Source organism: Eptesicus fuscus, chromosome 15 (assembly GCF_027574615.1).
Source record: "Eptesicus fuscus isolate TK198812 chromosome 15, DD_ASM_mEF_20220401, whole genome shotgun sequence".
Taxonomy (NCBI): Eukaryota; Metazoa; Chordata; class Mammalia; order Chiroptera; family Vespertilionidae; genus Eptesicus; species Eptesicus fuscus.
In genome coordinates, this window is record NC_072487.1 from 57,832,518 (window position 1) to 57,904,606 (window position 72,089).

The 72,089-nt window shown below is 41.6% G+C and overlaps 1 long non-coding RNA gene across 1 annotated transcript; it reads right to left on the bottom strand.

Annotated features, from left to right (window-relative positions):
- Positions 1-28,846: 28,846 nt before the first annotated feature.
- On the bottom strand, positions 28,847-39,901 carry LOC129151703 (uncharacterized). The gene is made up of 3 exons (XR_008558370.1): positions 39,842-39,901; positions 36,931-37,008; positions 28,847-28,874 (listed from the first exon to the last, which is right to left on the bottom strand). It is a non-coding gene; the product is annotated as an uncharacterized LOC129151703 (long non-coding RNA).
- Positions 39,902-72,089: the final 32,188 nt, after the last annotated feature.

The window sequence follows — 72,089 nt, forward strand, 5'->3', positions numbered from 1 at the left end:
ACGTGGTGACAAACTGCCTTTTGAATCTTCTAAGCCAGCAGGGTTCTGATACCTGCTCACATGAGCTCTGTTCCTTCCTGTAAAATCAGCTAAAAAAACGGGAAGACTCAAGTGCAAGACTCACATCCATTCATCCACCCACTCTCTCTTCTCCTGTGCCCTTTATTTATTTGTGTAGATTCTTGCTTTCAGCTAAAGGGGCACAGCTCCAGAGAAAGACAAATGATGCACAAAGAGAAAGGAAAATCGCTTCCTGGACCTGAATATTTAGTGATGAACCAAACCTTCCAAGAGGGGAAAAAATATGATTCTGTTGCGAAGAGAAAATAAATGTCCTCCAAATCAACGTGAAAATGGAGACCCAGGGAAGTGAATGCAGCTTTGGAAGGATGGAGGCAGAGACAATAAATGATATATCAGACATGGCGCTCTGCTTAGAAATTGCAATTCTAAATGTCATATGCTGTGAGCCTCTCTCGCTCCTCCCATAATTCAAGACGATTCACAAGAGATAACCTCTCTTCTCTGCTGTAATAATATTCTCAGGCTTGTATCCCAAATAAACAACATTGGTTACTGCTGTAAGCAACACCTTCTCCATTATCCCATACCACTTAAATCAACAGCCCCTTTCCCTGTGTGATCTGAATCCCAAGCCCCCATCCTTACACTTTGCTGCAGACATTCCCTGTTCTGAGTTCTTGGTCCTCATCTCCAGTGTATTAAAGAGCAGGCCAGCATTGCCCCCATTCATACTGGAGTTTTCCATCTCTCTAGATATGATGGGAACATCTTTATATTTTTTTCAAACTGGTGCTTTTGCTGAGTGTGGATATATATTTTTTAATCTTCCTGGACTCCAATTCAGTCATCTTCTTACTGAAACGAGAGGCCTGGTATTCACATCATTCAACACAGTTGGTTTTGGAGCTCAGTGAAGATTAAAAACACAGGAAGGCTTGCAAGCAACCTAGAGGGAATAGAGAGGTTGCTGTTAATGTGTTTCTTCATTGAACAGAGCCCATGCGTGAATTTGGAAATAAAGAGAAAGTGACTGTTCAAAGACACTGGGAACAGTGCTATCTGGGACATTTTATCCTAAGATTTTATTGTAAATGAAGAATGGCCCAAAGTAAAGTGAGGCGTTCCTGTAGATGATGCCATGGACACTCCCATTAATGCTGGCTGCTTGACGAACAGTAAAAGGGGAAGAAATTGTTTTCTGGGCAGAAAAATAGAAATGGCCACACTTTATGAGGCCCAAAGCTGCTTGGTGTTGGCAGAATATTCAGTCCTTGCATCCCTCTGGTCCTTCAGAATTCCTCTTTTCCCTGCACACATCAGCTACAGTGAGGTATCCCCAGAACTAGGTGATGAAGTCACCCTCTGAAAGTAAAGCATCCAAAAAGCAGCAAAGATTCAGTGAACTGAAGCATCTTAAGATATGGTCAACCACCAAGATGTTCTATACTCATGTGATCGAATGGACATGGGAGTTATAGACTGAAACATTGTGTTTAGGATTTGTCTATAGGACCAGAATTATAGAAATTAAAGAAAGAGTAGATTTAATGAAATTAAAATAATAGCTACTGTAATAATAACCACAAAGGCACTGTGCTAAGTATTTATATACATTCTTTCTAAGACTCACAATAGCCTATGAAGTAGTCTACTGCCACTGTTTTATAGATCAGCAAACTGAGGCTCAGAGAAGTCAGTGATGTTTCCAAGGCTGCACAGCTTGTCAGCGGTGGAGCAGGGAATCAAATCCAGGCTTAGTTGACTTCAAAACCCTTACTTTATGGATGGAGGTAGGTGTTCTATGTGTATTTTGAGGAATGGGGAGCAAGACTTCAGTTCTGTACACTGGAAGGAGACACGGTATTTGGTGGCATCATATAATGGCCAAGAGCATAGAGATCTACACAGGAATCCAGATGCCTTGCTTAGACATGTGTGGCAACCTCTCCAAGCCTCTGTTTCCAGAAGTATCTGAATGTTATGTACTTGACATGAATCCACGTATTCAGATCACTTAGGAGGCGGAGTCTATTGTGGGAGAGACCATTTAGCATTGACATACCTAGATAAATATCCCACGGGACCTTCCAGTTTCCCTTGATCTCATGCTCACCACATCATCTTCCAATGGCTAATTTGGTTTCCTGTTTACTTGATGTGCTTTGGTTACTGGAAATGGATATCTGAATCTATAAATGAATGTGTTTGTGTCCGGTTTCTGTACCCGTGTCTTCTGAGTTGAGGAAGTTTCTGCAGCCTGCTGCAATTCTTTTAGGGACACTGTTAACCCACCCATACTGGGCACACTCAAGACCAAATTATGGAGCAATCATCTGATGGGCTCCTTTTCCCTCACACTAACCTGGCTACACATTCTTTCTTTGATTAATCAAAATAAAAATATTAGCAACACAATGATGACTGCTATCATCCCCTGAGGGCTTTAAGTGTGTCAGTTGCTATGCCAGTATGCCAGACACATCATGGACTCTATCTCCTTTAACCCTTCCAATCCTCCCCCCCCCCCCGCCCCCCCCTCCCGCCCTAGTTCTGATTTACTAGAAATAAAGCCCAACAAGTCAAAGCAGGGCCGCAGGGTTCCTGTTCAGATCTGTAGGCTCTTGCCATTATGATGTGATGCTAGTTTATCTTAACTTCATCTTTTCAGTATGGGCCAGTCTTTTGCCTTTGGGGCTAAAACTGTGGCTCACTGAATAGGCAGCTTTGCAGCAAGCTGCCAAAAGGAAGCACCCCACCCAGCTTGTCTGGTTTTCTGAGACTTTCCTCTGGGGAAGCGTCTTCAAGAGTCTAATGGGCACTGGATGTACGGACATGTTTGAGTGCCTGGGCCTGTGGCATTGAAGATCGAACACCAAGCTCTGGTGTTCCCACCCAAGGGGACTTGGTATGAGAAGTGTGGAGGGGCAGGAAGGAGCAGGGCATGAGAGAGAAGATCCTCTCTAAATGGCCAGCTCAAATTCCACCTGACTTCCCTCTGTAACATCACTCTCTTCCCTCTCATATTTCCATAGATTCAAAACCTCAGGCACTAGCTGCCACTGTGTCATTGAAGGAGGCCTTGATAGGCATCCCTTGAGGAGTCATGCATGATGAGTTATGATTTCTTCAACACCAAATTTATTATGATGATGATGATCATTAATAGCAACCCCTTAGATTTATAAAGCACCTTTCTCCTAACAATCTCTCTCCTAGAGATTGTCTCATTTATCCTCACAGATCCCAAGGGGTGAGGAGGAGGCAACATTATCATTTTTACATTATGGATTGCTGTGATCAAGAAGTTTTTATTGCAGTCCTTATTTCCATGTGGAATGACAGTAGGTGCTATGTGAAGAGATTCCACTAATTCATCAAGTAATTTTTGAGTCTTTTATGTGCCAAAATAACTTCGTGATGTTATTATACTATCCCATTTTACAGATGAAAAAATGAACTCTGAGAGAGGTTAAGTGACTTACCTTAGCGGTATATATATGGATGAAGAATAAAATGTGGTCCCTGCCGTCACTAAGAAGGTGGTATTGTAAGTAATAAATAGCCTTTGTTGAGCATTTACTATGTGGCAGGTGCTGCACTGAGAAAAAACACACAGGAGTTATCTTTATTAATCCTTTAAACAACCTTTTAATAAGTTTGTTATACTTCAGTAACCTACAGTTATCTCCATCTAGCAGATGAGGAGGCAGGGATGGGGATACTCAGCATGTAGCTGATAAATGGGTGACCTTGAGAAGGCGAAGAGCAGCACAGAGCCAGTTGTGTGAGTTCTATTCTAGCTCCAATACTTTCTATGTGATCCTGGGAAAGTTGCTTAATTTTTCCACATCTCAGTTTCCTTGCTTGTAAAATGGGAATAATACAAGTATGTATTTCATAGGGTTTATGAGTATCAAATGTAACTATACGTATGTTGCTTAGAATTCTGCCTTGCATGTCAGCTAAGTATCTGGGATTCAAATCCAGGCACACCAACTCTGGATATTGTATTGTTCTGCTCCAAAAATAACTCTCCCAGGGGCAGAAATAGTGACATTTGAGCTGACTTTCCATAGGACAGACAGTCAAAGGCTTGGTGCTAGTTGTCTAGTTCTAGTTCAGTCGATGGCAAGCCACCTGTAATGATTCAGATGTCAGGAGGTAGAGTAGCCTTTGTTATCCCTTTGTAATTACCCCCCGAATTGGGTCTTTGAAGCCAGAGCATCTTTGGATTTTCTCTGTCCAGAGGTCATTCAATTTATTTCCTTTAGAAGGTGCTTGGAAATTCTGCTGACCATGAAGGTTGTTGTCTACCCTCTAGTTATTGAAATATTTTTTCCCCTGGGAGATCCCAAAATTGTGCTTGACCATTTATGTTGACAAACTGATTTTCCTTTGAAGATTCAACATTATAAACATGGGCCAATCTTATCACTAAAAACAAACAATCCCAGAAAACGCTGCATTAACTTCAGAGAATATAGCAAAACTACTTAAATGTGAAAAGCTTAAGTTTGCCTCCAACTAAAATTGTCCACTAAATTCTTAAGAATTTGATTTAAAGACATTTATCAGATATTTTATCTTTCTTTTGAATCCTTGAAAGCTGTTTAAATGGACAAAGTCTTATTTTTCAACAAAATTCAACAGAAGTTTATTAGTATCGTGTGTATGGTGAACTCTACTTACTTGGAGCAGAAATATATGTTTATCTTTTAGGGTAGGCAAATTTAGAAACATTTACCATATTAATATCAATATAACAACAAATAAAAGTAATAAATAAGGAGTGTCCAATCAATATTTGTATTGGGGAAAACCTTATATGTTATAGCTGAGCTATTTAAGTCTGACAGTTTGCAATTTAGGCAAAGGATATCATAAAAAATATTTCCATTGAGGAATTTATGTTTCTTAATAATAGTTACTATTTGCTCAGCACAATCTGGTATGACTGTCTCCATTTTATAGATGGTGGAATTTAAAGTTTTGAGAGGTTCAATATAACTCTCCTAAGGTGGTAGGACCAGGATTTGGACCTGGATCTATTTGAATCTCTAATCAATACTCTTAATTATCATATTATCCATGTTATACTGTCTATTAAGTAGTAACAACTGGATTTGAACTCAGGTTCCCTGACTTGACAGCCCATATCACTGTACAGCACCTCACTTGTTTTCCAAAAGTGTACCTGTTCTGGCACTCTGAGGAGCCTTACTCTCTGAAGATAGTCAATTCACTATAGTTCCTTTATATGGAGTACACCCATCCAAGAGATGTAATTTGAAGCCAAGACTTGCATGCCTGATTTAGATTGTTTCTATAATACATACCATTGTAGCACAGATTTCTGTAAACTGAACACAAACAATTCTAAGTTTTACTCTTAGCCCACTGGCTTAATCAATAAAGTGATTCATTCATATTCCAATAGAGCTGAAGAAGCAGAACAATCCATTGGATTTTAAAATACTTGGTAATAGAGCATTCAAGCTCCAACTCCTATTGCTATGTAGAAATAAAAACCCTCATTCGGTATATTTCTCAATTTCAAAAGGCACAGGAGAGGCAGCATGACATATTAAAAAGAATACTCTATCCCTGATGGCTCAAGGGGGTTTTGACAATGGCCTGCTGTTTACAGAGTATGAGTTAAAAACACAGGTTTTACTAGCCTGGGTCTGCCAGTTGGGTAAGTCTGTCAATGCTCAGAGACTCATTCCTTCCTGGTAAAATGGGACTGGTCCCCTCTGCCCTGTCTGCCTCCCAGGAAGGTAATGAGGATCACAAGAGAGAGCACACACGGTTGTTTTAAAAAGCTATGAAGAGCTACGTGAGCTTAACACATAATTATGACCATGCCAGGGAGGGGACTGCTCCTAATCAAAAGCGGTGCCCAGTACTGACCTTCACATACCCTCTCACCTTCCTCCCGCTGGCTTTCTCTTCCTACGGCCTCTCTCTCTTCCCTCCCTCACTTTCTCCTCCGCCTCCTCTGCTCCCTCCTGCTGGAGTTTATGACCTAGGCTAATGAGACAAATATGGCTCCTCACATCAAGGGTGGGGAATTAAGGCCTGGTTATAGCCCAATTTAATTTTCATGATCTCTTGAACAAGTGAAAGAATGCTTGGGAAACAGGCTGCTCTTGGCCTGATGCCGGCCCAGCCCGAGTCGGGGCAGCCGTTACCCACGCTAGCTCATCACACTCCTGGTAGACATTTCAATTAGAAGTCATTAGCCTTTCTTCCCTGCCTTCCTCAGCAGAGGCAGCGCCAGCCCTGGATTTTGGTCCCAGTTCTGTCACTTAGCAAGCCACCTTGAGTGAGTCATTTAACTTCTCTACGCCTTAATTTCCTCACTTGTAAAATAAGGGCTATTAATGACATCGGCTCTACCTTCTTCGCAGGACTGGCTTAAAGATTGCACAAGATGATTTTAAACAAGTTTTATCTATTTTTTTTTTTAGGTATTAAGTAGCATATCTGGTCATATACATTTTATGAATTCGTTCAAGTAAATAGTTTTTATGGAATATTTTTGGTTAGCATGTTTGGTTAGCCTTTCTAGTTCTCCTGTTATTATCTGTGCTATGGAGAAAGCACTCTTAACAAGACTCTTAGGAATTTAATAAATGTAAAATGTTATATATCCCATATATGGACTGTTAGTCTGCAGACTTCTTGTAGAAGCTAGAATTCTGTACAAAATCACTATTTCCCTACTCTGCAACCAGGGACTCTGTCCTTTTTCCTGCTAGCCATGAGAGCCTTGGAGATATACCATTATTCCTGTCTTGAGCCTCTTGACTTTATCGAGATTTCCCTGTATTCACCAAGTCTTTCGAATGGCTGTGTTCCCCCTCTGGGACCTATCTCATCTCTTTGTGGACCCAACCCATCTCCTGAGTTGCTTGGGAAATGGGCTCTTCACTTTTAGAATGAATGTTTTTTCCTTTGCAGTTTGATTTCCAAGCTAGGATGTATTTTTTTTTTTTTAATTTCTGACATTTCTCTCTTCTTCCTTGTGTTCAAAATAGCATTTATGGAAAATTATTTCTATGACTAGAGAAGCTAGAGCCGGGGGAGGGTCGTGTCACCAGAGTTGAATAAAGTGGTCAAACTAAAATATAGCTTCAGCCTAGAAACTGGGAAATGGGGGGAAAAATTAGTGGCGTGAAAATCAGAAGGTTAATGTACCACAATAGTTCTAACACTAAATTCTTGAGCATTTCAGGGTTTCTCTTCTTTTTTTTTTTAATTTATGAAATGAAAATTAGGTTAATCTTAAAAGATTCTGTCAATTCAGGGGAAAATTCAGCAGTTCAGCATTTGATGATTCTTGAACCATTTAGCACGAACCCTCCATGAGGACTGTGCTAGGTGCTGGATAAGCAGAGGTAGAAGAATTATTGTCTCTGCCCTGAAGAAGCTTTCAGTCTGGTGAGGGAGGTGGGCAAGTAAACTGGCAGGCAGGCAAACAACTAAGCACTGTGTGAGAGGTTTACCCAAGGCGCTGTGAATAGAGGTGAAGGAACACATTAACTTGGCATTCTGGAATCAGGGGAATGCTGGAAGAGGGGCCATTTGATTTGAGATCCTTAAGGAAGACTCAGTGGAGAGAGGAGAAGAACAGTCCTGGGAGAGGGATGAACGTAGGCAACATCAAAGAAGCATGATGAGCCCTAGCTGGTTTGGCTCAATGGCTAGAACATCAGTCTGCGGACTGAAGGGTCCTGGGCTCGATTATGATCAACGGCACATGCCCGGGTTCCATGCTTGATCCCCAGTAGGGGCTGTGCAGGAGGCAGCCAATCAATGATTCTCTCTCATCATTGATGTTTCTATCTTTCTCTCCCTCTCCCTTCCTCTCTGAAATCAATACAAATATATTAAAAAAAAAAAAAAGAAGCATGATGGTCCATGGCAAATCGGGGAACAGATTTTATTTCATTATGGGATATAGGTTCAAGGTTCATGAGAGGTAGATAGTGGCTAAAGGTGAAGCTGGAAGGGTAGATGGGAGTTCGATTGATAAAGAACTTGAAGGCCAATATATAAATTTCTTTTTTCTTTAAGTACTAATAGTTGATCAGTTAGGAATGTTTTAGGCCACAGGTCATAGACTATCCAGCTGACCGTGGCTTAAATGATAAAGACGTTTCATTTTCTCATAGAGCCAGGAGTCTAGAAATCTTTCCAGTCTGATGCAGCATCTCAACAATGTCCTCAATGACTCTGGATCTTGCCAGTTTTCTCTTGTATCTTTATCTGTTGGCTTTCCATTCTTAGGCTTTTTGCCTCACGGATAGTTCAGGTAATGCTAGCTATCGTTCTAGACAACTCCCCCAATTTTGTGTGGCTTAATGCGAGAAAAGTTTATATCTCCTTTCTATAAAATCCAAGACAGGCTTCCTACTAAGGAGATGGTTTTTCTTCTCCACCTGTTTCAGCATATCTTCCGAGATGAATGTGCTGATTTGCATCAAGCTGGGAGGGGAAAGAACATGGAGGCCCATGCGTGAGAGCTCTTGATGTGCCTGCCCTAGAAGTGCTATACAGTCCTTCGCTCCATATTCTGTGGACTAGAACCCAGTAATGCCTAACTGCAAGGGAACATGGAAAATTAAGAGCTCCAGTGAGCCCAGGAAGAAAAGGACAAGTTTGCTGATCAGTTGGCAGTCTCTGCACAGGTCACAATATGGAAAACACAGCTTTAAAAATTATCTCCGTAAAAACTGTGTATCAGATTATAGTAAGACGAAAGAGGGACCGGTAGTGCCAAAAGCCTCTGCTTTTGAGTTTGCAGCAACTTTCCTGGAAATTTCCTAGGTGACTTCCCCATACATCTCCCTGATAAAAGCTATGGAAGAATCTACCCCTGGCTGGCTGCTGTGAGTTTAGAAAAGTAAGCATCCGAATGGAGAGTGATTGACAAAGGGTGTTTTGAATTGTATCCTGGAATTTGGGAGGGGTGTATTTCCTGAACACATCCTATCTGTCTAATGCTTGGATAAAAAAAAAATCTGGTTTTGGTTAGCCATGAAGAAGGGGAAGAATAGAGGTTGAGTGTCCATCCAGCAAGGAAGCTGAGGAGATTTTTAAACAGAGTAGCGACATGATCTGATTTGTGGTTTAGGATGGCCTTTCTGGAAAATAGTTTGAGAGAGCCTTCTTACTCTCAGGCAGGGACACCAATTTATCTCACAGAGTGCTACATTCTAATAAGGCCAGAAAATTTTATAGAGCACTCAACAGAGTGAATGTCTCAAAACTTTTACCTTGTGAAGAAAGATCCAAATCTTTGATTCCAGAAATAAAATTTCTTTTTGAATAATTAAAGCCTGTGTCATTGTGATTGATGGGCCAGGAAAAATTTTAACATTTTTCATGAAAAAAAAATGTTTCTTTCCTTTTGAAACCTTGGATATTTTTATTTCTTACAAAGACTGGGGTCTTCAGTTATGAAGACCTTTACAATCCACAAATGAATGCCACCGTATTTAGACCACAATATGACTTGGAGGGGCTCACACGGTTGGTTTCTAACAACTGCATGTGTGAGCTTGTGTAAGAATGACATTGCCTGTGGTATTGATCAGCATTTTGATCTTCCAAAGGGCAGAGATTAGTAAGACAGAAAGAAGGCAATTCAAATCAAATCAAATTTGAGGTTTAGTAAGTTCAGAACATAGAACTATAATTAGGGATATAATCACTTATTAATGTATGATCTTGGATATGTTGTTTAAACCCCCAGAGGCTCACTGATGCCCCAAGGATCATATAGGTTAGTGCTTGCCAAGGATCCATGTCCTCCTCTGCATTGTGACACACCCCTTGCTGAAAGGTTCTGACCTTGAGACTAATTCTGGCCAATGAAATGTGAGCAGAACTGATGTTGGTCTTTTTGGGTCAAGGCCATTAAGGATCAATATACCTCCTCTGTCTCTCTTTTCTCCTCCTGTGCTGGCCTTGGATGCCAGGTGTTTTAGACAACATAGCTACAGGATGGAGAGGGGCCACTGACTCAACTTTGCATGAGCAAGAAACAATCCTATCCTGATAAAATGGGTAAGAAAATGCATTGAAAATGATAGTTACTACTATTGGTGCTGTTATAATGATAAAAGCAGGTAATTCTTTTACTGACACCTCAGGTCATAGTGGTTAATCTTCAAGTGGTTCAGTTAGGTTCACTTGGGTCAGGGAGCAAAGCTTTCCCTGCTTTTGCAAAGGTGTCTGAGGGAGAACGAGGCCACCATCTATTCTAGAGCTTACAGTTGTCTTGGACAATGGGCACTGGAGTGTCCATGTCTGGGAGGAAGTCTGTGTTGAGTTTCACCTGGCTCTCAAGTTGACAGGTCCTTCTTCTCCCTGATATTCAACTGCCTCCTCTTCTTCCTCTCCAACTTCAGTCTCTCCTCTGCCTTTTTATTCCTCTTTCTCCATTTCTTGGGCAAATATAGTTTTTAGAAGTAGAAATGCCTGCGTGCAAACATTTCTGTCTTGTGATTAGATCAGGGGTTTCTTTGTGTCTTTATTTGTGCTTTGGTGAGCACAGCAGAGGGGAAAATGGCCCTCAGCTAAGAGTGAGGGAACAGAAGAGCAGAGAAATATTCTAAAACACATAGATTCTGATTTGAGTTATGACCTGTTATGTTAATATCTTTGTTGACATGGTTATTAATAATGAATAGATGAAACATGGGCCACTGAGAGACAATGTCAGGTAATGAGCAGGGAATTCACAGAAATAACTTTGGAGAAATGTATTATATGATTTACAGTCATCCTGAACTGTCAAAGCACTTCTCACTTCTATCAGAAGCAAACAATAAACTGTATTGGGGTGCACATAGTTACCAATATGAATGAAGAAGCAGACCAACTAACAGTTTCTAGAAAAGATTTCTAAAGCTACTTACACTTTATCACCTTCTCTCTATCTCCTGTGTAGTAGGCATCTTCTGACTTGGGTCCAGTGATCCTTGCTTCCTCATACTCATGCCGCTATGTAATCCCCTCTTCTTGAATATGATCTAGTTCTAGTGAGTTCAGAGAGGAAGGGAAAGGGAGAGAGAGAGATAGAAACATCAATGATGAGAGAGAATAAGCTGCACACCCCACACTGGGGATCGAGCCCACAACCCAGGCATGTGCCCTGACAGGGAACTGAACCGTGACCTCCTGGTTCATAGGTCGACGGTCAACCACTGAGCCATGCCGGCCGGGCCAATTTCTTTCTTTTAAGGAGTTCATAATCTATAGAAATAATACAATGCATGTTTTAATAGAGGCATTTACAAAAGGTTGTGGCAACACAGATGATGGAGCAGTTGACATTATCAATAAATAATGTCCATAACTAGAGCAAGTGCAAATTTTCTGAAGGGTGATACAGTGCAAAGCAGGCTATTCGTATAACCCAGTGGTGGGCAAACTCATTAGTCAACAGAGCCAAATATCAACAGTACAACGATTGAAATATCTTTTGAGAGCCAATTTTTTAAACTTAAACTTCTAATGCCACTTCTTCAAAATAGACTCGCCCAGGCCATGGTATTTTGTGGAAGAGCCACACTCAAGGGGCCAAAGAGCCACGTGTGGCTCGCGAGCCGCGGTTTGCTGACCACTGGTATAACCTATGATAGGGCATCTGAGAGTTGTAGACAGAGAGACTGACACTGGATAATATTTCAGCTTTGTTCCAAAGATGACCACCTGAATGGAACCAGCATGGATTACCTTGAAAAATGCATATGACTCAGAAGATGACACAGAACACAAGGACAGTTGAAGGGATCTGAATAAGACCTGGATGGAAATCCTGGTCTCAGCTACTCCTGACTCAGCATTTCCCCAATGGTTATCAAGGGTAGTTTGGAACTTAGCAACATTCTCTCTGTAGGAATCCATGCATGTTATTTTCTCTTACCATATATTTTACAGCTACATTATCTACAAGCGATGTTTATAAAGCTCTATTACCTTCTTTCAAAAACTTTTTTGCTACAGCAAAGCAAACACGCATAAAAATAGACAAATCCTCAATGTACAGTTTGATGAACTTTTTCCAAACTGAATACATCCATGTGGCCAGCACCCAGATGGAAACAGAACATTATCAGTACTCCAGGCCCTATCTTTCGGCCCCCTTTGAGCCCTTTGTAACTTTTTAGAAACTTTTATTTTAAATAGTTTTTTACTTATAGGAAAGTTGTAAAAAATAGTATAAGGAGTTCTGTATATCTCTCACTGCTTTCTCTCATATTAACATATGACTTAAACAGAGACATGGAAGCAACTTGAACTCCCTCCTAATGCCCAAAACTTGGATGATTTGAGCAACAAGTAAATAAAGTAAAGGATTTTAACCCATAGGATAAAATAAATATCGATGAGTCATAGTTATATAAATAATTGAATAAACATATTGGAAAGAAAGGACTGCTCTTTCTTAAAGTGGAATTCCAATTAATAAATGTAGTAAACATGATGGAAATAGAAGCTCACATTAGGCAAACACCACCCTGATAATTGTGTAATGAAAAAAATCACTGCTAGGTGTTAAAAGTAATGGGCAATGCCTGACTGGCGTGGCTCAGTGTTTAAGCGTCGACCTATGAACCAGGAGGTCATTGTTCCATTCTTGGTCAGGGCACATGCCTGGGTTTCATGCTTGATCCCTAGTGAGGGGCATGCAGGAGGCAGCCGATCGATGATTCTCCCTCATCATTGATGTTTCTATCTCTCTCCCCTTCTCCCTTCCTCTCTGAAATCAATAAAAATATATATTTTTAAATGTAGTGGGCAAAAGTGTGATGAGAAACAGGACATTTGGAAAGTCTCAAAAGTATTTCCCTATAAAATATTTATTAGTTACACAGGGGAAAAGAGTAGCTTTTCAAATGGAGAAACTTGGCAGACACTACCTTAAAATAGCAATAACTAGTAACAGCTCCAGTAATAAGACGTATGGAAGTCATGTCCCTCCCGATAGGATGCACAGAAAGGCACTGAGTTACTGCTGCAATATTCTTGCCAGAATACCTCACACCAGTTCAGTCATCCAAAACATGGGACCAACCAAAACTGAGGGACATTCTCCAAAAAGACTGGTCAGTCCTGTTGTTGGATGTTGCCAACTTTAAGTTATTATAAATAAATCCGCTGTGATAAAAAAGTGCCCTCTTTATGAAAGATCAAGTCTGAGGAACTCTCCGGGTTGGAGGAGTGCACAGAGCCATGGTGACTTAATGCCACGTGGGATCCTGAATTAGATCCTGGACCAGCAGTGGAAGTACCCGTGAAATTCAAGCAAGGTCTGTCCATTGGTTCATAGTCTATTAACACGAATTTCCCTTTTAAGTTTTGAACGATGAAAGAATAGCTGCTAATACATGTATGCTGTTTACTTTGTGCCAGGTTCCATTTCCATTTTACAGATGAGGAAACCGGGACCCAAGAGATGAAGCTGGGTTCGACCAGAATGACGTAGCTAGTGAGCAGAGAGCTGGGATCAAACCCAAGCTGCCTGCTTCCGGAGTCTGTGTTTGACCTCCCTGCTTCCTGCTCTAGCAGAGTTCCTTCAGGGGTTGTCTAGGTTCATTTCTGGGCCGTGGACTCCTGAGCAGGCAGACCCATGCCAAGCAAGTAGCATTTCCCCACCATCTTCAGAGTGCATGTGAGCCAAGCCTTCCTGCCTGGCTGGGGTGCCCCTTACAAAGGCTTTTCTTTTCTCCTTTTTTTTTTTTTGAGATTCTAAAATAGAAGCTCGGGGCTCTGTCTTCGCACAGAAAATATCAACATCTATATTTATCCTTTCCCAGAAGCTGAGGAGACCCGGTTCATGCTAATTGCAGCTTACCAAACAAGCTGATTCTTAACCCCGTGAGTATTTTTGCCATCGAAAGCGCCCACAACTTGTGAAAATGAACAAATGGCAAACGGCTCTGCTCTTTTTGCTTCCCGCACATGATTACATTTTGTTGCCTATTAGCTCGGCAGTGGCACCGCGGGCACCACAGAGACGTGACCAAGGATCCCAGCAACCCTGATCAGAGCACAGCATGGACTCAGGCTGGTCTGTACACAAAACCAGGCTCGGGAGAATCCGGCCAGACGCTGCTGGAGATGCTTAGGCCAGCAACTCAGGATTTGATCATTTACTTTAAAAACACTGTCATAGTTACAAAGAATAGCGAGAAGAGAACAGTGAACTCACATATATTTATCACCCAGATCCAACAGTTGTCAACATTTTGCCAAATAGGTTTGACGCATGCGTGCTCCTAGCATAGGCACACGCACATGTCTATTTATTTGCTCAACTCTTTCAGAGGAGACTGTAGATTCTGGACATCAGAGGTTTAATGGAGCAGCACAATGCAGGATCTATAGTCTAGAACTGTTCTTAGGAGCACCCCACTTTTGGGGAGGGGCAAGGTTGAAAGCTCAGGAATGAACGGCATTGATTAGCCAGCAGGGTAGAGTAATACCTGTGGAAAGTCGTGCAGTCACAGAGAGGAAATGTTCCATTTTCTGGCTCCAGCCTCCCCGTCCCCTCTCTTCTTTCCTCTACCCTATAGTGAAATTGGTTGCTGCACCATCAGAGCACATGCTCTGTGTCCCCTACCCTTGTCTTTGTTTAGGATTTCTCCTCAGTTGGGTCTTTCCCCTCTCCTTCTCCCAGAATGCTTCTCCCGCTTCTTCCACGCACCTCTCCTCTCCCCCACAATATTGCAAGTGTTATTGCCCACTCGATGAGTTCCTGTTCGTTTCATCTGTAGTGTCTCTGTGCTCCTTACCTCTGTTCATTTTGTCTGTTACTTAGTTGGGCGTACAGCACATCTCCTCTAGATTATAAGCTTTCTGAGAGGAGCTGCCACCCATTATTGATCTTTACATTTCTTGTAGCTAACAGTGCTTAATTACTGCTCGCGAGTGAATGCCCAAAGGCCCCACAATGACGGGCTAGCTCATTAACGTTCAGAAATTGGTGTGGTCACTCGGGGCCAGCCTTTGCAATGCACCAGTCTTTGGTTTGAATGGCTGGAGAAAGCCAGAGAGTGCCGAGACCCGTTTGAGGGCTGTGGTCTTTGGGAACAGCTTTCGGAGTAGCAGTGCCACTTCAGGGGCCTGGAGGGCCGGCAGATGGCAAGGATCTTCCGTCCTTGTTCACAGTGGATTCTCGGGGCAATTAGAAATAAAAAGGAGCAAAGAGACCAGTTCACCAAGTACGACCTTCTTTATTCAGATAAGGTATGTTTTATGCGCTTCATGAGGTCAATGCCCCCTGCTCCTGATTACAAAAATCTGATTGGCATATTAATCAGGTTATAAGAGAGAAGGAAGAACCGCAAAAGAGGCAGCAGCTGCTCCTTTGCTGCTGAATCCATTCAGGATATAAAATGTTTGCTGAGATATTTATTGTAAAATAGTGTTTTTTTTCCCCTCCTCTTGCTTTTATTTTTAGCTGGCATCACCCCAGCATCTGTTCCACCCCATGTGAGAAATGCGTCGAAATAGAGGGTGAGAGGAATGTACTTAAAAATTGGGACGGCTTCTGCAGAGAGTGAGAGGAGAGGCAACGCGTCTTGCTCTAATCAAAGCCTGAGAACCTTGGGAGGAGCTTGCGTCCCTCCACTCGGCCGTCATACTCTCAGTCCCAGAGCTTTAGATTCCTGGGAAAGACTTACCTTTTGCCAGCAACATCCCTACCGAATGCTTGTCTGACTTTTGCTTGATTACTTTCAGTGACGAGGAACTCATTACCGCTCAGTCAGTTTTAAAGAGGAAAAATAAAACAGAGTGGTTTCCTGGGTCTGGTTGCAAGGAAAAGCCAGTGTTGGGAGCCAGTCTGAGTTATGGAGAGCAGCAGTCCACAGATGGTGTGGTTCCATGACACTCATCTATTAGAAAGGTCTTTTCTATTTATAGTTAAAGCTTCCACTCATTACTCCACCTTTGGTCCACAGAGGCCTTGTGTACCACATCGATGGCCTCTTCTGATATTTTAAAGACAGGATTTCTCTGCCAAGTGTTCTCCTCTCCAAGTTAAGTGGCTCCACTTGTTTCATCAGTTCCTACCAATGCATTTTTTAAAGGAATTTTACCATTTCAGCTACGCTTTCTCTGATGACCTGAGTCTACCCGAGACATGGTTTCCAAATCTGAATTGATTGTTCTCCCTGAAGAGATACTTACTTTGCAGGTATTGGGAAAGAAAGTGATGCGACCATCTTATCTCCTTGCTATTACCATTTGGGGTGATGCAAGTCAGCATTGATACATTGATAACCTGGACTCTGGTTTGCAGGTTATCAGAGCTTGTTACTAGACTGAATTGATCTGTTTTATAAGGAAAATATTTTGTTATAGAGGCTGAAATTTCAGGGCTTCAGGTAAAGCACTAATTTATTAAGATATGTATCCTGACTTTTGCAGAAAATAATCTGATAGACAACAAGCTTATATTATATGAGACAGGATGGTCCCCAAAATTATCAGAAATAATTCTATCTAATAAAGAGGGAATAGCCTTAACCGGTTTGGCTCAGTGGATAGAGCATTGGCCTTCGGACTGAAGGGTTCCAGGTTCGATTCTGTCAAGGGCATGTACCTTGGTTGCGGGCACATCCCCAGTAGGGGGTGTGCAGGAGGCAGCTGATCGATGTTTCTCTCTCATCAATGTTTCTAACTCTCTATCCCTCTCCCTTCCTCTCTGTAAAAAATCAATAAAATATATTAAAAATAAAGAGGGAATATGCAAATTGACCATCACGCCATAACAAGATGGCTGCACCCACAGCGGAGGCAGGGATTTCATAACACAAGATGGCTGCACTCACAGCAGAGGCCAAGTTCCTGTAATGAGCCTTAATGAGCAATCAGCAGGGACCTGAGGCTGCGTGGCGCTGGAACAGGGCAGGGGACCTCAGGCCGCACCCCCTGCCTGGCAGGGCTTGACTGGGGACTTCAGGCTGCACCCCCCCGCCCCAGCGCTGGGCCGTGGGACCTGAGGCCACACCCCCTGCCCAGTGGGGCTTGATGGGGGACCTCAGGGCACACCTCCACCTGGCGGGGCTTGAGGGGGACCTCAGGTCATGTCCCCTGCCCTGGTGCTGAGTTGGGGGTCCTCAGGTTGTGCCCCCTGCCCAGTGGGGCTTGACGGGGGACCTCAAGGCGCTCCCCCTGCTCTGGCTCTGGTCGCAGGACCTGAGGTCATGCCCCCCGCCCCAGCACCGGGCCAGGTGACCTGAGTCTGCGCCCCCCACCCTGCGGGGCTTGACGAGGTTGGGGCCGGCTGGGTCTGGATCTAGCCCAATGGGGGTGGGGCCGGCTGGGTCTGAGTCTCCCACTGTCTCCCACGATTTCGAGGTGCATGTGGGTGGGCGGGGACTTGACTCTGGTTCCTGTGGCACACCCCAGACTCTGACAGGAGGAAGATTTTCATATACATTTTACTAATTTTCTTTCATCTCTGACATTTCTATTATAGAGAAAGGGCAAATAGCAATATTAAAATATTTCCTCTAATTAATTCCCTTTTAATGTGCACAAATTTTGTGCACTGGGTCACTAGTTTGGAATAAAATGAAGAGGCATTTATATTTGGATTCAGATAAAAATTATAGGAATTGAGCCTTAAACACTCTCCAATAAAGACAGAAATGAAATAATAAATCTTTCGTTTCTTTCAGGTAGAAGTAAAAGTGTCAATTTGGTGGACAAATTTGTTCTATAAAGAATTTACCACATAGTAATATTCTTATTTATATTCCACCTCATTCCTTCTGAAAGTAAGCTCTGTGACACTGGAGACCATGCCTGTCTTGCTCACTGTCCTCTTGTTGAATATAATGTTGACATTTGTAGATACTCAAAATGATTTTTGACTGAATTTCACAAAAGATTTGAGGCAGTTGACTATCAGGTCACTTGCAATACAACACTATAAGGTAGAAATCAAGAATCAGAATAAGGAGGACCAAAAAAATAAAGACTAAAACATGAAGTTTGGTGACAGAAAGAACACAAGCTAAGTTACTGTGAGAGTCAAAGGATTTGGACTGTGATTCTCACAGTAACTTCATATTTGACACCAAGCTTATGGTGGCCAAGGTAAAGAAGAGGACATAATCAGCATCATGGATCCTCTGACCAAAATACAAAAGTATCTCACTTATCCACTAGAAGCAAAAGGTTTCCTAAAACTATTTTGGAGAAGCAACTGCAGAGGTGTAGAACTACATGGAGGGTGTGGTGAGCACTGCTCCCAGCAACGTTGCGGTGGAACATTCCTAATGGCTGTCCCTGGAGCCCCCTGGGATGATGGTAGAGAGGCCACAGTGACTGAGTCTGTGAAGGCGGAGTGCATCCCATGGCTCCTCACAGAGAAACGCTCAGGAATGTAGATGATGTTCTCTTGAGCTTTGCTTTTCTAGGCGCTTCCTCTTGGTCACTAAGGATTCAGAGGGAAGTCAAGTCTGGTCCCTAGAAGAGGGAGGGAAGTGACCAGGGATCAGCATTGGGCCACTCACTCCTGCGGGGGATTTTCACCCTGAATCCTGGAATGCAGGGGAAGTTGTTTTAATGGATCATGAAGGGCCCATCAGTGGGAGTTAACTGTGAATGGTGTTCCCCAAGGACCTGACTGAATCAGCCTGACATCATCTTAGTTCAGGTTCCTCTGAAAGCAGACTCGGAGACAAGCCCTTGGGTGCAGGTAGTTTATCTGGGAGGTGATCCCAGGGAACACAAAACGGGGTTACAAGGAACACGAGACAGGGAAATAGGAAAATCAGTGAGGTGTTTGGTAACGATTGGTTTGCCCTCCGTCTGGAAAGCAGCTACTCGGTGTTTACCTCTTTTGGGAAGTTGACTTCGATCTCCAGTCAGTGATGGTTTTACCTTTGTTTGCTCTCATTGCATTTTTTGCTGGGCTCGCCTGCATCCCAAATGAGGTCATGTGATGCCTTGGCATTTGTGATACATTTGTCTTTTCTACTGGACTGTGAGTTCCTTAAGAAAAGGAATGACAGTATTTTAATGACCTTGGCCAGCTCATAATAAGCATTCAGAAATATTTGTTGATTGAGTTAATGTAGTTAAGTGGAGCAGTCACATCCTTGAGAATCCATTGCACAATTCTCTTCCGTGTGGCTAGACCTGTTCTGAAAAAACAAATTCTTTGATAAAGGGTCAGCAGGAATGTCGCTCTTCTTTTGTAAATAATACCACCAGAGGTGATTTTAGATTTTTGTTGCTATAGAAACCTCTGAAAGTACATTAACTTCAACGCAAAGGCATCTTATTCCTTAAAAATTTCATGTTTGAATGGTTTAAATGCAGGTCCCAGCTGGGTGATTAAATGCGATTCATATGAAGGAAGAAATATAAAGTAGCAGTTAAACGTGTAGGTTTTAGATTCAGACTGCCTGGGTTCAAGTGCTGGCTCCATCCCATAATACCTGTGTGACCTTGAGCAAGTCCGATGAAGAAATTGAGGCTTAGAGATGTTAAGTATCTTTTCCAAGGATTCACAGCTCCACCACTTAAACCTTTTTGAGGCAGTTAATATTAGCTTCAGAAAATTGTCCAAGGGTACACTCTTAGTAAGTGATGGAGTCGGAGTTAGAATAAAGTAAAATAAAATAACTCTTCTCTTCCCTTCCTTCACCCTCCCCTCTTTTCTTATCTTCTCCATTTCTTTCTTTTCTCCCTCCCCTCTCTTCCTTCCCTTTCCTTTTCTTTTCCTATTCTTTTCTGCCAGAGAAGTTCACTTTAAGTTTCCCTTTCTAGAAAGGGATTTAGTTACATCTGTGTATGAACAAAGACAAGAGTACATTTCTAGTAGCAGGCATCATTATCCTTCACAAATACTATAATCCCTTTTGAATGGAAACATTTGTTTATTTTAATAGCCACCGATTATTTGGTACCTACTACTTACCAAGTTCTTTACCTATATGATTTGTTATGATAATTCTGTAAGGCAAATTCCATTGTCATAGTTTGGTTTTAAGTGTTGGGAGAAGCAGTCCTGAAGACAAGGTTCAAATGCAAGTGGTTTATCCAGGAGCTGATCCCAGGAGACACTGGTGAAGTAGGGGGTAGAAGGGAAGGAGAGGCAGCCAGTTAAAGGCATGCTATCAAGCAAGTTAACTCTGTGTGGTTAACTGGGCTTAATCCTCCAGGGCAGCCCTGGGAGCCAGCGTGGAACAAGGCCTTAGAGTTGTCCCAACCAAGGTGAGGGAGCTGGGACATGTTCCCACCAGTTCCTATTGCTCATTGGCTGAGGGCTGCGCTCTGGGGCATGTTAATTCTCCAGTGCTGTGGCCTCCCATGGGTGAGCAGAGTGAGCCCCTAGGGACAGAGAAATCCTTGGGCAGAAAAAGTGCAGATGCTGGCAGGTGGAAGGTTCAAGGGAATGTGGGCGGGGCACCTACAAAGTCTGCTACAATTAATTACCATTCGCATTTCAAGGACGAGGAAATAGAGAAGTGAACCGACTTGCCCCCAATCCCTGGTATGTAAAATGTTGGATTTGACCTCAGAATGCAGGTTGTTCTGACTCCTGAACTCTTTCTTCCATGCGTCATGGGGCTGGGGAGTAACTAGTTAGTCTGTGTGAGCTCAGACTAGTCTGAGGATTATGCCTGATGTGAGGGAACACGCTTTGGGAGACACTAGGGAGTCGGCGGTAGTGTAACTGTTCCGTTTATATTATTGGGTATCCACCCTGTCATAAATTGAGTTGTGTCCTCTGAAAAAGATATGTTGAAGTAGCACCCAATACCTCAGAATGGGGCCTCATTTGGTAATAGGATAATTGCAGATATAATTAATTAAGTTGATGACATATTGGAGCAGGGTGGGTCCTTAATCCAATTTCACTTATAAGTGGGTCCTTATAAGAAGATGGCCACGTGAAGACAAGGACACACCTGGAGAGTATCATGGGACGATGAGGCAGAATGTGGAATGACATAGCTGCAAGCTAAGGAGCGCCAAAGATGGCAAGCAAACCCCCAGAAACTTGGAAGAGGCAAGGGCGGATCCCCTTACAAGTTTCAAAAGGAGCATAAATCACCCTACTTAACACCTTGATTTCAAACTTCTAGCCTCCGGATTGGTGAGACAATACATTTCAGAGTTGATTTAAGCCACCAGTTTGTGGTACTTTGTTATGGTAGCCCTAGGAAACAAATACACACCCATTGTTTTGTTTTGTTTCTTTAATAAAACCCTTTACTGACATCAGTGATTGTAAAGAGGGGACTTGGTGCCAGCTTGCAGAATTGTCTGAGTGGGCAGCTCCAGCGGTACTTTGCATGGCTCCCTTTCCTAGGGATGTGGGTGCCTTGAGCATCAAGTGCCTCTGATGCAAAGAATGTAAAACAACTAGGTTTGGACAAAAGAATTTCCTCCTTTAGTACTGACTAGACTCTCCTTGATTGATGTACCTAACACTGGTCCTGCGAAGGTAAATGATCCTGTTTCATAGACAGGGAAACGGGAAAGTAGAGCAGTTGAGGAATGCGGGCGAGCCTCCAGGACTCTGCTCCTCTCCGTCATCTGAGGGGGCCCCTTGCAAGGTGCTCCCCTCCGGCCCCCAGGGGCCAGGAGCAGCTTTGCTGCACTGCACTGCCGGGATGCGAGCAACTGGTCTGGGGCAAAGGAAGACCTGAAGAAACACTCATCTTTAGAAATTATAGTCCTCAGACTCAGGCAGAGGGAGGACCGAGCGCACCCTCCAGGGAGAGTGCGCTCGGTCCTCCCTCTGCCTGAGTGCTGAAATGTGTTAGGACCTGGTGCTGAAATGTGTTAGGAGCTGCCGGAGGCAGTGGGTGAGATGGCTCATGTGCTGGTGGTGAGCCATGGCCACACCCAGGAGGAGTGCACAGAGCTCTTCCTGCTTCTGTCACCTGGAGACAAAATCACTTTAGTGCATCTTCTGCTCCCGTCACCTTGGACATTGACATGGAAAACGGCTCCAAGCTCCAATGAGCCTGGTTTCAGAGCATTTGGCTTTGCTACTTTGGGTGTGGCCTACCCATCAGCAAGAGGCCCCGCCTAGGTACCGTCACCCAAGGAGAGAGGCACACCTGTGCACCCATGCTGGCTGCTGTGGGGCACACAACGTAATGGGTGTTGGTGACAGTGAGGTCGGAGTTTGAATGCAGGAACTGCTTATGATCTATTTGCTGCTTCGTTGTATACCTGTAACTACAGTGTGGGCACAGAAATACCCATGTCACAGCATTGAAGGAGCAAATGAGAATTTATGGCACAGGGCTCTTAAGAGAATCCAGTGTGTAAACCATGAGAACTGTGCCTCTAGCCACTCAATGTCTGTTAGCTCTTCTTAATGTTGTTATAGTTATCTATTAAAAGAGAAAATGTAAGAAATGTATCTGAAAATACATATCTCCCCCCACCCCCTTTCCAGGCTGCTGATTTGACCATTGCAAATGTGTATTTAGTCTAACAGAATGGGAAATGACATATGACATATGGATGTATGTATGTATCTACCTATCTATTCATCTTATAACAATATCTAAATAAATTATTTCTTTGGGCATTTATGAAGACAAAAGGAGAGTTGTTGTGGTAGATAGAAGTCACCCTTCAGACTGACAGGTTAGTAATGTACAGGCATCACCATGGGCAGTGGTGACTATCAGTCCCTCCTCACTTTGATGATGAAGACCTGTTAGTCAGGTGTGGCTTTAGTACTGCGGGTCTCAGTTGTGTTCTAGATAGTGTTTCTCCAACTTGAATGCGCCTACCAATCATTTGTGAGTCTAGTTAAAACAAAGTCAGATTCAAGGGTCTGGTAGACCCTGCGGTTCTCCATTTCTAACAAGTCCCCAGGTGATACCAATACTGCGTATCGACCACACTGAGTGGCAAGGCAATGGATGTTCTTTTTGTTGTTCTTATCTCGTTCTGCTGCATCTACAGATCTGATTCTTTGTGGATCCCATTGCTCCTCAACCATTCACATCAGACTGATCACTTTCCTGACGCTTTCATTCTTTCAACATTTATTGAGTTGTTACTGTGTGTCAGCAACTGTGTTCAGCACTAAATATCACAGGTATAGTCTGGGTTAGGTCATGGGCATGGATTTCAGTGACATTGCTATGAGTTCCAGCACTCTCCACAGAGACAGATCCCTCTGGTCATAATGCCCACTTTTGGTATGCCCTGCATCTTTCCACGGATCAGAGCAGTGGACTGGGTCAGGATCTTTTCAAATACAAGCCAGATGGCTCCAGCTCCTAGAATCTGCATAGCCTGACTCTTATTTTTGGTTCCCTGCCCATTTTGTCACAACATTCTACTCCGTTGTCAGATTCTACTTGAAATAGAACCATGGGGCCATACCGTATCATACACAGCAGGTGACTCAGGCAAAGTGTCTAAGATATGTCTATTCTCTCAAGTCTTTCCATATTTATTATCAGAGGTTTATTCCAGCACACCCCATGCCCCATCTCACTTGCTTACTTCTTCCCTTTTCCAGATCTTCTCCCACCCTCATATTCTTGTTTGTCTCCTATACTACCCAGTTTGGCCCTGTCCCAGCTCTCTAATACTTGGGTGCAAGTTTTGTCGATCAATGGGAACTCCATTTGTCAGAGCCCACCCCCCGCAGACGGTAGCAGGATGCTTAAATAATAAACATTTCTTCTTTATAAAACATAAAATCTCAGAAATGACCAATGAAAGAGCTTAGTTCATCTAATGTCCTATAGAAAGAGAGAATTGTTCTAAAGAAAATGATATAAAATGTAATAAAAATAACATACCACCAACGCCTCTTGCCACACTCACACTGTAGAGGGCTGAGGCGATCTTGCAATTGCATCAATTTGTTTCTGCTTTCAGTTTCAATAGAGAAACAGAAGCTGCTTGGCATATTCTCAATACAGATTTCACAGTTTTTAATCCTTATGAATGAAATTGCTTAAGTTCAATCTATATAGTAAAGATTTCTTCTTGTATTTCTATTTCTCCAGTGGTTTCTGTTTTTATTTTCTAGTGCACAAATCTATGAAAATGCTAGAGGCAGAATATTCTTTCAGGAAAACATGCTTTGTAAAATTCTTATTACAAAATGCCTCCTTCTCTGCACAGTTGTGATGGGAAGGCCTTTATAGCTCTCTCTGGCTTTCGGTGGATGAGACAATTGTTGGGCTGAGTGTTGGCTAAAATAATTTTTTCCTCATATTTCTTAAAAATCATTTACTCTATGATTGCTTCCAGGGGCCCACTATCAAGTGTGTTTTCTCTGGCTACTGTCCCCACCCCCTGTCTCTGCATATAGCAGCTGCTCTGAAACGCTATGCACTTGCTTTGTAGTCTGGTTTTGTGCTTAACAGATTCATGTCCCCTTACATGTAGGCCACATACATCAAGGAAGGAAATCATTTTACATTCTATATGTTTTACTGAGGTTGTGTCTTTTCTTCTTTGACCCAAGCTCTGGGTTGCTGGTGTGTGAGCTGATTCACTCTGGGTAAAACACAACTTCCAATTTGGATATGATATGGCGCTTAACAAGTCTTTAAGAACTGGAAAGATCTCTGGACATCAAAGAGCTCTTATGTGCTGACATTTTGTGGAATGTAAAAGAACCTGGAACATATGGATTAAATTCCTCTTAAAATATACACTTTCCTCTTTAAAAATTGCTTGAGACATGTCACATTTGGGCTTCTCTCTTTCCCCTCTCTGACCAATGCCCTATCTCACTTTGAGGACTATATTTGGGATAGTTCAATGCCTTATTGAACCTATAATTATCCATCCTAAGGAGGTTTCAGAGACCTGTTTTTTAATTTTCACTCACTTTTTAGCCTTTCTGATGGATGGTTCCAATTGTTCAAATATGGGCTTTCAACAAGACATTTGGGCAATGTTACACCTTGTACATGCAGGTTTTATTTTTCTGAGATCCTGGTAAGAAGGATAGGCAGTAAGGTGATGTGGTTGACTACCAGTTTCTTTCGGAAACTTCTTATTGAACTCCTGGACAGTACAGCATCCTGGGTTCCTCTCCACATCTCTGGCTGCTCCTTCTCCGACTCTCCTTGATTGTGAACTGCAGGAGACCTGGACTTCGTTTACTGCTGTGTCTCCAGGACTCAACAGTGCCTGGCACATGGTTTTTATTCAACAGACATTGACTGGATGACTGAATCTTCTGAATGGAGTTATGCTTCAAGGCTTAATCCTTAAGCTTCATCCTTGAATTCTTTTCCTACCCCGACTTCCCCAGAAATCTCAGTCACTCGTACTCGCTCAACTGGTACCCCCTGACCCATCTATCTTCCTGCTTCCTGTGTCAGAACTCCAATTATTTTCAGACATAGCAATTAGCTGTCTTCCCATCACCTTAGGGAAAACCGTCTAAATGAAATTCACGATCTTCATCCCAGCCTCGGAGTGAACCCTTGCTCCAATTCTGCTTTTCTCTTCCATTATCTAGACATGTACAGTATCCTTTACATTTCTCCATTTATTCTATTTCTACTACCAATTCTCTAAGTTGTTTTTTTTTTTTTTTACACTACACAATATTTTCTCTGAGCTGCTCTTCCTGCCTTTCTTATCTGTCTTTACACTGCTGGTAGATTTATAGTCTACAACCTTGCGGTGCATATATCATTTCTTTGTGTGCTCAGAAACTTTCAATGTAATAGTACCTTCCAGAGTAAGAAGATAATTTTTAAGCTAAATTCTCAAGGCCCTTCACCACTCTGCCCCAGTCTATCTCCCCAACCTTATCAGCAATTGAAATGTCGTGCTGAGATGATTTATTAAGAAGTAATGCAGAGCATGACTTGGTGAAGAGAGGGCATGTGTGACTTGGATCTGGAGCAAGTATCAGTGAAGCTAGTCTTAGAAATAAAAACCATATCCATGAAAAGAAAGGAATTGGAGGCTAAGAGACAATTCAGAAAGTCTTCATATGCTCCTTCTTATGTTTGGATACTTCTCAGATGTGTCTAGACCGAGAGTTCCTTAAGACTTGAAGCTGTATGTCATTGAGGTAGATGTTTTTACTGGAACTGATAGTATACTATCACAGGTTCTGCAAGTGGTCAGATGTGGGTTCAAATTCTGATTGCAATTTTCCAAGTTATGACTTTAGGCAAGTTATTTAACTTCTCCAAGACTCAGTTTTTTTCATTAATAAAATGGAGGTAGAATATCTAATAAACATAATTTTGCAAGATTAAAGTGAGATTATTCACATACTATACCAGATATAGTCTTGAAATATCACAGGTACTCAGTAAATGGTGGGTATATTTATCCTTATTGTTCTTCTTTTTCTTCTTTAGCCCTTTTAGATTTTTCTTTTTTTGATTCAGAAAATCTGGCTACTTTAATTTAACATCTCTGTATATCTGGTATCCATTATAGGGGATGAGAATTTTACAACTCTCATTGTGTGTGTGTGTTTTTTTTTTAAATTGTGAGAACAGTGTTACTGATTTATTAAAATGGCTATTTTGGTTTGGGGAGAGTTTCATTTTTATTGTGAAGATGCTAAACCACATACACAACAATCTAGCGTTGACCAGCAATCCACAGTTGCTGTCATCATTGGTGTGTTTTGATTTTTATGATTCTATTCAGCTCTCTATGAAGATAATATGATCCTCCAAGTATTAACTGAGACTGATATTTATTGAGTATTTACTAGGTTTTTGGTCTAAAATAGGTGCCAAAAATACTGAGGCAAATCCTGCTTTGGGAAGCACATATTGTAGGGACATTCCACCAGCTGTGAGGTGTTGTGAGAATGACTGAATCTGCCTGGAGAATCCTACGAACCTTCTTAGAGGAGACAATAATTGAGCTGGATCTAGAAATGATAAATGGGCATTGTTGTTAATGGCAGGGGTGGAATCCCAGGGAAAGGAAATCACTTGGACAAATGATAGGGAGGTCTGAAAGGAAATGGCTTGTTTTGAGTGGACAGGCAATTAAGCATGATGCCTTCAGAATTCCTACATGGAAGAGGTTTGGGGGAAGTGGTCTGATTGGAGGGAAGTACTAGGGGACTTGCATTGAAGCTGAATTTGCATAGCATCTTGACACACAATTGAGAAATTCTCCATTGCCCATTTTTAAATGAGGATGTGTGGCTGGACATTATTAGTGGGGATGTATTCATCTCACCCCAGTCATATCCATGGCTCTGCAGGTAGGACAGGCTGGAGAGTCGGCTGATACGGGTTGCAGAAGAGTAGCCACAGGGATAGGTGAAGCCAGGTTATGGAGAGCCGGAAAGCACGTGAAGGAACCATTGTAGATCTTAGCATGATCGACTTGATGCCTTAGAAAGTTGACTGATTAGTGTGGAGCGGTCACGAGGAGAGGATAGTGGAGGCACAGAGCTGAATTAGAAGCATGTGATGAGCTCAAAGAATGAATAATTGGGTATATTCTGTACTATGACTTTGTTTTTCTTGATTCATGAGAAAAACTATTTCTGAGGTAGTTACAGTAAAAGAGTGTAATAATAACTAATATTTGTCAATGAGACAAACACTGTTTTGGGCTCTTCCCATGGATTAATTTGCTTAATCTTTATGACCACCAGGTATTTAAGGATCTCCTATTTTTCTCATCTTGTGGGTAAGAAAACCAGGCACAGACAGGTTAAGTAACTTGCCCAAGGTCACACAGCTCTAAAGAATTAGAAATTAGGCTTAGAATATAGGTGACCCAATTTCCTAAATCCGTATGCTATCCTCTTTACTCATGACAACGTTTCTATACTTCTGTAATATTATTTTGAAGATGAGTAAGGTGATAGATTCATTACAGTGTTCTGCACACAGTATGTGCTTAATTCATATTGTTGAATCAACAAGTGAACTTTAATAACAATAATCACTCTCATTAATTGAACATTTATGTGCCAGGCACTGAGCTAAGTGCTTACATAAATTACTAAAACCTCATAATAACCCTCTGAGGTAAATACAGTAGAATACTAATAATTAAAATTTACATAATCAATTAGGCTTACAAAACAGGTTTACATATGGAATCTCTTTTGATCTACAAAAATAAAGTATTAGGTGGATAACAATTTGACCCCTGTTTTGAATCTAAAGGGTAGGCCCAGGTCAAACAGCTAATAAACTAGGGCTTGAACCCAAATCGTCTGAACCTGAGTGCTGCTAACTCTGCAACTAGCTGTACTGCCTTTCAGAGATCTTATGCATTGTAAACTATTATTCACATGTAAGGGTTAAAACAGCCAGGGCCTCTGCTCTGGGAGGGAGATTTTGAGCTTGCCCTTGAAAGGTGAGAGCACAGATGTCCTGAGAGAACATTCCAGGTGATCAGAACGGTTGTCAGAAGAAATGAAGGTTGGAAAGTGTGAGGTGTTTTCGATGATTAGCAGCTTAGGTGTGTGACAAATACTTAGCAAACCGTAAAGGCATTATGTAAACATTAGTAGATATTACTGCGGAGTTTATGAGTATTTCCTGTTGGAGCGTGCCAATTGGGATTCTCGATACATGCTATGTTTTGTTTGGATGAAAGGAGAAATCTTAAACCATTCAAGCAACTAGAACCCACATTACTTACACATATACGTTGGAGGACTGGACCCCTGCCATTCCTATTTTTATATGTTGAAATCTCTAACTGTCTCATCGTGGTGGTACAAAGTTCACTCCCTCAGCAGCCAAGATTGATTTTTCCTTTGAGTAGACATGCTTCACAGAAGTACCCTTTCCAGTTACGTTGTGAAAGTCATCAGACATGCTGTTACAAATGATCACGGAAGATTACTGGAGATGCTGCAAAATAATAGTGAACCAAGTAGCATCTGTAATTTCCAAGGATGGCTCGCAATCACCACTCAAAATGAACCCTCTCTGAGAGCAGGGCTGAACTTTTCTTTCCCTCCCTCTCCTCCCTTTACTACTTTATAGCACAGCTGAAATGGATACTGCACCTCATGAATTTTTATGCAAAATATTAAGTTGCAAGCCACTGCTGTGCAGACACACTCTCCTGGTGGAAAAGAAAGCTAGCTTGCACAGTTCGATGGCTGACATCCTTAGATAAAAAGTCTCCATGTCAGACTGGCCAACTGAGAGTAAAAGTGCGTGCTGGTTGCTGACCCCGAAAGGGGTTTGGGTGCCTCTTGGTTCAGATTCCCATATAGACGGAAAGGAAAGTGATTCCACATTTGTTGTCAGAATTGCCACCTGCTCAAGGTATCTGTTTTCTTAAGACATTTTATGTATCTTAAGCTTGCATATGGGTACACCATGAGAAAATGAAGTTGTCTGAGCAGGCAACTGCTGAGCCCTCCTTCCCAATTCCTTCTGGGCTCAGATGCAGTAGGTTCAGATGCAATTGATCCCCAGGTTCTGTTGATTCCACATCATTAATCTCTCTTGAATTCATATCATCTCTCTCTACCACACTGCCACTGCCCCGCCCAGCCTCTCCTCTTCTCTCAACTATACAATTGTAGCTGATTTCCCTTCCTCTTAACCCTTCCCCTGCCATCTAGCTCTTTCTCAGCTACCAGAGTGATTTTCCCACCTTCTAGACCTTGTGTGGCTCTTTGTTGTAGAATGGATGGCTCCCACATTGCCTAAGGGAGAAAGTCCATGCATCTGGACATGACAATGATGGCTTTTCACAACCTTGCCACAGTCTCTACCAGTTAACCTTTAGGGACTTCCTTCCCAACCAGGTTACCCCTAAACTACCAGTTGTTTCCAAAATATTCCACATAATTTTCTGTTTCCATGCCTTTTCTTACTCACTTTCTGAAGCTTTTCCTGATTTCAACCCTCTTCCAAGGAAGAAGAAAAAATGTTTCTTCTTCTTCTCCTTCCTCCCCCTCCTCCCCCTCCTCCCCCTTCCCTCTTTTTTTTTTTTTTTTTTTTTAGAAATCCCTTTTAATTTATTTTATTGCTTTTTCACAGAGAGGAAGGGAGAGGGACAGACAGAAACATCTATGAGAGAGAAACATTGAGCTGCCTCCTGCACACCCCCCACCGGGGATGTGCCCGCAACCAATGTACACACCCTTGACCGGGATCGAACCCGGGACCCTTCAGTCCACAGACCAACGCTCATCCACTGAGCCAAACCGGTTTCGGCCTCCTCCTCCTCCTCCCTTCCTCCTCCCCCTCCTCCTCCTCCTCCTCTTCTTCCTCCTCTTCTTCTTCTTCTCCTCCTCCTCCTCCTCCTCCTCCTCCCCCCCCCCCCCAGTTACAGGAAGTGCTTCCTTTAATAAATTTAATCCAGCAAAAAATTATTGAGGGCCTGTTGGGTACTGGACACTATGTCTTGCACTTGAGACTGTTATGTCATAACTTCAGTTGGGGCAGTTGGGAGAGGAATGAGGGAACCGAGCATCATAACCCAGTGACATAAAAATTATAATAAACAAGTGCTCAGCTAGAAGTCAGAGGGAGACCTTTTTATTTTATTTCAAAATTTTCTTTATTCTTAAAAATAATAGTGAACCAATCTTTATTACAGATACCTCCCTTTTCCCCCCATTGATCCCTTCTAGCCTGCCCCCCACTCCTGCCCCAGGCCTGCACCACACTATTGTTTGTGTCCATGGGTTATGAATATGCATATAAACTCTTTGGTTAATCTCTCCCCACCGACCCTCCCCTGCCTTCTCAGAGGGAGACCTTTTTAAAAAATATATTTTATTGATTTTTTACAGAGAGGAAGGGAGAAGGATAGAGAGAAACATCGATGAGAGAGAAACATCGATCAGCTGCCTCTTGCACAACCCCTACTGGGGATGTGCCCGAAACCAAAGTACATTCCCTTGACTGGAATCGAACCTGGGACCCTTCAGTCCGCAGGCCAATGATCTATCCACTGAGCCAAACCGGTCAGGGCAAGGGAGACCTTTTTAGACAACCTATCTGAAGTTACCCACCTTTACAGATCAATCTCCCTCTATCACATTATCCAGCATTTATTATCTAAGCTTATCTTATTTTTTTCTGTTATTTTCTTATTTATTTTGTCTCCTCCACTAGGACATAAGCTCTGTAAGAGCAGATCTTTTGACTTTCATTCAGTCTGTCACACTGCATTTTGAATAGTGCTTGGTGTATTGCAGGTGCTGAAGAAGCAGTTGTTGACTGCATAAATATGGTTGAAGAGGGCGTCTTGCTCCCTTTTCCCTATCCTCTTTCTTTTTACCCTTTCTCTTGAATGGCCTGAGCTCATACTAATTGCACCCACTGAGTCATTCTAACTGTGTTGCGCTTGATATGAAGTGTTAAGTTTTATTTCATTCTGGGGACTTATCTGACCATCTATTACTCACAGTCTTTTATTCATTTATATATCTATTCATTACCCATACCACAAATGTGCTGACCACCTGGCTAGATGTAGAGAAAGATGAATAAGATGAAATCCTGCAAGTAACTCATTACACTAGATTAAACAGATTACACTGAATAGTGTTGTTAATTGCAGTCAACAGGAAGGTTCTGAGAAAGGCATAAGTACCTTTCATTGCACCTCAGACAATATGAATGCTAATCACATTCTAGGCTTTATCTTTTGGGTACCTTTTGTTTTTATTAAGTTCTCTCAAATGTACAAATCAATAGATATTTATGAGCAGCTACTGTGTGCCCTCTGCTTAGATGTGGGGGCTTCAAATGGAACTCTCAGGCACCATGCTCTTAAGAAACTAACAGTTGAGGAGATTTTCCAAAATGAATTTGCAGCAGGCTATCCAAATCCTGGGATTAAGGAAGTGAAACAAACATGTTAACCAGGGTCAATCAAATATAAGCTGTTATCACATTTGGATTTGAGATTCCTTTTTTTGCAAAATGAGAGCCAGGTTAGATTGTCAATGTCAGAAAGCTGTCATTCTCTGTGGATATTCTGTTTTTTTTTTACATTACATTCTTTTCTTTTTTTGGGGGGGGGGCGGTGGGGGAGGGAAAAGCGGGAAGGAAAGGCAGGCATGCTCCCAGGAGGGAGAAAGCCTAGATTACATTCTTAAGAAAAAATTTCATGAAGGACCCAATATCAGAGGCATCAAATGATTTAACATACAATGCCCTATACAATATTTTTTATAAGCACAATTAAATCCAATAACTTGCATTTATTAAGTTGGGAGCTACTGTAAACACACGTCTACTCATTTCACTAAATTTCTCATTCTGTGTAGTGGATGCTATTATTATCCCCATTTTACAGATGGAGAAACTGAAGCCTAAGAGGTTAAATAACTTATCAAGGACACACAAACAGTAAGTGGTAGAGCCAAAAAATAACACCTAGGCAGTCTGACTATGGAGCCTCTGCTCTTAACACTTCTGATGATAAATACGGCAAGAAGTAGAATGAATATTTCTGATATGATCCCTCCATGAAAACAGTGGTCATGTCATTAAAGAGCAACTCAGGATAAATCTGTGGTTGTTTGTGGAGCCTCTGATGGTTTCTTGACCCTGTGGAAAAATGCCTAAAAGAATGGCTTCATACTATGAATATCGTCCCTAAATACTTAGGAGCTTCTGTTAGGGGCCAAATTGAAGGCATTATGAGACTGATACTGTCTGAGAAGGCTTAGGATATTGGACTGAGCGCAGGGGATTTATATTTTGGAGGCCACAGGAGCACATGGTAGAGTTGACATTCTTCCATATGAAGGTCAAGCAACCCAACAAGCATTCCTCCCTTAAGGACAAACCACTTCATTTACACATGGAATCAGCTTTTGATTAGTCTAGCATTTGAATTCAAGTTTTGACTGGCTAAAACCCCTGGAAAGATTTCTGTTGCTGCCTCTTGGGGAAAAAAAGTGGCCAAGGTGGCACCTCTTGTTCTGTCTATCGAATTGAAGAGAACATGGCTGAAAGGATATGTTGAAATAAACCAATTGATAGAAAAAAATAACACAGCCTGGGCTTAATGTTGTACATTTTCTGGCTTTTTAAATATATACTGCAGGCGAACTTTACAATGAATGCTTTGAACTACCAAGTCCTTTAAATGACTCTATAATGAGAAAACTCTTTGTATGAATTTGTGAAGTTCACTGTCAATTCAGTTGATTTTTGCTCCAGTTGATTTTTTTAAAATGCAACTTATTGGAGGGGGTAAAAGGCTGCATGGATTGGATTGCTTGTTTCAGCTTTGAAAGAACAGACACAATAGCAAAGAGACTAAAGCAGTGGTTCTCATTAATATAGTTCCTCATGTTGTGGTGACCCATAACCATAAAATTATTTTCGTTGCTACTTCATAACTGTAATTTTGCTACTGTTATGAATCGTAATGTAAATATCTGTGTTTTCTGATGGTCTTAGGCTCTACAGCAGCGGTTCTCAACCTGTGGGACGCGACCCACAGGTTGAGAACCGCTAGCAGAGTCGCCTAAGACCATCGGAAAACACAGATATTTACATTATGATTCATAACAGTAGCAAAATTACAGTTATGAAGTAGCAACGAAAATAATTTTATGGTTGGGGAGAGGAACCACATCATGAGGAACTGTATTAAAGGGTCACGGCAGTAGAAAGGTTGAGAACCACTGGACTAAAGTATCTCCAAGCCATCTCCCACTCCTGGTTTTCTTTTATTAGTGTCCTTCCTACAGTCACCCTCTCTGGGGCTGTTGCAGATTCATAAGGAAGTGGTGCTTTGAACATTTCAGAGACGAGATATGATATTGCCAGGACAGTGGACATAGAGTTCCAGCAGCTCTGTTCATGAATTTCTTTCATACCATCTCTTATATCCATAACTTGGGAGAACACTGTGCTGAAGTGCTGTGGGCTCCATCCTCAGCTCTAGGGTCCCTACTTTCCAGGCAGAACTGACCCATCACCTCTTGGAAATGTTTTAGGGAACTCCTTGGTTTAGGAGGTTGTTTTCCTCCACTAGAGTAGACTGAAACATGGATATTAGAATTCAATTGTCTGGTTTCAAATCCTAGCTATATTACTTAGACCTTGGGAAATTCCTTAAGTTCTCTGAGCCTCAGTTTCTTCATCTTTAAAAAAAAATACTTTTTTTAATTGACATTTTAGAGAGAGAGGAATGGAGAGAGAGAGAAACATCGATCAGCTGCCTCCTACATGCCCCCTACTGGGGATTGAGCCCCCAACCCGGACATATGTCCTGACAAGGAATTGAACCAGCAACCTCTCGTTGATGCACAGAATGACGCCCAACCTACTGAGCCACACTGGCAGGGGCAGTTTCTTCATCTTTAAAATAGGTATAATAATGTCTCCCCTCATAGGGTTCATTAAGATGTCAAGTGCTTATGTATAAGCTAGAGGCCCAGTGCACGAAATTCGTGCACAGGAGGGGGGGTGTCCCTCAACCCGGCCTGTACCCTCTCCAATCTGGGACCCCTCAGGGGATGTCCGACTGCTGGTTTAGGCCCGATCAATCCGGGACCGCTGGCTCCTAATCGCTCGCCTGCCTGCCTGCCTGATTTTCCCTAACTGCTTTTGCCTGCCAGCCTGATTGCCCCCAACTGCCCTCCCCTGCTGACCCAATTGCCCATAACTGCCCTCCCCTGCCGCGACTCATCTCCTCCACCGGGCCCCGCCTCCTCCACGCCACGTGGAGCTGCGGGACCCCCAGGCTCCATGGTGCAGAGAGGCCGCCAGGCCCCGCCTTCGCTGTGCACGTGCCATCTTGTGGCGATGTCGCGTGAGGGCGTGACACCACCTAGGCTTTTATTATATAGGATTATAGTGCTTTGCTTATGTCAATTACTCAGTTAATATTTCTTATAAATATGAATGATATGTGTGTGTATATAACTGTTATTGTCTTCAAAATAAGGAATGTACCTTATTCTTCTCTGAGTCCCAGAATTTAGTACATGCTCTAGCATATGGCAGGTGCTCAGTAAATGTTAATTGAATTAGTGACTGTAATGAATGATGATTCCATGAATTTTTTTCAGGTCAACTCCTAACTTAATTGTCTCCTTTGCAATTTGGTCTTGGCTCTGCTATGAATTCAGAGTGACCTTTGGGTGGGGCGGGAGGTGGTTTTCTTATCTAGAATGAGTAGTTGGCATGCTTAGGTCTTTGGAGCTGTGAAATGCCTTGCTCCCTTCCTGTTCTCTCTGCTTTGCTCTGGTTTGTGAGAGTAACCAGAGGCCAAGCACTGTCAGCATGCAGGCTATTGGCCGCTATACTTTCTGTGAGGCCACCAGACCAGAAGTCCTGGGCCAAGAAGCTGAGTGAGTCTGATTGTGGGGGAGGGCGGGCGCTCAAACTTTAGGAGTTTACCAGGAGTTACAAGACCTTCCTTCTAGTCCTAGTTCTGTCTTTTTCCAGCTGTGTGACCTTGGGCAAGTCACCTAACCTCTCTTGGCCTGCTTTCTAAGTAGACACGGTAACCCCTGCTCTGTTTAACACTCTGTGGTGGTGAGGCTCCAGGAAGATTGGAGCTCTTTGTCAACTGTAACATGAACACAGGTGTGAGTATGTCACTATGGCTTTGGGGTTAGGGTGCAGAGGTTCCCTTGCCTTGAGATTTTACAGAGATGGGGGCACAGAGAACTTTCAGAGTCATAGACATTCCCTCATATTTAAGTTATGGACAGAAAAAGAGTTGTGAATTATAGGCTGTGAAGAGCACTGGACTCCATCCACCTGTCCAATAACAAGTGGCCATTATTCATCCTGCTTTCCACATGAGAAAATTGAGAGCAAGAGAAGTCACACAACTTGTCCAAGGTCACACTGCTTTTAAGAGCACATACGTGAGATTCAAAGCCAGGTCTATCTTAACCATGTTCTTGTATTGCTTCCCAAAACTGAGATGAAGGAAGCCTACCTACTGTTAAATTTACATAACATCTGGTAATCTTTTGTCTGCATGCCGAAGCATTGTTTGAAATATAAAAGAAAACAAATTAAATACTTTCCCACTTTAGCATTCTATCATTTTTTTGACAACCAGCACCCTCCTACATAGTGTTATTCTGGCTCTTTGTCAATTATGTGAATACACTGATAGGGACATGCTATCCTAAGAGAGCAGAGCACAGAGTTTTCACTTCCTGCCTGAAGTGCCCCCGCTCCCCTAACCCTGGCATGGAGAATGCACCTGTCCTGTTGCCAATAGAATGAGCAAGCGGTAGTCAGGGGACCTAAGCCCAAAAGAGGTGAGGAGATGGAATAGAAGCATTGGCCTTGCAAAGTGAATGCCAGGCTTTGGACCCAATAAAATATATACTAAGGCTTTCCCTGGCCTGCGTGGCTCAGTTGGTTGGAATATCGTCCATACACCAAAAGGTGGTGGTTTCAATTCTCTGTCAGGACACATACCCAGGTACCAGGTTTGATCCCTAGTTGGGGCGTGTGTGGGAGGCAACTGATTGATGTTTCTCTCTCACATTGATGTTTTTTTTCCTCTCAGTCTATCTCATATGTTTTCCTTGTACATGCCACCATAATCTTGAACCCTGATTACTAAAACAGCATCCTAAAAGCTTTCCCCTAATGTTTTCTTACCTCCTACTCCCATTTAATCCACTCTCTGCACTACAGTCAAAATGGCTTTCCTAAAATGTCTATCAAATCCCTCCCCTGCTTGAAACAGGTTCCTTGATGTTCTTATGGTAAAACCCAAACTACTAAGAGTAGCTACAAGTAGCCTTCCTAATTCTACCTCTCTAGGCTCATTCCTTGACTCTCCTTTCCCCCCAAATATCTTCCAGAACCAGTACTTTAGCAACGTTAAATATCCTTCAGCTCTTGGAATTTGCCACACTTTTTTTTTGTTTGTTTCTGGCCAGGAGCATGTGCTATTCCTTTTGCCTCCTTTCAAGGCTCCTCCCTTGTACACATGACTTACTCTTTTATAGAAGATCTGCTTAGAAGTGCCTTTCTCTGGAAAAGTTCCATTGACTCCTCCAATCTTCCAACAACTGGTCTACAGGGAGGGAAGAATTAGACTGATGGTGATGTCAGGAAGTACAGCTAAGGATAATGTCCAAAAAGGCATGGAGCACACACTTTAGCTAAATTCGCCATTCTGTGAGTAGGTCTGCTTAGCGCTCATCATATGGCATTTGCATAGGCTCTCAGGAGTTACCTTCATATTAGAGACCATAAAATTAAATGTAATGAGTAAATTATCTACATCTTAGATAGTGATAAATCCTATGGGGGAAAAATAGATAAGTGGGATCAGTAGTAGAGGGATGGTGGGCTACACTTTTAAATATGTTGGTCAGCATAAACATCATTTAAAAAGTGACATTTGAAAGCATTAGCTATGCAGATGTTATGGTTAAGAAGACCAACAATTTTGGAGTTTAGTCTGATAGGAAGCCTTTAGAGTGTTTTTATCAGGGAATGTCATGATCTGACCTGTGTCTGAAATAACCATCCTGGCTCTCCTGCAGGGCAGGATTAGGCAGTATGGCAAAGGTGAGGATGGACCAGAGATACCAGTGAAGACCAGCGAGGAAGCTATTGCCTCTTATTAGTTCACTAGAGGCCCAGTGCACCAATTCATGCATGGGTGGGGTCCCTCGGCCTGGCCTGCAATCAAGACCTATTGGGGGATTGGCTGACTGGGGGGAGGGGCTGCAGAAGGTTGACTGGCAGGGGCAGAGAGGGCGGGGTGGGTGTGGGAGGTTGGCTGTGGGAGCACACTGACCACCAGGGGGCAGACACTCAATGCAGGAACCGCCCCCTCTGGTGTCAGTGTGTGTCATAGCTACGGTCATCCAGTCATTTGGTCGTAATGGTAGCTTAAGCTTTTATATATATAGATGTGAGAGATGGAGACTTGAACTAGGGTGACATGTGTGGAGGTGGAGGTGGTGAGAAATGGTCAGTATTTAGATAGTTTTTAAGGATGAGTAAATACAATTTGGCATATGGATTGGAAGACTTTGAGGTTTTGGTCTGTTCGGTGTTCTTATTTACTGAGTTGGGAAAGGTTGAAGAGGAACAGATAAAAGGCAGGTGGCAAGGTACAGATGTAGGAGTCAATGGGAATCAAAACTTCTCTTTTGGACACATTAATTCTGAGAAGCCTGTTAGACACCCAGGAGGAAATTTTGAGAAGCTTATTAGTCAATAAGATGGAACTAGGGGAGAGTTTGAGGCTGTAGAGCCACAACTAGGCATCATGACAGGATAGACGATATTTAATTATGAAACCTTGGACATGCATATAAAAAGAGAAGCAATGAGAGCGGCAGACTGAGCCCTTGAGCATTACAACACTTAGAGAGAAGAATGAGGAGGAGTTAGCAAAAAAAAAAAAAAAAAAAAAGCCTGAGAAGGAACAGCCAGCAAAGCTAATAAACCAACAAACAAGCTAACAACAAAAATGAAACAAAATAGGAAATGTGCTTTTCGAGAAGACAAGAGAGACAAGTATTTCAAGAGGGAGAAGAAAATTAACTCTGCTAAATGTTACTGAGAAGTCAAGCATGCTTGAGACTAACAGTTATTCATTGTCTTCATCAAGGCAGAAGGCACTGGTGGCCCTTATAGGGCAGTTTGGGTGGAGTGGTGGGGATGAGAGTTTGCCTGGAGTATTTCCATTAGAGAATAGATGATAGGGAAATAGAGACAGTGAGCACGTGAGTTCATCATTCTTAGAATAATGTTGGAGTGATTGGAAGGAACTGTGGGTCCAACTGGAGGTTTATTCTTTTTGTCTGTTTTGTTTTCATTTGGTTTCATCTTTGTTAGTTTCGATGGGAGATATTACATCATCATTGTGTTCTCGTGGGAATGGCCCTTTCAAGCTATGGACCTGTCTGTCACACAGGTCAGAGCTGTGTGGCCCTTCACAGCATACAGGCCCTCATACATGAACCCTGCCATTTTGGCTTGGTTTTGATTCCTTCCTCAAAGTCAGTAAGAGAGGTAGTAATAGAGGCAGAAGTTGTATTCGGAGCCCATCTGTTTCAGATCATTCTGACTCATCCGATCTTATCCGACATCAGGAGTATAAGAGTCTTTCCTCTTAAGTAACATTAGTTGGCACTCCTCAGTCCTATTAGTGTTTGGTGGCACAGACTTCTAAATTCTAATTTCTTTCTTCTTTACATGACTTTACTCAGGTCTTCATCCCCCCATACTAGGAGTCAACATTAGGTCTTAGGGACATATGGTCAGCATAGAGGAACTTTATCTGCATCAGACCTGCCTTACCATTGTTTTCTAGGGCCGTAAAGCTAACACTTACTTTAAGAAATGCAGCCAATTCTCTCATATTTTTTTTGGAAGCATAAATAAAGGGGCTTTTATTTTAGGTTCATGATTTTTGCTTTACTCTGGTTTCTCCTAGTTAAGTGTCACCTGCAATATGAAATACATTCCCAAGTCCACAAAATTAGTATCCAGTTAGCCAGCATGAGCCAGCATGAGTCTGGTTTCTCTGCCTCTTAGGTCTGTCTTCCCATCATAACAATGGAACCTATGGATTCCCGGTGGGCTGTACCTGGAAATCGGTTTTCACTCAGCAACTTTGTATTTCAATTTTGGTCCTTGTGAGCCAAGGCCAGAATTTTTGTCAGCTCTTTAGAACAAGGAATTATATCCCTTCCCTAGGCCTGTTCTGAGCATTCTGGCTATCTATATTAGGAGGACCACTTTTCTTGAAAGCCTCCATGAGCCCCGGGCATATGTCCAGAGTCTCCACAGCTTCCAGAGTTCATCTAGTCTTTCTTCTTGGGAAAATGATCAAGGCCTTGCTTCTTTTTATTCGAAGTAAAATGTTAAGTGCCAAGATTACTTACATTATGCTCTAGTTGAGAGTTTTTATATTTGTCCACTCAGCAGAGGTTCTTTGCCTCCAGGGAGACCATGTGAGTTTATTGGAATATGAACGAAGAGGGAATAATAGAGTTCTGGAATCTTCTTTTGCTCACTGTTCCAAGAGTGCTCCACTCTTCTTTTGTCTCTCCAAGAACATATTGGGATTAAGTGAAAACAGACTGATATTTGTATGTAGTCAAATAGACTTGAATTAAGATCAAAGTTTATAGCACTATTTACTGACTCTGACTTTGAACACACTTTCAGTCTTATCTTTTCCTCTGTAAGATTAGAATAATAAGACCTATTCCCTTGAATTTTAGTGAGCATTAATAATAATGCATCAAGTGCTCAGTATAAATAGTAGCTATAAAATGGGTATCATTAATATAGATAATAACAATCATAGAGCAGAGCATATGCCATACGCTGTACTAGGCAGCAAGTAAACAACAGTGAATAAGAAATAATCTTTTACTTTCAAGCATCTCCTGGTCTAGTGGGGCACATAAAGGAATAGTTGTAATAACAGAGCAAATGAAATGATAGATTAAATGCGAAGTCTCAAAGAAGCCTCAGAAAAAAATAATTTATTCTGTCTAGGAAGTATGGGAGAGGTGCTACTTGAGCTAAGGTTTTACAAAGAGTAAAGGACATTTTGATTAATAAGTATGTTTGAAACAAAGGGATGAAGATATGAAACAATATTCTGGCCTTTGAAATACTGAGCAGATGCTTTCCAGTTTCTTGTAGGATAATGGTAATTGCCTAAAACCAAATTTCTCCATATGCCCTCCAAAAAAACCATACATATTAATAAGAGCAAATGAAACCACCCATTATTCATACCTACAGCCCACTAAAAGGCATAGAATATTACAAAGGCCATTTCTGTACAAGTAGAGCACAGTAGGCAGAATAATGCCTCCTCCCACCCCAAGATGTCCACATCCTAATCCCTGGAAACTGTGACTATGTTAGTTTACATGGCAAAGGGGAGTTAAAGTTACAGAGAAAGTTAAGGTTGCTAATCAGATGACCTTGAGGAGATTAACATGGATTATCACAAGTATCCTCATAAGTGGAAGAAGGAGGAAGAAAAGAAAGAACGAGAGAGATGGCAGTATGAAAAGGACTCAGCAAGACCTTATTGGCTTTGAGGATGGAAGCATGTGGCCACAAGCCAAGGACTGTGGGTGGCCTCTAGAATCTGGAATAAGCAAGAAAAGATATTATCTCCTAGAGCCTCCAAAAGGAACTCAGTCCTGCCAGCACCTTGAATTTAGCCCATTGAGACCCATTTTGGACTTATGACCTTGAGAACTGTAAGATAATAAAGTTCCATTGTTTTAAGTCACTAATTTTCTGGTTATTTGTTGTGGCAGCACTAGGAACAGTCAACTCGTAAGTCAAAGCCTTTAAGAATAAATTATAAAATAGCATATGGACGTACATACAGGCAAAAAAGAAAAAACAAAGTCCTTGAAAAAAATCAGGGCATTGGAGTTCTAAACAACAAAATACAAAGAAAGACAATTATGGAACACTGTCTTTAAAGAACATATGGAAATAAAGTGTTAGTGAGGGATTTTATATCCAGCCAACTTATACTTAAAGATCAAGTTAAGAAAAATAGTTTTAAACATGAAAGAATTCAGGGAATACTGCACTTATCAGCTTATCAGCTCTTCTGGAGAAATCTAATAGAGGATGAGCTTCATTCAAGAAGGCTATGACTGAGGAAAGTATGACACATTGGTGAGCATTGAGTGTATCTAACTGGATTTCAGACTTAAAAAAAATGGACAAGATCTAAAGCCAAAACAAGGTTACAAAGTTGTAGAAGAATGTGGTATAAATATCATACACTTTTACACAGTAGAAGTAGCATAACTAAAACAAGGAAGAAAAAAAGACATTTAAAAAGAAAAGGAGCTTAATGATTAACCCATTGGTAATGTGAGAGTCAGAATATATGTTTAAAGGTGAAAAATCAAATAGTAGGAGTCTATTTAAGGAAAATGATAAAATGGGCATCATATGATAGTAGCTATTAGAATAAAAAAATGAAAACCTCTTAAATAACAAAAGAAACATCAAAAAGAAAATAGAGGCACAGATAGATCATTTAAATAAAGTAAATATTTTATAATACAAACCATATGCTACTTTTTATGTGAGAAAGAAAGGACATTTGAGAAAATTGAGGTACAGAAAGATTAAGTAATTTTTTCCTGGACCAAGCATGGTAAAGGCAGAGCCGAGATTAAATTTAGGCTGTTTGACTCTAGGTTACAGACTTTTAGTTTAAATGAATTACAAACATGGCCATACTGGTCACTCCTTGGAGAATAGATTACAGGAGGGAAAGTTAGGAGGCTCCTGTGATCATCTATAGGACAAATGATGATGGTGTGGCCAGGGAGGTAGCAGCAGAGATGGTCAGAAGTGGTTGGAGTATGGACTGACTTTGGAGGTACAACAGCCAGTGTTGGCTGGTAGATTGGATATAGACTCTGAGAAAAGGAAAGGCGTCTTGGCTGACTCTAAGGATTTAGGTCAGAGCAAATGCCAACGGGTGCTGCCCTTTATTGAAATTATGTAATCTAAGATTAGGGCATGGGTGAAAATCAACAATCCTTCTGGTCATGTTAAATTTAGGATACTTATATGGCATACAAAGAGGATGTTGAATAGGCAATTGGGTATATGAGATTGGAGTTCTAGGAGAAAAAGCTAAAACTAGAGATGTAAGATTAAAAGTCTTGTGTATATGGATGGAATTCAGAGCCATGGGCCTGAATGAGATCACTTGGGTACAGACAGTGAATAGATCTGTGGTTTAAGTCCTAGGGCTCTTTCACATTGAAGAGATCTAGAAGATGAGGAAGAACCAGTGGAGGAGAATGAGAAGTGGCCACATGAGGATAAGGTCATAAAATTCACTCTGCAGTTTACTCAATCAGTAGTTTTTAAATCCTAGCCTCATGTTTAGTGTGCTCTTGACAGAAGCAATATTATAGAAAGCTTTCAATGCTAATAAAGTGGTTGATACTTTAGAAAAAATGTTTCCACACTTAAAGGATAAACTCCCTGTGTTTCAAGCCCAGCTATCCAAAGTTATTTGCCCTATATAACTGACTGGCTGCTTTCAAATTTTACCTTTAAGAGACAAGCTGCAGTGCACAAAATATTTTCCTATAGACTGTGTCCCTTGAGCTTGACAACAACCCTCCTAGGTGGGTAGAACATTAGCTTCAATGTTCATGTTACTGATAAACTACGGAAGTAGATGATGAGACTAGCCAATGGCCTAGGCCCTAAACTTTCTTCCCAGGTACCTAGGGCTTTTTCCTTAACGTTGCCCTTCCTCCTACAGAAATAATAGCATACTCTGTGGCCACTGGGGGAGAAATAGCTACAGGCCCTGTATCAGGATCTATAGTGTTGCTCCTTTTGGGGAAAACATACATTTCAATTTCTAAGCAATTGACTCATAAACAGTTGGAATCTAGCCTGGTGGTGAATTAGAGACTGTCTCTGTTTCTCGGTGTTTCCACAGTACCTAGCTTTCCAAAAAAAAAAAAAGAGGGCTGTTTGTGTTGAACATGTTAATCTTTTCCCTCCCAGCCTGATTTCTCCTTCCAACAGTTCCCTTTGCAGTCTCTGGCATCACCAACGCCAGAAACATCTGTCATTTAGGCTACGCCTTCTTCATCTGGCACCTCATGAGTTACCAAACTCAGCCCGTTCTACCCCCTAAAACCCAATGACTGCTTCCTCTTCTAGGCCAGTGCCCTAGTTTCAGCTCTCTCCCCCTCTCACCTGCACAACTGCAGTAGCCTTCTTGCCCTGCCACCTGGCTTCCTGCCTCTAATCTACTTTCCACCATCCAGCCAAAGGGCTTTCTAAATGCAAATCTAGTCCTATTAAAAACTGACCTTGTTTAAAAGCCTCTAGTGCTTCCAATTGCTCTTGGGATAACATCCAAGCTCTTTAGAATGCCACACTAGGACCTTCGGAATTTGCACGTGGAATACAAAAATAAAAAAAGTACAGCCCCATCTTCAGTGAGCTCACCATTTGGTTAGGGAAGCCAATGCCTACCCAAATGATTTTAATAACTATGGAAAGTGTTCTCATAGTTATGTGAAAAGGTAAACAAATAACTATAATAAAGTGTAATATTTGTAATACTTCTCTTATCAAGTAAGATATAGCACTGACAGAGAGAAGTTCGGCTTGCTGAGAAAGCATTTCTGAAGTCACTTGTTCACCTAGTTTACCCACTCTGTGGAGCAAAATTTAACAGAGAGTGTCGGCGGGTTCCTACCAATGTAGACATATGCACACCTCACACATGACCCATGTGGGTTTTTTTCATTTTAGGACTTTGAGAAAGAACGGAAGGACTTGTGGGAAATGCCTTCTTGTAGGGAATTCTGTAGAGTTTACTGCACAGTCCTACTCAGGTATAATTCTGAATACTGTTTTGTGGGGCTCTGATGTTCATCTCCATCCTCCTTCATGAGGAGACTCTAAGCCAGTGGGGTGAACTGTGTGTCTTTTAGCTTGTGTTCTGCAGGGTCTGCTTTGCCTCTCCTGTATGCCAGTCTAAACTGAAATGCTCCTTTCTCATTTCAGGGTCCTTAACTAAATATTTTCAAAGTCCTTAGATGTTGCTTATGCATTTCAAGTAAGTCATTATAGGTTATTTTAATCAATTTATTTCAGTGTTTCTGTTCTTTGTACCTTATAAGGCCATCTCCCAGTGTCTCTGTGAATGCTCATTGTGCTATCATACAGGATTGTGTGCTATAAATGACTATATTGACCAAGTAAACTCCACTCCTCTTTAGGTTGTGAGCTGAAAAAGGAGTCCTCATGTACAGTACACATGACCCCATTACATTTCTGCAGGAGTTCAGTAGCTCAGGGGAATTAATCCTTAATCTAGCAACTCCCATTGTCTGTTCCTTAAAACACAAATGCTGAGAAATTCCCTAAGGGGGAAGTCCTATAGTCAAATAAGCCTGGAAAATTCTACATTATATCTGAACTAAGGCGCATAGAACATCTGAGAGGTATTAATAAATGAAGCAGTAAAGAAACATGTTTAACCCAATGTTTACCAGACTTAACCACAAATATCTGTGTTGCATCCATTAGCCATCATTAGAACTTGGGGTTAAGTGCCGATAAGCACTTGTCACATTGCATTAGAATTTATTTTTTCAACATTGAATTATAAAGGTTTTCAAAATTACAGAAAAATGCAAAGCGATGGGCAGCAAAACCAAATATCCCTACCATCTACAGTTAACCCTTTACAATGTCTGCTTTATCTATTATTTGTTTTCTTTCTCCCAGTCCCAGTGGGAATACCTTAATGATAATCTAATTTATCTTTATTTCATCAGTCCTTAGCAGAGTACCAGGCTCATAGTTGGTAACCAATAGATGTTGGTCCAAATAAAGGAGGGAGGGAGAAAGGATTTTTTTTTTTATCCCTTTAGACCTCTTTCTAGCACATTACAGAATTGAGCTTCAAGGGAGACAAAAGACAAAAGCCTGAACAAATATTAACTTAAGATAAGGTATGGATCCTGAGATAGGCCTTCTCTTGGGATAGAGGTGGAAGCCTGCAACCTTGCTGCTGTGAGCTGATAAGCAGCCTCAGAGTCTCTGTTCTCATCTCTGTATGTACACTCCATTCAGAGAGGAGACAGCTTTTGCCAGGCTCAGTGAGCTGTGATGAATGAACTCAAGAGCTGATCTGCCAAGTCTTGCCCACATGTTGGTTTCTCTTCCCTTTATAGGTTGCATACTTTTGTGAGATCTTGGTGTCTTCTTAATTTCCAAAGACCTTTCATTTCCACTCTGATTTTTATCTGCCCTCATCTTTCATTCCTGGAAACCTGATCCTTGGTTTGTCTGAGTATCCACTTTCTTCATTTGTAACTGCAGATGGGAAACAGTTATTTAATATGTCTTTAGTCCTTTTATCCCCTAGTGTCTGATTACCCACCATGGGTCCTAAGGAAGCAACTGCCCTTCTCCATTTATTTCTTTTCTGTTTCTGGACCAACAAAACAAAAATCAACATCTTTATTTTTCTTAATTTTTAAGTTTGCAACACTTTCCCTTCCAGTGAACTCCATTTTAAATCTCTAAGATTTTTTTTTTTATCTTGACACTAATTCTTCTTTTTCCTTTTATTTTTCTCCCACACCCTTTGATTTTCTTTCTCTTGTAGAAAAGAAGTCAGTGTTCTAAGTGTAGAAGAAACGAGGGTGAGGGTTATGAGCAACTAGATAAAAAACGTTGAATGAGCCATTTTATCAAACATGGTTTTCACTATTTCCAAGCATGTCCTAGCTTTTCTATGGCCCTGTATTTGCCTATTGACATTTTCTAGTAAGTCTTATATATACATGCATTTTTTTTGTAAGGAGGGAAAAGCAGTATTTCTCATTTCTTCCTTTTTTCTTAAAGAATCTTTAGCTCTTTTTAAATATTGCTTACTTTTGAATGAAAGAAATTCTTCAGTTCCTGGATTGCATGTGCAGGAAATTTATGGGAAAGGAACCAAGGATATTGCAAACCAGTAGGTGTTGATAGGTAGAACTGGGAAGTGTAAGGCCTCTGTCCCTTTCACTTTTTCTGTCTCCTTGTGTGTGTTGTGTGTGAGAGACAGTTATATAAGTCTTTATACATTGTAATATCTTTAGTCTTTGACTTTACCCCATTATGATTCATCAATAGACTGTTTCTTACAAAAATGGCATGTCTGTCTATATCCTTGCTTATTTCCTGCTACTCTTCATTATTTGGGCATCTCTTTCCTATTTTTTTCAAAGACATAATTATTGCTTTTTTGCTTTCTGTAGAGCACCATCTGTTTGAGTGATTGTGTTCTCCTGACATGTTTAAGATTGGCTCCTGTGGGCCTCTTTTCCTGTGCTAATCCCACACCTTGACATCTCTTAATCATATACAGTAGTTTGGGATTATAGATGTTTCTAGGTTTTGCCGAAAAATGACTGAATTTTGTTGTTCATGTTTCTGGTTGCTTTGAGAGTGATATCTGAAAGAAGAGGGCATCTTACCACCTGAAATCTCTTTGTTATGTTGATTTTAGTAATTGAATCCTTAAATAGAGATGCAAAATAGTGATTGAGAAATTAAGTGGAAACAAATGTTAAAATAATTGAATTAATAAAAAGAAAAAAGACTATTAGTGTTGCCATCAAGATCCATACCTTGGTCTATTTTGAAATTTACAGAAAAACTTAGAAACAATGAATATAGGACACAACATTGGAATATTTGACCTTAATGTGTCTTTATTATTATCTTCATCATCTTGGACAAGTGTTTTAATTAGTCTAAGTCTCAGTTTCCTTATCTGTACAATGGCGTTAGTAATGGATTATTGCACTCACCTGTCATCTAGCAGGCATCCAATAAATAACTACTTTACTTAAATATAATATAGTATATATTGATTCTAAGTACCTTAAAAAGTTTTTTTTTAAGTAACAGCTTTTGAAAGATTGAAGACATCAGGAAGGCTGAGTCTATAATATATGAAGCCCATATGATTGTTTTAAGAGGATTATGCCTGGGTAAATCTTTTACTTTTATAGTGGACTGAATCTCTAAAAGTTCTCCATGCCTGTAACATTTGACTGTCCTTTTCAACATCAAACTCTAAACTTTCCACCTATTTTGCAATATAGTCTAATATATAAGTACTATTATATTAGTATTTGTCTTTGAATATTTGTGTCCAAGATGTACAATAATACACCTTTTTTCTGATGAGACAATTCTCCCTTTTATAGAGAAATCATTTACTTTCTGTATTCTATATTTATAAGAGATATACATCTCACAGATAACTAATATTAACACAGTGCTTTCAGTTTGCATATATTCTCATTGATCTCATTTAATTATAGAAATCCTGGTCATGAGGTAATGGATGTTTGGCAAAAACTGATGCAGACGTATGGATAAATAAAAAAGTGTGAATTTAAATTCTTCAGTGGTTCTATTTTAGAAACCAAAATTAATCAAATCTAGGTTTTCAGACTAATATGAAGAGGCACCTTAATGGAAAGATACCCAATTTTGATGTATATCATATGGTCTGATGTTACTCCTTGATAGCAATATGGAGTTGGATAGTTTTTAAGAGACCCAGAAAAGAACAGAAGAATAACATGTAAAAACTTATATTTGACACCAGCAAAGTGACTTAACCTTACTAAGCCTCCATTTTCTCATGTGCTTAAAAAGGATAACAATTCTTAACTCTGTTCATTTAGTTCATTGCAACAAGCATTTACTGAAAGCCTAATATGGGTTAGATAATGGGATTAAAATGTTTTATAATCTGAAAATCAAGTGAACTTTATGTGTGAAATATTTTGTAAGCTGTAGAAAGTACGTATAAGTTTCAATGACTATTATTCTTACCTACTGAGCTATTGGTTAACAAAGAAAATATTTTATTGCTCCTTCTCAGGTAAAATCTCATGTATTTTATAGCAATTGTGCTTTTCAGAATGTCTTCGAAAGTATTGGTTGGCATGCTGTTCTCAGTCGGTACACAAGTTCTTCTACTTACCCAATTTTCTTTCCATTTGCAAGTAGTTCTGAGCACAGGGCCTCATTGAGTCTACATTTCTGTTCATAACTTGATCTCCAAGGATATCGCTTTCTAAGAATGACTCTGGGTAAATGGCATGAAGGACATAGTTATTGAAGTTATCCTGCTGGTAGACATTCATAGGCATGGCCAAGTGCTTTTAGAATGAGCCAACCAGTTTCTTTTTCTTTCAGGTATAATCTTGATTATTTTGAGAGATTTTGTTTTGTTTTACTACGTTTGCTTGTTATATTTTGATACTTAAGGATAGTGATTTAGAACAATTTTGTGATTAAAAAGTAGGAATTTCCAAATAGAAAGTTCTGATAAGAGCTATTTGTACTTTCTTATCACAGTCTTCTACACTTTGAATGATAGTGTGTGTGTGTGTGTGTGTGTGTGTGTGTGTGTGTGTGTGTAATTATATCAGTATCTCACAGATTTGGGTTTTAATCAGTACTAACTCTGATTAACTTCAACTTCTTTTAAGCCATTATTTAAACATCTATACAATGGGTCTACTTCCTAGTATTCAGGATTGTAGGAGGATTAAGACTCATGTATGTAAAATGTCTGGCAGAGTATCATAACTAGGTCCAAAGTGATGTTAGCTCCCTGTTTCTACACTCTGAGGTGGTAAGTAGAACACATATTTGGAATCAGAAGATAAGGCTCAAATGCTGGCTCTGCTGCTGTGAGCTTTGTGACCTGTGAAGCGTTACTGAATTCCCTGGGGTTTCTGTTTTCCCATTGTGAAATGGCAGCATCATTCTCCACCAGGCCTTGAGTGCTGTCAGTAGAATCGAATGAAATAATGTCCTTGATAGAAATGTATTTTGCCATAAGATGTAGTAGGTTGTTGGTATTAATTAAGGGGAGAGGTAGAATGGAAAGCGTACTGGGTTTGCTGTAAGAAAGCCCTCGCTTTACTTCCTCCTTGCTCATTAACCCAATCTCTTGGAACTTTAGTTTTCTCAACCGCAAAGCAAAATTAAAATAACTTACCTAATAAGATTGTTCTAAAATTCAAATGATATAACATATGAGAAAACACCTACGAGGAGTTTGGCACATCGTAGGTTTTCAATAAATGTTGGTTGATTTTAGTTGAGTACAGGGGGATTTAAGTCTCCTAATAGAATCTGAAAAGTTACTTTTAAACTGGCAGTATTAACAAATCTTTCTTGTTCTCCCTGGTTCCCATATAATTTGCCAGGTGAAAATACTTCCATATGCCTGAAGTTGGTCTTCACATTTTTAGCTAGGGCAGAAAACATCCATAGGAAAGATAGCATAGAGGCTAGCTTGCCTATAATAAATACAGGGTATACCATGTGTAAATGTTCTAATGCCATCTCCTTGGAGACATCCGTAAACAGATTTCTAGGCCCATAACCTTACTCCTGAAACTGAGCAAGGGATTCCACACACAGGCAATTGAATTATTATGAATTCACTTTTGATTTATATATTTTCAGTACCTTGAATTTGACAATATGCTAATGTAGATAAAATTTTAATGCATTTCTTAATGAAGTCTCATTATATTCTCAATCTCAGCTTTCCTTGTGCCCCTCAAGTTCAGAAGGCCAGAAAGGAGTTTCTAACTTCCTTCTGGCTTCACAGCTCTCAGACTTAAATAATAAGCTCTTGGAGGTAAACCTCTATAGGAATAACGACACTCTGAGACTGGACCCTGTGAGTGTGGAGACATGTATGAAAATGAGTTCAGTAAAATGACAAGTTTCTATGCTTTTCTCTGATTTCTGTCCCTCAGGATCATGGTAACACTAATTTTCTGAGGCTATTCCACAGTCCTAGAGCAGTACCAGGCCACTTGGCATGAAAAGGGATTCCTGGGTTTAATAACCAAATGCCTTAAAAAACTACCCAATGTCCAAAGCTGAAGTCAATGTGATGGATGCTACAGATTAATTTACTCAACACCAGCTTCCAGTTTCCAGTGCCTTTCTGTTATACGTTCCTGTATTATAGAGTCTGGAAAACTGAAACATACATTCTGGATTTAGCATGCAGCTAAGATTTCAAAGGTTGCCCAGATTCTGCTAAGCCGATCCGATTGTGGGAGGCTTAGAGAACTTGTGTGAGATCAGACCTTATTGCAGAAGCATTTGGTTTTCGTGGCACATCTATGGTGGAAGTTCTACTTTCTGGTCCCTTTTGTCAAGGCTGGGGAGCAGCAAGTGACAACAGCAATGGGGTATCTGTTACATAAATTCAGTGAAGTGGTTGGACAATTCTCCCGGCAATATAATTCCAGGCTGGGGAGCTTTCAATCTTATTGCCCTGGCCATCCAGTAAGTTCCGTGAGCTATTTACTGCCCTCTAATATAGATCTTTCTGCTTAAGCCAGATAAAATGGCTTCTGTTGTCTGCAACTAAGCTGCCTTTAGGTTAGCTAGGCTTGAAGCATGTGAGTTTAAAGCTGAAATATTTTCTCCACCTACCTACACAGACTTGTCATCTTTCCCTTCCTTGATGCAAGCACCAACCCCTAGGTCATTCTGGAATCTACAGTCTCCTTCCTTCAATGCGTGACACGGTCCCAGCCCAGGCATGCTGATATCTTAGTTTACTTCTCTGAACGTTTATATAAAAGATTGCCGACTTTTTCAAGCATGCATTGTGAGGATGTGGTCTATATTTTTATAGGCATTTCCCCCTCTATATCTTTTGTTTAGAAAGGAGGATTCTCTTTCTTCATTTCCCCCAGTTCATCCCTGGGAAACAAGATGCTATAAAATAGGGATAAATTTATATTATGGCTAAGCAATGGCCTCAGATATCATATAGATAATACAGTAATAATATTGATAGCATTTGCTATTCTAATACCAATAGCTATGGTATCTTGAGTAATTCTTCTTCAGGCAAATGCTAGGGTTCTCATTTAATAATCAGTGAAGTCGAAAGCTGTCTCATGACCCCCAATCCACTTTCACTTTTGCTGTACATTTTTGTTGCTACCAGAAACCTCAAGTCATGGAGAGGGAATCCTGTACTATCCATAAATGTTATTCTCCAATTTCTCTTCTCCTAGATACTGTGTGAAGTAAGGAAAAAAATTAAGTAACAGTGTTATGTGACTGTAACTGGCCTGAAACCTGCCCAAGCGTGCCCTGACAGAGCAATGTTCTTTAAGTGCCCATCTTCCTTGGAAATCAGTCTTGGTTGCATTTTTGGTTGGCTATCTATCAATGTGGGCTGCAAAGAGAATTGCTACTGATACGTTCCCGTCTCGATTGATGATTTTATTGCACAGTGTCTGGTATATAGTAGGTGTTCAACATGAACGAATTATTCTGGTTCTGGTGGGTGTGGCCCCAAGGGACACGAGGTTGACTGCAGGCCACCGTCAAGGATATTGCATGTCCTCAGCTGTGTTTGCCCCAAGCAGGTCTGCTCTGGGATGTCACTTCCTTCTATGAGGCATTTATTTCTATTTGCAGGAACTTTTCACTCTCTCTGTCTGTTGCTGCTCAAAGGTCACCTAAATTGTAGAGCTTTTATTAGTTGCAGTGAAAGGATGTACTTTCCCCCTGAATGCTCTCTGCCAAGTTCCTTTCCTATTCTCTTATCAGAGAGGGAATGGGTAATTCCTTCACTTACTATCTAGTTCCACAGATATCTCTCCCTCTCCCTCTCCCTCTCCTCTCCTCTCCTCTCCTCTCCTCTCCTCTCCTCTCCTCTCCTCTCCTCTCCTCTCCTCTCCTCTCCTCTCCTCTCCTCTCCTCTCCTCTCCTCTCCTCTCCTCTCCTCTCCCCTCTCCTCCCCTCCCCTTCCCTCCCCTCCCCTCCCCTCCCTTCCCCTTCCCTCCCCTCTTCTTTCCTCTCCTCTCTCCCTCTCTTCTTCCCTCCCGCTCTCCTTCCCTTCTCCCTCATACTTAATAACCATTTCCCTTTGTATCTGTCTTTTCTCAAAGGGGAATGATGAGAGGATCTATTTTCCTGCTTATTTATATTTTGGAGGGGGACTCACTAATTTATAGATGGGAATGTAAACTCATAAAGAATTTCCTCATTGTTGAAATCATGGCTGCCTTCCTTCACGTAGTACTATTAAATTGTTAGGGGTGTGTGTGAGGGATTGTGCTTAACCACTTCCTTCCCTCTGTGATATGGATGACATGAATAGGGATTGATTGTGATAACACAAAGAAGTGGAAGCAGTGGGATAAAACATATTTGGCTTCTACTCTGCAAGCCTGAGGTTCCAGTTAAAAAGAGTAGACCCATGTCTGACATTAAGCTCTTTTATGATAAGAATTTTGCAACTTCTGGTTGGTTCCTCATTCAGAGGAAATATACAATTTTTGAGAATTTGAAAACTTTCCAAGCTATAAATCACATTAATTTGCATTTCTTTTCAGAAGAGGAGGTGGAGCATGGGGGAAGCCTCTGTTGATGAGGATGAAATTCCAAAACAGGATGAGTTCACATAATTCCTAGAGTTGTGCCAACATTACCAGCTACTAATATGGAGCATCACTGGCACTAGCTTGCCAGTGGACTTTGAAACCTTCTGGGCTGCATTCAGCTGGCATTGGCTAATTACCTGCACAGCCATTCCTGCTGCCAGGACGATATTACAGCAACTTTAACAAAAGGAAAAAAAAAAAAGAATGCAAAGAGAAAAAGAAATACTGATTTTAAAACATGTATAATTTCTTTTACCTTCTTGTAAGTAATGGGTTCCAGCAAATCACTCGTTAGCCATTTCTCTGAGAATATCCATCAAAGGGAAATTTTCAAAATGCATAAAATTTGGGAGTGGTGGCGTAATATTCAGGAACAGAATCCAGGTTCCAAATGATGAAATAATGGGCTGAAAACCAAGGTGAGGTACAACATAGCTGGACGTCAAGTTAAATAAAACAGTCAATTATCTGAGTTCTGAATAGTGTAGGCATGACTACATTATTGTTCTTGTGAAAAATACCCAGAATTGAGTTGACTGAGGTCATTATGAATGAGTTATCTAAATATGGCTCTAAACTCTAAGCTCCTTGAGGTTAAAAATGATATCTTCTTTGAGTTATTGACAATGCCAAGCGTAGTTTTGGGAAAATATCAGTAATCAATACATATTTATAGAATGTGATTGATAAATGTGATCTTGAGGTATAGAACAGGAACTCTAAACTGATGAGAGAAACAGTAAAAAGGAGATAAGAGAAATGTGACGGGATACAGAAGTATACAGAATCCTCATTACAGAAGAAACGAAGAAATGAAGGCATGCTTTTCTTGGCCAGTAAAGATTTAGTAAGAGGAAGCTCTATGAAATTGTATTTAATTTTTTTGGAGAAGATATGTTTATTTATTTTATTTGCAGAAAATAGATTATTTTCATTTGAAAAAGCAACAGAGAGATAATTTTATCTAAAAACGGGGAAGAGTTTGGAAGCATGAATGGCAAAAGCTACCAACTGACCTCCAATATCCATCTCTTTTTTTATGGTGGTAGAATCTTTTTGTGTGTGTGTGTGATAAGCCTATGATAGTCTAGAATAAAGAGTTTCTTTTAGCCACGTGTGGAACTCAGTTCTGGTCAACTGGAATTGGGCAGGAGTGATGTATATGACTTCCAGTACTACCCTCAGAAGAAAAGGGTGGGCTTCCTCCCCTTCCCCTCGCTCCTTCTCGCTAGTGGAAATGTAAACTCATATGACAATAGGAGCTAGAAAGGTCACTTTGCACCAGGAAATGGAAGCTGCATTTTGAAGACAGCAGAGTGAAAGAGAGATAGAACCAGGGTCCGTTGTGATTACAGAGCTGCCATATCAGACTTGGACCACCTACCCAGGAAAATAAACCACTCGATTGTTAAAGCCACTATTATTTGGGGTTTCTCTGTAACAGCAGGAGAACCAACACCTCATCTGCTCATTCTTTCCAACAAGTGCCTTGGAAGATAGTGACCTCTTATTAGCATTTGAGGTTCATACAGAATGACTGTGGAGGAAAGTATTTCATTGAATTGGTGGTCAGATAAAATATCTCCGATGATTCTTCACATTTTAGGAGCATTTGAATGATACTAGAAGAGCATAAATCAGCCCAAAACATTTTAGAAGCTACTACTTTTATGATTTAAATTTCAAGAGGTGACAGAAAACGGTGTTAGGTGAGAACTAGCTGAAGGAACTGGAGATCTATACCTCTGGAAAAGATAAGCCGCAGAAGGTTGGGTTGGTAGCATGCGAGAGGGATCACTTCACTGGTGGGTTTTGACACACACTAAGTAAATTACTCCTCTTGGCCACATGAGGCCAGAATTTGGGCCACTGGGTGGAAACATCAGGATCACAGTTGGAATGGCGACTGTTTGGGCAGGATTTTTCTGCCTAATATAAATGTCAATTAAGCTTTGGACTTTGTACATTGAATCTTATTTTGTTGGTTTGAATTCAGTCTACGAGGCCCTTTGGAATCCTGGTGATGACAAATGGACTAGCAAAGTTTTCCCAGAACCCAGACTTGGTCCATTTTTCCTACTAATTACAGCTAAAAATTAATGAGGTGATATTTTGGAAGGAAATTCTAAACATTACTGAGTTACTATTCTTGAACGTGCAATCTTCATCTCTCCTGTTAATGGCTCCAATCTAGAGTTTGTATGCATCCCTCACTGGGTTTGATAATGTCATATCCTGGAAAATCTGAGAGTAATTCTTATGCTGATCATATCTTAGTCATGTATCTTTCAAGGACTGGATGAAAAGAGTTATAGTAATGAACTTTGTAGACCAAATAAACAAAATCTAGCATTAACACAGGGACTGGAATAAGAAACAGGAAGATCTCAGTTTCCCTCTTCACAGCCTTGTTTCTGGTCTTAATGTAGGGCTCAGCCTATGGGAAAATCTTCCTCTTGAGCAACCTTTCACCGCTGCCATTTTCCAGGGCCCATGATGTCCCGAATTTTCCTCTCTCTCATCTAGGGTTCTACAAGTCATGGAATTAGCTGCTATGCTGCTCCAGTTTTCATAGACCTACATTTCATTATACCAAATCTTCTGAAAGAGTTCAAGGAAAGGTAACTCTGTATCTCTTCACTCCGACCATTGACTTTCTCTGCCCCTTCTATCTTCATTTCTGTTCTCTTTAGGGCCACATGCAACTCCTTTTACAAGTTTTTTCTTCTCCAATGAACTGTTCTCTTATTCAACTACCCATTCATCCAACAAGCATTTATTGAGCACCTATTTCCAATTTACATAGTCTGCAATGCACTTAGCCCAAAGAGATGAATGAGACCCATCTACTCGTTCAACAAATGCTTATTATGCTAGGCAGAGTATATATAACAGTGAGCAAGATAGAGCCCAAAGAGCTTTAAGCTAGTGAGGGAGCTTTGACCCAAGGGAAGAGTATAGACTCATCAGCAAATAGTTCATATTTATGGAATGATTGCTTAATCCCAGTTATGGTCCTAAGTGCTTTGCATGCATTGTTTCATGCAATCATCACCCAAACTAATCAAGAAGATCGTTTTCTTGTCTCCATTTTACGGAGGAGAGAACTGAGGAACAGAAAGATGAGGAATGTGCCCACGGTCTCTACAGATGACGTGAGTGATGATGTTAAATGATGGAGCTAAGTGTTTTCACTCCAGACCCAGCAACCAGGGATGGAGGTGGGGTGAGCTGCCCTTGTCAGGAAAAGTATTTTATCATTGAGATTGTTTAGAATTGCAGATACGTGAAACTTTTAGTGCATTTTTTACTGGTTTTACATACTCTACGTACATGCATTTGGGGCAGAGCACTCCTACCACTCTTCTTGGCCAGTGGTCGGCAAACTCATTAGTCAACAGAGCCAAATATCACCAGTACAACGATTGACATTTTTTTTGAGAGTCAAATTTTTTAAACTTATACTTCTTCTAACGCCACTGCTTCAAAATAGACTCACCCAGGCCGTGGTATTTTGTGAAAGAGCCACACTCAAGGGGCCGAAGAGCCGCATGTGGCTCGCGAGATGCAGTTTGCCGACCACAGTCCTTGGCATTTCCTCTGCTCTTGAGCACTATGGCCTCTGGCTTCCCTGCATCATGGTAACACCGGTGGGAGAAATGTAAAAGAACTTTGGGAGCCGGAAGGAAATTAATCCAGAGGGTTAGAAGAAGCTAGAGGAGATGATACTTGAGCTAAGTCTTAAATGATAAGTAAAGTTTCCTGAACAAAGTGGGTGAGCGTGAGGCATGAAGGAAAGGGTACTCCAGGCAGAAGCAACTGCTTGAGCAAAGACGTGGAGACAAAAACAATATGTGCAGAAATTGGCAAGTAGTTTGGTGTTATAGGATCCAAAAGTCAGACAGGTAATCAGGAGCAGACCATACACATAGACATGCCTGTTAGTCTAGGAAGCTTGAACTTCAACCTGAATACAATAGGGATCATTGAAGAAATTTAAATGGGGTGACATGTTCAGATTGTTTTAGCAGAACACACCGGTGGGAGACAAAACGGGGGGCAGAGACCTTTTTCAACTGTCTTTGAACCCTGCTCCTCTCCAAATTGCCCTCCTGTACCACCATCATGTAACAGCGAAGATGGGAAAGTTGGGAACTGTTTGGATAGGCAATAGGGGGACCCTCTTAAAAAATACAGTAACATTTTCTCTCTCATCATTGATGTTTCTATATATCTCTCCCTTCCTCTCTGAAATCAATAAAAATATATATTTTTTAAAAATTCAGTAACACTGGCCAAGTAGCCATTGCTCAGAGTGCTTGTCACCGAGGAGATCCGGAACAGTCACGGTTAATCTGGGGAAGGCTGCACATCTGAATAAAAGCATCTCTGGGAGCTAACTGTGTCAGTTTCTCACTCCAGCCGATAACAAATTACTCCATCTCTGGCAGAGGTGTACTTGCTGACTATTTCATGTGGTAACACTGGATTTGCAACATGAAACACTAGTGTTAGCTAAGGGTATAGCTAGCAATTTGAAATTGGTACACACAGCAGTCAATCTATTGCTCCCCGTCCGCAATGTCCCCCAGGGTAGGCTTGCCATTAGACACAGTGTGAGATCCTGCCCCGTGGGGACACTTCTACCCACAGTGCTGCATGCCCTCCACCCTCTCCCCTCGCCTCCCTCTCTGCTTCTCTGTCTCTCTCTTAGGGACACAGAAGAAACAACACAAACTGGCATTTGGATAGGGCTTTTGAGTTTACTTTTTTGTTCAGTTTCTTGCTTTCTCATCTCTTTGGAGTGTATTGGAGGGGAGGGGAGGGTCTGGAGAGAGAGAAAGGGAGTCGGTGAGGAAAGCAATAGAGAAAAACACACTGTCTCTACCTGAGCGGGCAGTTTATTATCTTGATTGAGGACTAGTGAGGAATAATCAGAGAAGTCAGCTAAATTCATTTTGACAAGCACTTATTGAACCCTCATTCTAGCCTCTGAGACCCCAAAGATGATTCAGACAGGATCTCTCCCCTTGGGTTGCCCCAGTTTGGTGTGGAGACATATGCAGCATGCAAAATACAGAGGTATATGATTAGTACAAAAGCAGCTCGAGGAAGGACTGGAACTCCAAGAGTGGAGGGAAAGAGAGGATCTTAAAGAGGGGATATCCTGGCTGGGGAGTTCCCGACATACATAAGGGGAGAGAAAATACTCCAGCCAGGGAGAGCATGTGAGCATAGGCACAGAGGCAGGAAACAGCATTGCATAGTCCCAGGACTGGATGTGGTCCGGTGTGGCAGGGGCAGAAATTGTGAGGGGTGGTGCAGAAGCACATGGGACAAGACGGAAGAGGTGGCCGTATGACCGAGGAGAGCCTGGAAACATGGCCCTGGGACCCGTGGACATTTTCCCAAAGAAAACAGGGAGCTACTGAGTTTTCAAGTCGGGGAGTGACATGAGAGGATCCATGTTTCTGAAAGATTCCTCCTATGGCAATGTGGAGGCTGACTGGGCACATAAGAGGCTGTCCAGGGGTGACATGATGGCCCTGAATTAAGGTGTTTTCCATGGAGATGGACATGAGGGATGGCTTTAGGGAACAGATAACTGTCATAGGTTATGATGTTAGCATCTTTCATTTCTCTGCTGTTTTACAAATTACAAAGAGAAGCTAGTCCTGTGCTTTTTAGTCTTTATCTTCCGTATAAGGCAGTAGCAGTACTATCGTGGTTAATTCCACCAACTCTGGGTCAGACAACCTGAATGCTAATCTCAGTTTCACTGTTTACTGGTTGTGGGTCTCTATCTAACTCTTTATTGCCTTATTTAGAAAATACAGACATATACAGGGTGGGACAAAAGTAGGTTTACAGTTGTTCATATGGAAAATACAGTAATTAATAAATGATAATGCAAAAATTACCTCTGTTTTGTGTACTTACAAGGATAAACCTACTTTTAATGATGTATAATGATGTTACCTAGTTCATTGGATTGTTGTGAAGTGATTTTAAGTTGCTGAAGTTTGTATTTCTTTTTTTTTTTTAAATATGTTTTATTGATTTTTCACAGAGAGGAAGGGAGAGAGATAGAGAGCTAGGAACATCAATGAGAGAGAAACATCGACCAGCTGCCTCCTGCACGCCCCCTTCCGGGGATGTGCCCGCAACCAATGTACATGCCCTCGACCGGGATCGAACCTGGGACCTTCCAGTCCGCAGACCAACGCTCTATCCACTGAGCCAAACCGGTTTCGGCACCCTGAAGTTTGTATTTCTGCTTCACCATCTTCTATATTTGTGATATTGGACATTAAGCTCACTTAATATTTAAACCAGACTTTTAAAAAAGGCAATAATTTCTCCAGTGAATAACTGAATATCCTATTTTTGCAATATTTTCCAGTGGTCATCTTTGAACTAATAACTATAGTTTTGGGTACCGAGCAAAAAGAATCCCTTATTAAAATGATAGTACTTGCTTTCATTTGTATATTGCTTTACAGTTTTTAATATACTTTAATAATAATTTCCTCTTTGACACTCGCCTGTTCTTCTGAGTCTTTCTGTGAAGTTACTAATGAATTAGTGATCACCCAAATATCCCAGCAGCTGGAATTGACAAATTAATGGTCACTGTTTATCTTGCGTGTTCTTGTTGTAGGCACATATTGGAAAAACAGCCATTATGCAGTAGAATTGCTTAGAGCAAAGAGTTGGAAGACCTGGGTTTAAATCTCAATCCTGCCATTTGTCAGTCAGAAGGTTTGATAAATTGCTTATATCTCTTGATCCTGTAGAGTTTCAAGTATAAGCACCATGATTGAAAGTGCATATACAGATGTTTCAAGTAGAGCCTCAGAGGACAGGGGAGATCCAGAAGAACGAAAAGGGAGACAAGAAGGGAAGGTTTTCTAGGAAAGTTCAATTCAGGGACTAGGGATTCTCTGATTTTGGCCACTTGCAACCCCTCAGTCTTTTAAAAAATCTAATAGGAATTCAGGAAGTCTTCTCCAAAGCAGTTGCCAATAACTCTTCCTCCTTTTGGGGGGACAAAAGAAGCTAGTGAAAGCATGTTAATTTTGGAGTCATGGAATATGTGTTCCAATTCCAGCTGTGCTGCATTCTAATTCTGTGACCTTGGGTGAGTGAATGAACTCGGCCTCCAGCTTCTCCATGCACCAGAATATTGTTGAGAGACTTCATAAGGAAATGAACGTGGACCTCCCAGCACAGGTCTTGGCATATAGCGAAAGCTCAATGTTCCTTTTGTTCTGAATTTCCTTCTTTCTTCCCTTCCTTCCATCACTTGGTCTTTCCTTCCTCTCTCCCTCCCTTCTGCTGGCCCCCCTGACCCTCCTTTGACTAAGTGGATTCAGTTTTGGAGACCGAATTGAATCCACTTGCAGTTCATTTCAGGACACAGATATTTTGAGCTGTTTGTTTTCCAGCTTACACTCATGTTTTCCAATTTAGGTTACGTTTCCTGCTGGAAAACCGGGCCCTCACAAGAGCTCTTGGCAGCCGCAGACTGATTTGGTTGAGAACCATTCCTTCCTTGGCAGGCAGTTGAGGAGAGCCACTCTGTGTGTGCGGGCAGTAATTCACACTCCTCTGAGGCTGGACTGCTCGCCAGAGTCACTACCCACACAGCTCCATCTCCCTTGAGATGGAGACATCCTTTTCCAGCCTAAAGGTTACATGCTTCCTTGGAAGTGGAATGTAGGGGCCCTGGGAGAGGTAAAGCTGAGCTATGCTCATACCCACTGTCAGATCTGGGTGTGGACCACTGTGTCTTTAAGTCCCTCTAAAGGGGATGAATGGGAAGAAGGCCCAGGCCATTAGTGCAATTCTGTGGAAAGGATATCCTCTTTTTCCTAGGTCTTGCCTCTTGTTAATCTCTGCTGGCTTTGGTACTGGATGTATCTGAAATGCAGGCGGCCATACTTGGTGCTGCTATACTTGTTTGCCCATTCAATCTGTGTAGATCACCATCCCATCCAGAAGTTTATCAGTATTTTTATCTTGGCTTTTTCACTTTTTAGTTTTGCCCTCAATGTTCCCCTCTTGAGTCTAACTTAGCATGTCTAAATGCAAGTGTAGTCATTGCACCCCTGCTTCTCCCGGGCTCCTTAGCTCCAGGAAGACCATCGTTAGCTCAGCAGTACAAGCTGGAGACATCGGGGTCATCTCAAGACTCTCCTATCTCCCTGTCTGTTAGAACTGGCTGTCTCCTGTCTCCCGAATGGGTTCTTCCTAGTCCCAGTTACCAATCCAACTACTCTAATATGGACTTTGTCATTTCTCATTTTGGTTATTACAAACCACCTCCCTTTTGGGGTGCAGCCTCTGATCTAATACTTAGGAAACTCAAATATGATTATGTATCTCCTTTGTTTGAAACATGCCACTGGCTCTCTAACCATTAGTCACAGGATTAAGTTGAGAGGTAGGAAAGGAGTTCATCCTCCACCTTACCTCACCCTCTTCCTCTTGTATTTTGGCTTCAATAATTTTGAATTCCAGGAAACCCTGGACAGTGCCATGACTCCCATATCTTATATCCTGTAATTTCTTCTACCTGAAAAGTCCTCCACCATGTATTCGCCTTGTTTATTCATTCACTCAAGAAATTATTACCAGTTCTAAAACCCAGTGTAGGAATTCTGTTTAAAACAGAAAAGTTTCACATTATAAGCACTGGATTCACTAATTTCTTACATTCATCCTGGCTTGAAAATCCATGATTCTGTGAAATCTTTTATTTCACATTCAGAGTCACCTGTTTTCTCTTATCCTTATTATTTTTATCTGAATGCCAGAAGACTATCTGCTTTAGAAACTGTTGGGAGACACCAATACCCTTTAAAAGAACTTAGACATTGAAGATCAAATCCTTTGATGTATCACAAGCACTCTGTATGGAAATAAGACTCAGAGTAGAAAAGGTGGAGTGTGTGTGTTGGGGAGGGGGGGAACGGGTCGGGGGGGAAATGCCCCAATTCTAGTAGGAAGAGAATGTGAGCTCAGAGATCTCATGGGACTTGACATTTCCATCGATCATGGCCAGCAAGCATGGAAGGGGAATGACTTGGTTTAATGCAAATCCTCTAGATCTAGTTAGCTATTTAAAAATCATGAGTAACAATCAGTGTCTTCATTAATACCCAATTCTGGTCACCAGCCATAATAACTGCATATCATATTGCTTGCCCATGCCTTAATGTTACAAGGTTCTTCTGGAACAATCTTCTGGGATATACATCCATGTGTGTGTGCATTTCCATTGTATGCACACACACACACACACACACACACACACACACACACACACAAATTGATTTATATACCTCTTGTCCTTTAAAACACAAAATAAGGCTGATTGATAAATACAGGGATAAGTGCTATTACTCTTTGTCTCAGTTTATAGCACCCTATCTAAACCATGTCTTTAACCTTCCCACCAGCGTACAGGCATACCACAGGGAGTTCAGACATGTGGGCCCTGCAAACTTCAGTTTGGTCATTATTACCTGTGCTCCCCATGCCTTGCTATGCTGCCATATTTACCAGGCTCCTGAAGTTTTATCTCCCAACACCAGCATCACAGTCCCTCTTGTCCTAATATGTGGTCAGGCTTCCCACTTTGTGGTCCTGGCACACTCACTTGGACTCAGTCATCCTTGGATTCAGTTTGCTCCCAGATATTTAGGAATTCCTTCTGACCAATTTTCATATCAAGTTCCCTGCCTGGGGAACCCACCCAGCAGTCAGTCACTGCTGGCCTTGCCATAGCCCAGCGTGGTCATATGTTGAACTATTGTATCTTGGCTCTAAAGTCACTCTTCTGCACTCAGATTGGTGATTCTGGGGCTGTACAGCTGTATGTCATTTCTGCTTTGCAGCCTGACTTTGCGATAGGTTCTATCAGTACGGAGTGCTGGAGTCAGACTCAAGGCAGAAGGGACTTTCTCCTTCCCATCTGTGTACTGTGGGCTTCTGGTGGGTCACATCACGCTCCCTTCTTTACCTGAGAAGCAGCAGGGTGTTTCTGCAGCAGCAGCTGAACCTGATTTTTCTAACATTTAAAGAATCAGCCTCATAGCACCTTCCTCAGACACAAACACACCCAAGCAGAGGGTAGCCCCACCGTCAGAGATCTGAAGTTTATTGGGCCCTACTCCATTCATAGAACTCTGTCTATACCTCTACATTGTTATTTCCATCTTTTTAACTTTGTTCCCCCAGTTCCAGGGGTAGCAGCTCTTCCTATATATGCTATTTTAGTAAATCTTGCCTTTTCAGATAACATAGTTACCACTTCTTTTACATGGATTCCTTTTATTAATTTTTTTTTCTGTTAAAATAACTGGTGTAATTTCTTCCTGTGAGATACCTGCAATGGAGAAGCTGATTAAATAAGAATTCTCGTAAAACTTCAACACTGTACCCACACTTTTTTGACAGCGTAAGTCCCTCCCTCAAGTGCTTAGTGGAGTTATAAACACTAAAGCTGGATTTGGAAGGGTTAGGCAGGCCACTTACTTGCCTATCATTTTGGCATCTAAAGAAGGAAGAGCATTGTCCAGTCTATTTTGGACCCTACTGGTTCCTGACAATCTCACCCAGAATTCAGGCATGGTTATTTCTGGGCACTGGGCCTGGCACAGACTGTGGGCATAGTGCTCACTAGGCATTGTGTCCAGCTGTATGGACAGTGGGTGTCTGGTGTGCAAGTGACCTCAAACTTTTCCATTCCCTTTGCTAGCACCAATGGTGCTGATCTTTGCAGGATGGGAGGGAGAGCTTGTGTCCAGATATTTGCTTTCCTACTGTCTTAACATGGTTGGGTCGCACTTTTGTAATCATATTAAAGTTAGGTGTGGTCATGGAATTTGCTTTGCTCTATTTGTGTCTTGGTATTTAAAAATTGCCTTTTGTACACAGCATATAGTTGGATCTTGATTTTTATACAATCCAGCAATTTCTGTCTTTTATTTGAGGATTTACTCTGTTTACATTACTACAATTATCAGTATTATTATATAAGATCTATCATGTTGTTGTTTGTTCCAGCTATTGTTTTGTTCCTCTGTTCCACCTTTTTTGCCTTGCTTTGAGTTAAACAGTTTTTAATATGCAATTTTACTTCAACTAATTAATGTTTAACCATATCTCCTTTTATTTTTTTAATTAATTGTTCAGCATCTAACTTGTGATTACTATATGCACTTTTAACTTTTTATAGAGTTAACTGTTTACTGCCTCACATGAAGTGTAGGGAACTAGCAACAGTAAGGCTCCACTGATGTCATGATCCTTTGTGTTATTATAAATATATTTTATGTACATAGATAATATGTATTATATACATACAGGGATGGGCAAAAGTAGGTTTATAGTTGTTCGTATGGAGAGTAACACATAAATAATAATACAAAAGAACTGTTTTGTGTACTTAAAACTGTAAGCCTACTTTTGCCTACCCATGGTATATACATTTTATCTATATACACCATTTATACCACAACAATATATTACAGTTGCTTTTGTTTAAACAGTATATATTTCTGAAGAAAATTAAAAAGGAAAGAAAAACTCTCCCTCATATTTATGGTATATCTATTAGGTTTGGTGCTACTCATTTATTTTTGTTGATCTGTCTTAATTTCTATCTGGTGTTATTGCCCTTCAGCCAGAAGAACTTCTTTCAAACTATTTTACATAGTAAATATCCTGGGTACAAATTCTCTCAGTTTCTGTTTATCTGAAAATGTCTTTGTTTTGCCTTCATATTTTTAGAATTTTACTGACTATAGAAATCTTGGTTGTCAGTATTATCCTTGCATCATTTTAAAGATGTGATCCCATTGCTTTATGGCCTGCATTATTTCTGATGAGAAATCAGCAGTTTTATAACATTATGCTTCTCTATATAATGTATTATTTTTTCTATCTGTTTTTAAGATTTTAAAAATATATTTGGATTCAAGCATATGATATGATGTCATATGGTATTGCTTATGTTTATTCTGCTTGGGATTCACTAGACCTCCTACTTCTATACATTGAACTTTCTCTAATAATAATGGAAAATGTTAACCATTCTATTTTTCTCTGCTCCATTCTCTCTTTGATTTGTTTTTGGAACTCTGATTATAAATATATTAGATTGCTTGATATTGTCACACAAGTCACTAAAGTTTGTTCATTTTCAATTTTTTTCTCTCTATTGGATAATTTCCTTTTATATATTCTTGAGTTTACTATTTCTTTGCATTGATATCTTTTTAATATTCTGCTTTATGGTTTCAGTTCTAAAATTTGCATTTTTATAGTTGCTGTTTGCTGATATTTCCCATTTTTTGTTCACTATGACACATTTTCTTAGAAGATCTTGAACATATTATTTCTTTTGAAGTATAGGTCATCACATTCTTGTTACTTTGTGTGTCTAGTAATTTTTTAACATATGTGGACATTGTGGAAAATATATTGTAGAAACTTTAGATTTTGTTATCTTCTTTTGAAGAGTGTTGATATTTGTTTAATTAACTTGACTGAGCCTGAACTATAAACTGTGTCTTCCCTGGAAGGGAAATATTTGACATCTATACCCAATTATTTCAACTTTTAAGTTCTATATTTTTCTTAGTCAGCAATCAACCAATACTTTTTAACAGAATTTATTTGTATATTTTTGCACTTGTTCCCTCTGTAGCTCCCTTCTTTTAAGATATTACCCTTCCCAACACACACACACACACACACACACACACACACACACACACACACAATTTTCAGTAGTTTAGCTAGCTCAGAACTCTATTTTCTTGTACCTTAAGACAACAAAATTATAGTTTTCTACCACCCTGAGCTACAGGGATTGTAACATGCCCTCTTGTAAAAAGCTGCTAACTCACAGATTTCATCAATGCACTTCCTATCTTATAAGGATTGATCTTTCAACCAATTTCTGTTGGTTTGTGGATTCTCTAATTCTTTAAAAATATTTTGTATATATTTTATTGTTATATGTAGAAGTGTTAACTTGGCCAAGCTATTTTGCCAATACTGGAAGTTCAAACTTCCTTAAATTTATTTTGACTTTTAAAATCTTAACAAACTCTTTAAGAAGTTAGCTATAAATAAAAATAACATTGTATTGTGTTTTCTGTTTGAGCTTTTTTTGGTATATATTTGTTTTTTTTAGACATCAACTAAATATTTTTACTCTTCCCATTTTACAAATGAAGAAATTGAAATTCAGAGTCACTATCTGTTCAAGTTCGTGCATCTAATAAATAGAAGAATTGTATTTTGCACTTAGTTCGGCTGAATCTAAGACCTGTGTTTTTGTCACTATGTCGAAGCCGACTCCAAAGCAAATCTCTGCCTATAGCTGAGCCATGTGTAGCTTTGATAACAGGTTTATAGGAAATTTGTGGTGGGGTGGCTGAATGGAGACTGGAGAGGGCAAGTCTCTGATTTCCGGATATGCACCACTGAGCAAGTCTGCCAATTGCCACTGATATTCAGCATATGAAATTCTCAGAATCTGCATATTTTGTTCCCCTGCCATGAACTAATTCCCTAAAGGCTGATGGGCCAATGCCTGATTACTATAGTTTCCCAAAACATCACACTAGGGGTCTCATCTGCATATTTAGATGCAGAATAGGCTTAAATGTGGATGGGACTGGCAAGGGATGAACACCCTTGAGGAAACTGTCCTGGCTACAGAGATAGGCTCTGGACATACAGCCAAGCAGGTAGGCACAGAGCCCAGAGAGTTTGGCAATTTCACATGCACCAGGCCTGGCTGAGCACAAGTGTGTAGGGTATGCAGGTAAGAGGTACTTGGGGGACTCCATGGGCCAAATCTTGTGAATATGGGCTCTAACCCAGAAAGGATCCCAGAAAGAGCAAGGCCTATCCATGAAGATCCCACTGACAGCCATAGGGGGCCGGGGATGCCTGGCAGAGTCAGATGTGGGGCTTCCATTCAACTCATTGCTCAATGCCAGGCTCTTTGCCAGGTATATACTTTTTAAATTTTTGATTCAGCAGAAATACATCCCTGATGACTAAGCCAACTCAGGAAAGGGGCCTGCATAGAGGAGACTCCCCAGGGCTTGGGAGAACCAGACGGTATACAATATTGGAGTCTCTTCACAAACACATACAAAGTCTGCCAAAGTTTCTGTACTAGGCATAGATCACTGAAGCCAACATATATGTTCATTTTGAATGATTCTCTTACTCTCTGGCCTCCTGGCTTGCCCAGGTCCCAAGAATTGATTTCCTGGCCTTTCTGGGTTATCGACAGCTGGAGAAAGCATGGGCCACTCTTCTTCTTGACAGACACTGTCTGTGCAGAGCTGGATCGCAGCTCTCAGAGGTTGCCAATCTGACTTGGAGGGGACCTGACGAATTCAGCATCCAGAGTGTGCCCCTAGCGAGCCTGTTCCTGGAGGCTGGAGTTTGCTCCAGAACAGCAATTCTGACAAATTGACAGAGCGATGGGAGATCGTTAGACTGCCAAGTGCCTCTGCGGGCAGGAGTGGGACACTGGGCCCATTCACCACCTTTCCGGAGAAGTCCGGGTGTAGCATCACTGTCCAAACCGACCCACCGGGGCTAGTTGCCACATTATGCTGCACAGATGGCCAGATGCCCTGGACGCTGGATGTTGGAACTCCTGTGAGCGGCTCATCAGTGGATGTCTGTTTGCTCCCACTGAGTCTTTTCTGCATGTACTCTGAAAGGCCCAGCGACCTTTACGTCTACCATGTATTTTGTGTGCTGAGCTCATTCCTGATTTCATTTTCTCTCTACTACTATGAAAACGTTCATGTTCTCTTCGTTCCACTTTTCTCCTCTACTTATTTTAAATTCAGTCTTATCTATTTTTACATTGAATGCATTTAGGTAATCCACCATAAATCCTTTCTTGAAAAAAAAAGGTATAAATAAATAGGCAAATAACCAAACAGAATCTCCTTGTGAGATAGACTTGAGTCCCACACAATGATCAGAATTTTTCTCCATTGCTCTTGGTATCAGAGGAAACTACTGGTGAACTTCAAGCATAGGTTGATCTTCTTGAGTTCCTACTGTGCTTCATTTTGGGGGATGGGAGCTAGTTCGTTCCAGCTCATGAAGAAGAAGCTTGTTAATAAGTTTTAGGGAATTTTTAAAGTTGTTTGATGGCACTTTGACAACTTAAAATCAGCCATGGTGGGAGTTATTTGTGCAACAGCAATTGTCAAAAGTTACAAATTAAAGCCTTATTTATTTATTTATTTGTTTGTTTGTTTACCAGCATGCCACTGGGTAAAATTTGGACTTGTAGTAATAGCATTGTCTTTTGAGACTTAAATTATAGATTAAAATATTATAGATCAAAAGAGAGGGTGGTAAAATGCTGGCCAGTGGGACCTCAGTGAAGGTTAGACAGGAAGCTGTAGTGACCTGCTTAATTAGCTTGTGCACAAATGTGGTCTTACTTGTTCCTGTGTCCGATTAGAACCAGCTGAAGCATCCACATGATCAAGTTACCTGCTATCTTTCTGTGATAGGGGGTGGGTGGGTGTTGTCTCCTCTCTTCTCTCTGTGTTTTCCGAGAGGCCTGGAGCCTACTCAGTCCAAAAAGGACCTGGCTGCTTCCAAGTGCCTCGTGGAGAGAGATGAGGGGGGATATAACCAGTTCTCCATAAGGACCAGATAGCTGATGGTAGCTTCAATGAATGTCATGTATGATGCTGCTGAACAGATGTTACTGAGTGGTGTACCTGCTGTTCAAATGACCCTGCTGTTATTCCAGGTATGTGTGTGTGTGATTGTGCATGTGAGTGTATGTGCAGGCAGAAGTGTGTTCATTGGAGCAGGGGGATGTCGGCCATGGAAGTAGAGGTGAAGGAATCACAGAGGAGGATGTGGGCAGTGCCTGTCAGAGTACTTCCAAGGGAATGGCCACAGGACTCAGAGGCTTAGTGTACAGCCCCGGAGGGCAGGAGCTGCCCATCCTGTTTTTTGTTTTTTTTAAAATATATTTTATTGATTTTTTACAGAGAGGAAGAAAGAGGGATAGAGAGTTAGAAACATCCATGAGAGAGAAACATTGACCAGCTGCCTCCTGCACACCCCCCACTGGGGATATGCCCGCAACCAATGTACATGCCCTTGACCGGAATCGAACCCGGGACCCTTGAGTCCGCAGGCCAACGCTCTATCCACTGAGCCAAACCGGTTTCGGCTGCCCATCCTGTTGATAAGAATTTCCCAATGAAGGATCGTTGGCGGATTGTCAAGGCCATCTTATTCAACAAGCTCCTCTGACTCTGGTCTTTGCAGATGGCCCTGTGATTTTGACTAGGCTTCTGTGTCGGTCTTCTGAAGGGAAAGACTGTGTGGGACCTGCTGACAAGATTGTTCTTGTGTGTGACGGTTTCATTGCTCATCAGAATTTTAAAATGAACACTATGATTTATCCTTCAAAACCTTGCTAGTTGAGAAGCTGTGAGTCCACCTTCTAGAGTTTAATCAGCTCGGGGCCCCTGACAAGAGTGGGGTTTTGGACTAACCTGACCACAGACAGACCCTGGAGTGTGGTGCAGCCTCCAAGATACTGATGCTCCCTGAGACCTCTCTGAGCTCTTCCACCCCTGCCCTGGTTACAGCCAAGGGTCAATACGGCTGTCAGCTAGTGTCCAACGAGGAAGGAAATCACTCTACGCATTAAAAACAGAGGGAAATTCATGCAGAGAATTGCTTACACAGGTAAAAAGAAAAGCTACAAAGCCAAACTGGGGACCACAAAGCAACACCCCTTCCAACAAAGGAAGTTTCTTCCATCTATAGGCTGGAGTGACACCTGGGGCCGTGGTCACCAGGTGAGAGCTGGCGTCATGGAAGGGACATCACTGACTCCAGAGACCCTTCCCTGTGCAGAGAGAGAAATACCCTGGCTTGTTCAGTTTTTATGTTCTTTTATTTCCCACCAGTGCCTCCCATTGGCCAAATGCAGCTGGAAGCCAGCTCAGGCAGGTGCTGGGAAAATGTAGGCTTCAAGGCCAGCTGCCAACACAGCCCTGTTGTAGGGATCAGAGCAAGTAAAGGCCCAGGGTCAGATCCTGCTGGCCCACTTGGCCTCTCTATCACCAGAGATTGCTGGGGAATATATACATTCTAGATTAAATCAGTGTCACTCTGCACAATCCTTGAAAGATTAAGGGAACCCCTGGTGAGATAATAGGAAGTCTGGGTAGGAGCCAAGGATTACAGAACAAGAAAGCACTCCCTTAATGCTTAGGTCAATGGCTGGGAGATTTTGCATCTGAGACCTTTTGGCTTTTTAGGTGCAACTTGGAGAACCTGGACTAATCTTACCCCTAGCGCCTTCCCCCTGAGCTAGTGTCTTTATTATGCTGCTCCTAGCAGGATTATTGTCGTTTCTGACTTCTAATGGAATTCTTACTTTTAATTTTCTTTTTAAAGTAACAGTAATATCATTTTTTTTTTCATTTTAACACACTTAAATGTTAAAGGATCTAGTTAGCATTTATTACATGCAATGTCTCTAACTTTCACAAAAATGCTATGGGGTAGATGCTAATATCCCCAATTTATAGATGATGATCTGAGACAGGTGAAATCATGAGCTCAAACCCACATGGTTATTATAATGTGTTTGTGTATTTGTATCCTGTGTTCTTCCATACCAGATTTTAAAGGAGTTCACATGACCTGTAGGAGATGGAATGGAAATTAAAACACAGGTCTGTGCTCTTGCCCTATCTTACCTTATAATAGACAAATATGCAAATTGACCGCACCTTCGCTACGCCCAAGCCACGCCCACCAACCAAGCCACGCCCATCAACCACGCCCACCAGGAAATCGTTGCTGGGATGCTGGGGTGCAGTGGAGTCCAAGGCCCGGAAAGCCGCCGGGGCTTTCCAGGCCTTGGGCGCCAGCCGGGTGCCTGCTCCGATTGCAGGAGCGAGCCGAACCCGCTCCTGCAATCGGGTCGCAGGCACCCGGCTGGGGTGCGGCGGAGTCCAAGGCCCCGAAAGCCGCCCGGGGTTTTCCGGGCCTTGGGCGCCAGCCGGGTGCCTGCGACCCGATCGCAGGAGCGAGCCGGCTCCTGCAATCGGGTCGCAGGCACCCGGCTGGGGTGCGGCGGAGTCCAAGGCCCGGAAAGCCGCCCGGGGCTTTCCGGGCCTTGGGCGCCAGCCGGGTGCCTGCTCCAATCGCCAGCTGGGTGCCTGCTCCGATCGCAGGGACCCGGCTGGGGTGCGGCGGAGCCCAAGGCCCGGAAAGCCGCCCGGGGCTTTCCGGGCCTTGGGCGCCAGCCGGGTGCCTGCGATCGGGTCGCAGGGACGCTGGGTGCAGCCGAGCCCAAGGCCACCGCCCAGGGCCAAGCCGGGACCCTGAAAGAAGGTAGAAGGCGGTGGCCACAGCCAAGGCCTGGGTCCCCGGTGCTGGCAGAAAACTGGTGCAGGCAGCCAGGTGAATGAAGGTCTATTGCACGAATCTTCGTGCAAACGGGCTACTAGTGTTATCATAACGCTAGACCACATAAATCCCAAAGAGTGAAGACTCCTGCTTTCCACTCCTTTGTCTGCATGCCTGACCATTTACTGAATAAATTTGAGGACTTTGTTTCAGGGGGAGAACCACAGATCCTACAGCCAGAGGCCTTGACAAGATCAGAAACTAAATAATTCTCTTATCTTTGGTTGGAAAACTGAGACCTACACAGGTTAAGGAACACATCCCAGATGGCAGGTGGTGCCTGTCACCATTAGTGTGGGATAATTTCTAGTCATAAATTGAACGGAATTCTTGATTTGTCTCGATCCAGGCAAATGTACACTGTTTTGGGACCCAAATTTTCTCTTGGCATACTGGCCAATCTGGTTTTGACCCATGAAGAAAGCATGGAAAGCAAGATGGAAATTTTTTCATGCAAAGCACCCACTTTGTCCTCGAGCTGGGTTAGATTGAGCCTGTGGCGGCACGTAGCCCAGCTCACGCTTCCTGTGTCTGCAGAATGTGCTTCCTTCGGGTGGTTGTGCTGGGAACATCCGATTTGCTCAGGATGAAGTCAGCAACTGAATCCATAGCAGAAGAC